A 71,339-nucleotide genomic window follows, 5' to 3' on the forward strand; every position below is an offset into this window, starting at 1 on the left:
TTGACTACCTAGTGTGTGTGCTGGTTAATATTGCCACCTTGCCAGGATTGTTCAATCACAGAAGGAATACGTGTCTCTAGATAAGTATGTGAGGAATTTTCTAGATTAGGTTAACTCAAAATGAAGATAGCACCGGTCCTGGAGAGAGAGAGAGAGAGAGAGAGAGAGAGAGAGAGAGAGAGAGAGAGAGAGAGAGAGAGAGAGAGAGAGAGAGCGCTGTGTACCAGCATTCATCTCTCTGCATTATGACTGCAGATGCAATATAATCAAATAATAAATAAATAAATGGCCATACTTGGTAAGGGTAAAAGAGACAGACACTGCCATGGAGACCATGACCTGCTCTATTACAGGATTCAAAGCACACATTGCAATGTTTGCAGAGGTCTACAGCCTGGGGAGCAGGGCTGGGAGAGGGGCAGAGCAGCCTGGGCACGCTGAGCAGAGACAGGCATAGCTCACTTGGCGAATCTCAGTGTTCAGATTGGCTGGACCTCGACCTGCAGCCACTTCCACTTCAGCTGTGATGTGAAGTGACACCATTCTCTGCCAACGCTGGGAACAGAGAGTTAGAGGCTCCCAGCATGACAGTCCAGTCAAGGGTTAAAGACCTCCAAGATCTTATGTGTCCTAAGCTTGGTCCCCTGTGTGGTCATGTTAAGAAATAAGCCTTTCATTCCAGCATTTGGGGGGCAGAAGAAGGCAGATCTCTGAGTTTGAAGGCAGATCTCTGAGCCTGGTCTACAGAGTGAGTTCCAGGACAGCCAAGGCTACACAGAGAAATCTTGTCTTGGGGGACAGGAGAGGAGCGAAAACAGAGGCAGGGACTAGTGAGAGTCCTTACGTCACTGGAGATGGCTCACTTGGATGGGATTAGAGTATTTCAGTGGACCTGAGTTAGTCTCATGAGAGAGAGTTGTTACAAGAACCCCTCTGTGCTCTGGCTTCTTCTCCCCACCCCACCCCCTTTTGCTTTGGCTCTCCTATACCAGGTCTGACATGGTGCAATGTCATCCGGAATCTCCATCAAAGCAAGTGCTATTCTATCTGGACTCTCTCCCTCCAAAACTGTGACCTTTTCTCTTTATAAATGACCAAGCCTCTGACACTTCGTTATGCTCACAGAAAGCAGACGAATGCAACTACAAAGCATCATGGGATTGCACCGGGAAGAAGCCAAACACCAATGTTCTCTTTGATCCTGGTAGGACAAGAATCACATGTGGGCAGCAAGGTCCCAAGAAGCAACACATTTGTCAATGGGGACAGGACTCAAGAGTTTGGGAACATAGGGTTCTGAGGACTCTGAGATGGTGACACACCACTGCTCCCGGACTCCAGAGTGGCAACATCTACAGTTAGCACCTGGTTCTTACCACTGGTCACTCCAGCTCCCCACTCACCCCAGTCCTCTTCCTTCCTAACAAAGCCTCAATTCTATTCCAGTGGCAACCAGCTCAGCCCCAAGGGATGAATCCAGATTGGCTGAAGCCCCCAGATTGGCAGCTCATTACCCTCACCAGTGAAAGGGTGACTATGGTCATTCTTCTCCATCCCCTACTTTAGCTGTTTGGTGTCAAGGGAACTGCAGATCAGGGCCCCGGGAAACAGAGAACTGCCAGCAGAATCTGGCGCCCAAGTATGGACCATGAACTGCCCAAATCTGCTGTATTCCAGGCTTCCATGTCAGACAACCCATTGTTGCCGGTTAACAATTCTCATGGTTAGGTGACCACATCAGGCATTCCATTACCTGCCATTGAAAGCATATCTACTGCCAGGCATGATGGTGCATGCTCACAATCCCAGCACTGAGGGCGTTGACTCAGGAGGACTACAAACCTGAGGTCAGCCTAGGGTACACAGTGAGTTCAAAGCCAGTCTGAGCTCAGACTGAGACCTTGTCTGACTACTGTTTTTCATTATTATAATCAAATACTAGAGACAGGCTATTTTATAAAGAACAAAGGTTTTGCACAGTTTTGTAGACTGAAAGTGCAAGATCGGGCAACCTCTTTGTTTTTGCCTCTGGTCACAGTTTACTGGCAGATGGTAGGATGCCAGGGAGGGAGAGAGAGGAAGAGAGAGAGGCAGAGGATGAGAGGGGAGTCTGAATCAGCGCAATCAGGAAGCCAGAACAGGATGGCGACCTATAATGCAAAGGTTGGCATGACTAAGATTGACCTAAGGACTTCAATTAGGCCCCAGCACTTCTGAAAAACCCACGCCATCTCCCCACACTGGCATCCTGGCATCGAGGCTCTCAATGCATGAGCCTTGAGGGATACCTCGATCCACATCAGCCAGGAGTGCTCTGGGCATTGGCTTGCTCACTCTCATTACTGTGCTGTCAGATGACTGCATTAGAAAAGGGAGGCTTTAGGGAAGGAGTCTGCAGAAGTCAGATGACAGCTTATAAAGATCAGGGCCAGGTCTCAAACTCCCTTCTTGGGGCAAGCACTGCATGCAGCATCCCTCTGCTTGGTCCCCTGGTAGCATCTAGTCAGCTTCCAGAGCACTCCAGCGCCCTTTTAGGAGCTGGCCTTGCCCGCCATCTTCAAAGTCAGCCTGGAAAGGACCAATTCAACAATTATAAAGTGTCTTTGGAGAGAACACCCCACACAGTTGGCTTCTTCTAAACAAGTTGCTATTATTATGACTCTCAAATGGCAGCATTAAAAAAATGTTTTAAGGCCAGCACAAAAAGCAGAAAGAGAAAGTAAGTGTGCCAGGAAGTAATTGGAAGGAAACTTCTTTGGGGGTGGGGGTTAGGAGCCGGGAAATGTCAAGGAAACAAATCAGAGCTGATTTATACTTCAATTCCAGGCATCTGTATTAACAGAGACCCCCACAGAGCAGCCCCGACAAGCTGGCTACCAGAGAGGCTGAGAAAGTCACACTGGATTCTGCATTTGACAGTAATGCAACCAATCTACATAGGAAAGAGAGAACTTGAGTTTTATCCAACTCTCTGGGCTTTCCTTGTTTTCAAACTGATTGGTCCAGACAATAGAAGGCCAGGAGCCAACAATAAATCCATTCTAAGCTGGAAAGGGCCTCCTCTGAACACAACCAAATATTGCTTTAATCCTTTGCATTAAGTTTCTCACTGCAGTATGAAAGCTATGCATTCTGAATTCTCAGCTTCTGCAACACTGTAGCTGGAGGTGTAATTGCAGAGCAGATGATTAATTGGGCAGTTACTTAAGGCACCTTTCAAAGCAGAATAGGAGATGTTTGGTTTCACATGAATATTTTTAGATCCTACTAAAGATACTGCCTTTAATGGCTCTTGCTTGGAAATCTTGTTTTGATATTCTGAAAGTCACTTCTTTCCCATATGTACTGCAAGAAGGGGTCCTTCGATAATCAGGAGAGAACATGAATATTTCTTCTGTATCTATGTTATCAGGCACATCAGCCAGCCCCCAGAAAAACTGATGTCATGGTTCTGTTCCCAAGGGAACAAGGACAGAGGGTCCCCTATAAACAGTGGCTTTTGTTGACTCTTTTTTTCCCCTGATGTTGAACTTGTGTGTGGTTGGCAAGAACTTCTTTTTTAAAAATTTGGACATGGTTTCTGCCTCGGATCCTCTGCATGCGACTTTATTAAATAAAGAGCAAGCAGTGGGCACTGGTATATGCACAGCTATTTCAGTGGTGACTTTAAAAGGGGCTTCCCAAGGAACAAAGCAAGCTGGGAAACACGCCAAGTGAAGGGATCCTTTTCTAAAGAGATGTTCAGTTTGGTAAGGATTTATCTCCTCTTCCTAAGGGTTAGAGAACTATCTACATACCTCGATCAAGCTGGCTGGGGGCTCCTCATAAAGTGCCTCCCACACATCTCTTGTCTTGATCAGTGTGTGCACTTCTCATCCAGAAACACTGAACAAGCAGCAGGAACCAAATGGCATCCAGGGAGAGTGTGGCCCTGTCACTAGGGATATAGACACCCCCCTCCCAGCAGGCAGGCAAACAACCTTTAGTGTTGGTACTGGGTCATCTCTGACTCAGGAAGGGAGAGGAGCCAGTCTATACTCCCATCCCACAGTCCACACTTCCATCACACAGTCTATACTTCCAGCCCACAGTCTATACTCCCAGCCCACAGTCTACCCATGCAGTTCACAGTCTACACTCCCATCCCACAGTCTACACCCCCAGCCCACAGTCTATACTCCCAGCCCACAGTCTACACTCCCATCCCACAGTCTACACTCCCAGCCTACAGTCTCCACTCTCAGCCCACACTCTACACATGCAGTCCAGTCTACACTCCCAGTCCATAGTCTATACTCCCATCCCACAGTCTACACTCCCATCCCACAGTCTACAACCCCATCCCACAGTCTACACTCCCAGCCCACAGTCTTTACTCCCATTCCACAGTCTACACATGCAGTCCACAGTCTACACTCCCAGCCCACAGTCTACACTCCTCTGATCCCACAATCTACTCTCCAAGCACATAGTGTCTCTGACATGGATGCACAGCCCCAGCACAATGTGATGGAGGGCACAGCAGATTCTCAATGCATAGATACAGTAGGTGTCAGGATCTGATTTTTCTTTTCTCCCTTTGCCTTTAAAGTTGATTAGGAAGACAGCACCGAGTTCAGGCTAGCTAGGCTACGTAACAAGAAAGACTGCCTCAGTGAAGGGGGGAAAAAGGATGATGTCAGGCACGGTGGTGCATGCTTATACTCTCAGCACTCTGGAGTCAGAGGCATGGGGAGTTCTGCAAATTCGAGGCCAGTCTGGGCTACATAGTGAGTCCCAGACAAGTCAGCCAACACTATATAGAGCAAGACTGTATCTCAAAAATAAATAATTATTTCAAGAAAAAGAGAAGGGTGAAAGCAAGCAAGAAAGGGATAAACAGGAGAAGGGGGAAGAAGAAAAAGAATGGAGAGGAAGAAGAGGAAGAGGAAGGAGGAAGATGTGGAAAGAGGAGAGAGGAAGTGAAGGAGGAAGAGGGGGGAAGAACAGGAGGAAGGGGAAGAGACCATTAGACTATAGAAAACCAAGACCTGTGCTAGAGGTCTAGTTCAGTAGCAGGGTGCAAGGCCCCGGGTCTGTCTGTCTGTCTATCTATCTATCTATCTATCTATCTATCTATCTATCTATCTATCTATCTTTCTTTCTATCTATCTTTCTATCTATCTATCTATCTATCTATCTATCTATCTATCTATCTATCTATCTATCAAGGTATTAGCAATCCTGGGGGTTGGGGAGGGATATGGCTGTTTCCTCACAAATCTATCTCTATTAGTAAGCACACAGCCTGTGAGCTCCTCAAACAAAGGTCTTTCAGGGATTTTTGGTTTTCTGGTCATGGCTTGTGGTTTATTCTTCCCAATAGAAGTGACAGTGGGTTGGGGTATTCACAGTTCAGCTGCTGACCTTTAGGGAGCTGACAAAGGATAGTGGGTGGCAATTTATAAAGCCATAAGTTGCTGGCAGGGCTTGGGGCAGAGTTCTCCCTTCTGTGGGCACTTTAGAGAAGGGGGAGGAAATCATTCAGAAAGCAGCGATTTTGCCTAGAACCAAGGAGGAGAGGTAATGTTGGCTTTATCTTAAAGTGACTTAGGAGCTGTGGGAAACAGGAAAGTTAGGTCTAGACTTCCATTCCCTTTGAAATCCCAAATCCACTCCACCTTGGGTACACAGCTCAATATCTGATGTCAGGAGTCTAACCCAAGGACTTGCAAAATCTAATCCAGCCTTCTCCCTGAGCTGTGCCCCTAGCACTGTACAGCTCAGTAAAGTAGCAAAGACCATAGCAGGGCACAGCTTAGGGAACAGGTGGTAGGTAGTACACCTGCCCCCTGCTTCCTCTCCCCCAAGCAAGGTTCATTTTCTACTGTCCTTAGGATCGACTCCCCACCCCCGTTAGATCTGGGGCAACCACCTCCTCCAGGAGGAGGAGAACCGTTCCTATAAGGGAGGCAGAGCCGAGAGAAACTGTAGTGTGCTGGTGTATGCCACAGTTCTACAGGCAAGAGGCTTGCTGCACCGAGGGTAGAGGTTCTGGCCAAAGTATTGTCAGATGGAGTATCAGTAGACAGAAGATCAGAAGTCCAGGCATACAGTGGCCATCTTTTTTTGTTTTTGTTTGCTTTTGTTGTTTGTTTTGATTTCCTGAGACAGGGTCTTCCTCTGGCTGTCCTGGACAGGATGACCTCAAACTCAGAGATCCTCATGCCTCTGCCTCCAAAGTGCTGGGATTAAAGGCGCTCATCAATATGCCCAATGGTTGGTATTTATTTATTTATTTATATTTCGTTCTGTAGCCCAGGCTGGACCTGCATCTCAACTATATATATAGTTTAAGCCAGCCCTCAACTTGTAGAGAGATTCACACAATTCATCCTCCTAAATTCTGGAATTACAGATGCCACCAGGGCAGGCTCAAAACAGGAGTCTTAACCCTCGGAAAACAAACCTAAGACGCTTTGCGGGGTAGTCTGTGGAGATCACCACACAGCCAAACGCGCACAGAGGCAGCCAGCTCAGCTGTGTCCTAGTCTTCGATGCACAGTTTTAGTGGGCCAGCTAAGGAACACAGCACTTCTAGGCCAGAGACGCTCCCAGCCAAACCTTCCTGGGCACAGAGGAAGGGCTGGCCCGAGCCTTGATGTGGTCCGGACTGTTTCAGGCAGACTAGCCGTGGGAACGCAAGAGCCTCATTAGTATCTCCAGCGCTGAGAGCAGGCAGGGCTGTGGGTCTGAGCACACACTTCAGTAGAGACGCCTCACTCAGGACTGTTGTTACCCCAAGGTCTTTCCTTACCCTAGCTCCTTAGTGTTACCTAAACAGCCCTTTAAGTTGTTTTTCCTGCAGAAGCAAGTCCCGGCACAGAAGCTGGACAGCAGGACCCTTCCCCACCAGCGACCCCAGTACAATCCACTAGGTGAGTCCCGCTCCTGAAGGTGATGATCAACGCCGCCCCCGCAGCCCTACACCCCCTTGTGAAGCGGGACATTCCCCGGCCGGCGATCGCGCGCCCTCACCTCCCGTAACAGGCGCTCCAGGTGCGTTTCGGCCCAGGCGGCCAGGGCTCCGGACGGCCCCGCATGCCGCAACAGCTCGCGCTCCTGCTCCAGCGCCGCCACTCGGCCATGCAGGGCGGCCGCCTGGGCTCCCAGCAGGAGACAGGCGGCGGCAGAGCCCACCGACAGCAGCAGGCACAGCGCGCCCAGCGCCCGCACCCCACAGCCCGCGCCGGGGTCCTGCGCGCCTTCTCCGCCCGCCGCGCGCTCGCCGGCGCCCATGGCGACCGGCCCGCTCTGCGTCGGCGCTGCGGCCCGGGGCGGCTCCAGGTCGGCGGCTGCGGGGCTCGGCGTCCGGGTGGCCGCGGATCGCGCACGCCCCCCTAGCCGCCCGCTCAGACTCAGCGGCCACTGCGGGCAGTTCCTTCTATGCAAATAGACCCCGCCAGAAAAGGCGCGGGGACCCACCCAGGGGAGGAGCGGCCGGCCGGGGAGGGCGGGGGGGGGGGGGGGCCCGGCGCTCATCAGCTCCTCGCAGCTCCGAGCCCTCGCCTAGCGGGTCCCAGAGCGCGAGCCTCTGTACCCCGCCGGTGCCACCCGAGGGGCCCTATGCGCCCAGGCTCGGCTCTGCCGCAGGCCGCCCGAGGTTGCGGCACTGTTCGAGCCTTGGGAGTGTTCCCCAAACTTGTAGATTGACCTTTTTGACACTTGCAAAGCAAAACTTGGAACTCTGTGGGAAAGTTAGAGGTTCTTTCTAGACGGTAGCTGAGCGCCGCTTGGTGGCCGAAAGCGACCCCTGCGGGTGTGCGCAGGAAGACTTGGTGACCGAGAATCAAAGAGAAAGAGAAACAAAGGGAAGGAAAGAGGAAAACTAGCGAGAGGAATGAGGAAGGAGAGAGAGAAATAAGGAGAATAAGAGAAAAGGAAGGGGGCAAACTAGGCACCTCTTATAGTCAGTGTTCACCATAGCAACTCAGGCATGGACACTAGACAAAAATGTTCATACTTCTTTCCTGAACCAGAGGGAGCAGTTAGTTCAGGAAGCAGACAAAAAACAAATGGGAAAAGTGTCTAAAACTTGGTATAACTTGAATTCTGCAGGGACAGACTTAGCCCAAACCCAAATCTGGAATGCATCATACTGACTTGTCTTAACCACAGTTACATTAGGACACCAATCGGGCCCAAAGAGAAAGCCATCCACTTACAGGGATGGCCAGAGAGGCTGCACTTGGAATCCAGGTTTTAGCTGCCAGAGCCCCCACAAGGCATATACCTCAAAACTGGTCTCAAGTAACTGTCACATTAACTCCTGGGACACCCTTCGGGAAGAGTCAGTCCTGAGTTTGGAGCCTGGTAAGGGGTACACGTGATGAGTGGGTTTTAGATAATAATTTTCCACCTTCCCTTCCTGACTCTCCTGTGGCTGTCTTCTTAATTTCTGTGGCTGCATTATCCATTCTGTATTCTTGAAGCCTGTTGAGACCCAGCAACACTCCTACTCCCCTAATTCAGAGGGGAAAGCACCCAGCTGGCAAGACCCTCTGAACTAAAACTTCCTGGGGTTGGAGGCTGTGGCCTCAGGTAAAGTGGAGTTTCTGGTAGTAGTTATACAGTCTTGGCCCTGTGTGAAAACTGTGCGTGTGCCCAACAAATATTCTGAAAACCTCTTGTCAAGCAAGCCTGACAGTCTACTGAAGTCTCTGAAAAGACGCCAACACCGTATTACTAGTTAGCACCCATTCTCACTACCCATTACCTACCAGAGTTAGTGTTAATGGGTACTGTTCCATTCTAGAAGCGTGTGTATTGAACAGGGCGATTGCTCCCTGGGTCTTTATTCTTGTCAGATACCTATGTGGATTAGCCTTCCTCCCAGACTGTGAAGAGCAAGCGCCTAATCCTGAAGTCAAGGTTTCTAGAGCCTGTCCCAGACTGCCCAATCTGAGGTGGCCTCGTCCTCAGTCCCCTTCATGATTAATCAGGAGATGGGGACATCTGTCCTAGTTACCTTTTAACTGTATCCTCTTGTTTCAGGCACCGCTGTTATCTTACAGAACACTATCTGGCCTATCTATAGTCGATGTTCAATAAACACTGGGTAAGTGAATTGAGATGAGAAATATGTTTACCATCTGCAGTTCTCAGTTGGAAAGGCAGGAAAGAAAACACTCAGTTACTTGTCAATTGGGGTCCCAGAAGGGAAGGCGGCATCCTCAGAATAGGTGATTGAAGCCAGCTTGATGGTAGACAGACTTCATGGTGGCAAGGAGGGAAACCAGCAGGGGGTAGGGGGTTGGAGGTGGCGAGCACCCTCTGGCTCACAGTAGTAGGAAGCCCTTATCCCTAGCCAAACTAGTGAGAGAAGCCTGCTGGGCAGCCTGTGGAAAGTCAGGTACTATAAGACGTCTGCTCACCGGGAGCTGTGACCTTTGGTTGCTGATCCAGCCTCAGCAAACCATGGCTTGGTGGGGGAAGGGGTTGGAAGAAGAAATTCTCTCTCTTGCTGAAGACCTCCACTGGCTGAACCTACAGGTCAGGAGCTCAGGAATCAAACTGTAGAAGGCAGCCTCACAAAAAGCAGACAGAGGGCAGATATGCACCCCACCTACCATGCATTCAGCTGAGCTACTACTGGTGCCTCCGAGCACCAACCTATCAGATATATATTCTTACCCCTCTATGCACTCCTCAGAGAACCAACAGGCCACCAGGATGACGACTTTGGACTCTCTCAGTGCAGGAAAAGCCAGAGGTCTGTCCCTCACAGCATAACTATTCCAGGTATGAACTGTTTTTTCTATTTACAGGGCCTCGGCCACCTGTACAATGTTCACATAACAGGCAACCCACGGGTATAAAATCCCATACAACACACCCAACCAAGCAATCCACTTATTAGCCAAGGAAGTGAGGTGAGCCCATGATGGTGAACTCACTGGTTAGTACTGTATCCTGTAGTAGTCTGAAGGAGCCAGCCTTGGAATACCAGAGCTGCCTTTGAAGACACTGGGGAAATGGTAACTCAGAAGGGTGCAGTGCCCTCTTTTGGGATATGGTACATGATTAAATCAGGGCATTTCTCTATGATGCCATGTTCCTGAGAAGAACACATGTCAAAAAGCCTAGGAATAGAAGCCAGAATGACCCCACCAATGACCGCTTGCTCTTCTCCCATCTCTGGGTTATGCATGTTCAGAGCAAGGGACCCACTAAGTTTGAGCTCTGTCTTGCTGCCTCCCACTCTGACTTCTATACAGGGGGCTGATGGAGTAACTGGGAGTGCTGTTTCCACACTGGGGAGAAGGGAAATATATGGGTCACCTGGCCATACCCCTTGGCTGCATCGCATAGGGAAAAGAAATGTGCAGTGCGTTCCAGCCACTGACACTCATAGGTAACACAGGTAACTGAAGGGCCCGAATGTGCTCACAATGCTGCTCAAGAATGCAGGGCTCCATGGAATTACTTCCAGCCACCTCTCCCAAAATTTAAATCAAGCTCTAAGGTTTTAAGGAACAGAGCTTCAAGTACATGGTGAGATCGTCACTGAAGTCACCAGGTCTCCTGCCAGCTGGCAGTATAACGGAAACAAGCTACTTACCCTTTAGACCCTTTTGCCTTCAGCTTTTTAAAAAGCAGGGACTAAAGGGGGCCACTTAGCTCTACTCTGTTTAACACTAGTAAAAAGATATGGCAGACGGCAAGGCATGGGGAATCGGGCAATAGAAAGGAAGTTTTCAGGACATGGGAAAAAGACTCAAAGACCGCCCTTGTCCTCTAGTGACTTCCTGGGCCACAGAGAAGACCTCGGCCAGGGCTGGGATATAGGCGGAAGAGCTGAGTGGCTGCAAGTAGTCTGAATGGGCAAGGCGGGTTGGAATCACAGGGGAGAGAGCTGGATATCTAGGCTCCCATGGAGTAGGGGTCAGATTAGGAAGATTGGGGTTCTAAATGCAAACGAGCCCTAAATGCAGAAAACCTTATAGTTCGAAGTCATTGAGCACTCAGATGTTTTTGGATGCAGCAGGGGAAAACGAAGCCTAAACTAAGCACTGACCTAGGTCTTGCTTAAAACCAAAACCTGGAAAGATCAGTTTGATTCAAGTAACCATGTAACAGCGACACATGCAGCTCGCACATGCAGACTAGTAAGGTACAACAGGAAACTCCTTGACCGTACCGCAGAGGAAAAGATGCATAAGAGAATGGGCTTGCAAGCAACTCGAGAACTGGTAGACAAAGATAATAAAGTGAGGACTGTATTCCTTATGCTCAGGCAACTAAAGGTAAGGACCCATGATAGATACTTTTTAAAAAGACCCAAAACAAACTCTAGAAGATGACAATTTGAGATTTTAAAAACAAAACAAACAAATAAAGCAATCACAGCACTGGGCTGGAGGAGATGGCACAGCACTGGGCTGGAAGAGATGGCACAGCAGTTAAGTATACTTAACTGCTCTTTCAGAGGATTCAGGTCTCATTCCCAGAATCCACATGGTGGCTTACAATCATCTGTTAACTCTAGTTCTGGGGGAACTAACACCCTCTTTCTTGCCTCAGTGGGCCCTGTAAGCAAAGTTAAACCTATGCCTTTAATCCCAGCACTTGGGAGGCAGAGGCAGGTGGATCTGAGCTCAAGGGCAGCCTTGTCTACAGAGTAAGCTCCAGACCAGCCAGAGAAACTTTGTCTCGATAAAACAAGCAAGCAAGCAAGCAAACAAATAATAAACTTTTAAAAAGAAAAGAAAAAGAGCACTTGCTGTTATTGCAGAGAACCTGGATTCAATTCCTAGCATCCACATGACTATTTGTAACTCAAGTTCCAAGGGATCTGATGCCCTCTTCTGGACTTCATGGGCACAGAGACACACATGGTACACACTCACAAGCAAAACACTCAAACACATAAACCTAAAAAAATACACTGGATGGGGGGGGGGGGAGTGCTTGTTCTTTGCAAGCATGAGGACCTGAGTTAGAATTCCCATCATCCACATAAAACGCCAGGTATAATATCAGCACCATGTGAGCAGAGACAAGATCAGCCTTGGTCCAGGTTTGGTGAGACTCTGAATCAAGAAAAGAGGACAGAGCACACTAGAGCAGGGAACCCCAAGCCCTCTGTCTCAGGAGCATCTGTGGGCTATGCAATGATTTTGAGGGTTTGCCCGAAGCTTAACTACTGTTCCTGAGAGGAGCTGGCAGGAAAATTTTGAATAAATAATGGCTGATTTTTTTTCCCCTCTAAATTTGCTAAAAACTACAATGGATTCAAAGAACTTCAAAAACTAGGACATAGGAATCATGAAGACAACCACACAAGGCACATCAAAAGTTGCTTGAGATGAGTGGTGAAGAGAAACCAACTTAAAAGTCATTAGAATAAATGAACATATACAAAGAAACAAAATAGGTTTCCTGGCCACAGTACAATAATCCACAGGGCAGAGAACCTTCCATTTCCATCCACCAGAACTCCAGAGCAGCCAGGATGGGGGCTGACAACAATGTTGATGACACATACTGAAGGGACTCTGGCCAGCTTGAGCATGGCACGAATGGCTCTGGCAGGCCTTGCTTGCCCTTCTCTTCTGTCCCCTCTGACTTGCTAAAAACCATTAAATTAAATTCCTAAAGCCAAGTCCTCCTCCTTGGGCTGACTATCAAGATTCAGCTACCAAAGTATTGAAGTCCTGCAATCAAAAGTCCCCTTTGGATAAGTATCATGCATCCTTACAGTGAACCTTTGTAAACTGCCTTTTTCTTATGTGCCACATCTGTCTCCTCTCTGTCCAGAGGTAGTCCTTTGTCCCTGGGGGACAAAGAGCCCTCCTATTTCTCCTTTGTTCCCTCCCTGTTCTCCCTCATCCTCTATTTCCTGTCTTTGTCTCTTATCCCTGCCCTCTGTCCCTCTGGGGAAAATAAACCTTTGTGCTAAGAACTTGGCCTTTCTTAACCCATACCTGTTTATCCCAGGACTCAGGGTGCTGTGGCAGGAAGAACATGAGGTGAAGGCTTCAAGGTCAGCCTGGGTTAATCAAACTATCTTATGAGGGGAAGGGATGTGGAAAACTCTCAGAAACAAAAAAGCTAAAAGAATTCATTGTCATTACAGCCACAGTAAAGAGAAATGTTAATGCAAGGATAACTTGGGGCAGAAATGAAGCCACACTAGAAAAATATGAACTTATGCAAAGGGAACTCTAAGTCTCTGTATGAATGTAAGACTTCTTGCTGGGTTGGTGGTAATGCAGGCCTGTGACACCACACTTGGAAGGTGGGTCAGGAAGGATCAGGAGTTCAAAGCTAAGTATGGTTATACAGCAAGTTCGAGGCCAACCTGGGCTATATGTTATCCTGTCTCCAAAACAAAAACTTAAATCTTACTAAAATCTAGACATTTGCTTTGGCCCCACGCTCAGTGATTAAGGAGAATCACCCTGAGGATGTTGAGGTAGCCTGAACTATAAAGTTAAGACCTCTTCTCAAAACTCTTACAAAAACATGGTTCGATGGCTTAAAAATAGTGACATACAGCAGGACTTTATATGGCTGAGGAGGATGCTCATTCTGAACTGTCATGAATAGTCACTTAGTTACCATAGTTACCAGCAACACATCACCCGGGGTGGGTATCAAAGCAGTCATGAAAACAGCCAAGAATAAGTTAAAAGACATATGATGACTCCTTAGCTAGAAAACAAAACAGGGAGGGCAAAGGCCAGCGAGATGTCAACCTGTCATCCTGGTTGGGTTATATATATATCTATATATATCAATCCCAGTATAAGTTTTGAGATAAGCTTAGACTACGTACCAAAACAACCCTCCCCTTTATTTGGCAAATTTTTAATTATATTTACTTTTGTGGAGGTGTGGGTATATCAAGACATGAATGAAAACTCACCCGTCCAACTTGGCAGCAAATGCTTTTAACCACTGGGCCATCTTGCCAGCCAACAACAATTTGTTTGATAGGATAGTGGTATTATACAAATATATTTAAACTTATTTAAAAAAGAATTATGGATGAAATTACAGGTAGCTAGAGTGTGTATTTAAACAGTAGGCTGATTTAAAAATCTTCCAAGTGTTTTGAAGCTGGGCTATATATATTTAGGGAAACTCATTCTATCCTTGCATTAAAAACATTTTTCTTTAGGTTAAAAAAATCTCTAATATAAACAAGCCTCTCAATAACTTAAGTATATTTCTATCAGAAAACTTTCAGCATCACATTTCTCCTTAAAAAAATGTGTATATTATATATATATAAAATACACATATATGTATATATATATATATATATATATATATATATATACACACACACACACACATATGTATGTATATAGGGAAGGGAATATAGAGAAAATGGAAGAAAAAGAAGGGAGTAGAGAGAGATATATGAAATATTCAAATTAAGTAGTTTTTAAAATTACCTCCATTACAAATGAACCATATTCCCATATTTTCCAATCTAAGCCCTTTTCCTTTTAGTGCTGAAGCTGCAAACATCGTAAAAAGCAGTGAACTTTCCAGAAAATGAGTGCACCAATACCAGAAGAAAGGCACTTAAGGGCAGGCAGCTGAGAGCTCAAAGGGGAGGCAATGCTTACAAAGGATATTTCCTGAATGTCCCTAGAAGTACCACCTGGACTTCTCATCCCTAAAGTGTGAATTAGAACACAAGCTGGACATCTTAAAAGAATGTTCATTTTTACAAGAGAAAATTATTACGTGTATGTGTTGGTATATGCACATTAGTGTGGCTGCCCAATGAGAGGAGAGCATTGGAGGTGTTTGTACGTTGTCCAACACAGTGCCAGGAAGAACACCTGTGGTCCTAAGAACAGAACATGCTCTTAACTGATGAGCCATCTCTCCAGCCCTGAAAGGCACCCATCAACTTTTTAGAAACATGATTTTTCTTTCCTTTTACATCAAGATCAGCCTATGACAAGTTTCTGATGATGCACTCAGAAGCTCTTGCCAAGAGCAGACAGGTTTTGGGAAGCACAGGAACTGGACTGAAGACTGAGGTGGAAAATCAAAAACATAAACATTGTGTGGAAATGTCAGTTTCAGGACTAACCTTAAACAGCGCCTTCAGAAATGTTCTCACACCCCAATTGTCCTGAAGGTGGCTTTTGCTGACATGTGAACTGCATGAGACATCTAGATATTCTTTATGTGGAACTCTTAGGACATGCAGCTATATAGTCTTATATAGTCTTCAGTAAGTTCCTAGCCTTGCTGTACTGGGAAAACTGCCTCTAAGACAGCTGGAGGAAAGCCTGGCTTTACTACTTGTTATGCAGAAGAAAGCTCCACATAATTTGTGGTTTGAAATATAGACAGATACAGCTCAAATCTGTGTGTAATATAAAATTAAGATTTTTGTATGTGGCCTGATTAAACTCTGTCATGGACTAATGGGGTATCTTTTCTTGAGGGCCTATGGATATCACCCAAAAGAACAGAAAACTTAAAATTTAATGAAACTTTACCAAGCTAATATTTTGAGTTTTGGGTTTTAAAATCTGCCCACCCAGAATGCTGCCTGTTCAATAATCAATTAACCCCCCCCCCAAAAAAAACAACAAAAAAAACCAAACCCACCTTTGTCATGAAAAGTTCTACATCTAAGGTGTATAAAGAATACTCAATCACAAAGTGGTCAAGATTTCCTTTTACTTGAGGAAAAAAAAAAAATCACTTCAGAGTCAACCCTCATGTACAAAAGACGAGACCAATCACGTTTATCACTGGACACAAAGGGCATTCTAAAAGCCTTTAAAGCGGCAATTAACATCCAAAGGAAAATTCATTGTAACTCTTATATTGCATTCATTATCAACACCATACTTAACAAGGTAGTTATGCTATTGATACAAAACATACAGTATTTACACTTAACTGTACAAAATAATTTAATGTTTACAAAAATATTAGAATGTTTAGTTGACTGACACAGTCTGGAAGTAACTGCTCCTAGAGAAGTACACAGAAGACCCCTGACTCCCACTCATTTCCTTTTTAATAAGTCAAAGAAAGGGTGCTGCAACGCTTCATCCAAGGTGATCCTTCTCGCTGGGTCATACTCCAACATTCTTCGAACCAGGTCAAACAGCTTCTCGTGCTCTTCGTCGTGACACAGCATAAATTCCTAGGGGTGAGGGGATGGCCTTGTTAAGTGAAGACATGACTGAAGATGTTACTTAATCATTTATCTTTTTTTCTTTACCTTTAACGGCTTGCAGCGTCTCCTAACATATCTCCCAGCTGAACTATGCTCGTCCCAATCTAGCTGGTTATGGTGGAAATACTTGCGCTTCCTACAAGAGAAAAAAAAAGTTGAAATTAATAAAAATAACTAAAGTTCTACATCATTACCTTGTCCCCAAGCCCTGGTGGGGACAAGACAGAAACAAATCTTTCACAAAATGCAGACATTTAGTATGAAATTTAAAAAATATCAGCAGCAATATACATGATACTTTACATAGTATCTTCTTTTTTTCATCTACTCTGGTGAACTTTAGTTATCTCAACTATGTTATTCGCAAATAAGAAATGCTCACTTTAAAAGGGATGACTCCTGGTTGTGAATTCTATCTCACCAAATCTGGAATGGGGAAGGAATCTTTAACAGCTTCCCAGATGAGCTAGGAAACACTACAGTACCCCGTTCAAGGGCACAGAGCTGGCTTACAACAACAGGAAATTTAAACAAGACTGACAGACTCCAGTAAGAATGGGCTCTCATATGTATTGGTTTTTACTAACTTAGAGAAACATTTGCATAAAAGTTAACCTGAGTATTAAAATAAAGCCCCCCTCTCCACAAGAGCACAAATTAAAATACTGAATTATTTTCTGAAAATGACATTTAATAGCTACAAGTTATCACTTGTACAGAATTTCTTTTTTCTTCAAACTCTGTAGTCCTTAGAATAAGCATTATGCTATTATAGTCTAAGCAAAGGCCCTGCATGCATCTGAGGCCCACCTTGTCTTCTGGATCATATGTGCTGGGATGGGTCCTAAGATCCGCTCCATCATTGCCAGATGCTCTTTACTATCGTGAGTCTAAAAAACATTCAGGAAAAAGGAATTTAGCATTCTTTACCTTCCTTACATGCACATAAAAAAAAAGAAAATATGGGCTGATATAAAAAGACTAGACTAAGGATAGAGATGGCTCAATGGGTAAAAGGCCTTGCTGCCAAGATCAGCAATCTAATCTGGGACTCCCATGGTGAAAGAACCAATTTCTACAAGTTGTCTTCCACATGTGTGCACCCACCCCCAATAAATAAACATCATTAATAACAACAAAAAGACCAGACTAGCCAGCTACACAATTTACATAATAAATTCCTCAAAGATGAACGACATTGAAAGAGCTGTTTTGTCTGGTGCAAACACTATACAGTCTAAGATAAACTGGGGAGGTCTATATGGTAATCAACATGAGAAGTATCTAACATAAAATAAAACAATTTCTATTTCATGAGCTATTTATTTAACTAGATCACTTACTACATTAATCCCAGGTAATACAGCCAGCCCCACAGTTCCCACCTCAGCTCTGAGCTTTGTTAGAAGTGTGACCATAAGGAGATTAAGACACATAGCTTACAAGTAAGTAAAGCTGACAGCACACCCAAGTCAAGGACTTACTCTTTTTTTTTTCTTTTTAAATTTGTTTCTCCTTTTAGGTCTATTTATTTATTATATATAAGTACACTGTAGCTCTCTTCAGGCACACAAGAAGAGGGCATCAGATCTCATTACAGATGGCTGTGAGCCACCATGTGGTTGATGGGATTTGAACTTTGGGGTTGGGGTTGATTTTTGGAAGAGCAGTCAGTACTCTTAACTGCTGAGCCATATCTCCAGCCCCGACCTTACTCTTAAAACTAGTGCAGCACAGAGCTGGGGCAGGCTAAGCTGGAAAAGCAGCGGCTGTACACACAGGTGAGAAGGTGGCTCTAGAGTAAAGCTGGCCAACTTTTCTCTGAAGGAAGGGCCAGGCCAAAAACCTTTTAGCGTGAACTGCTGGCAAAAGACCCTTTCTCTTTAACAGTCAACAGGGAGTCCATCCACAAGAGCACACCTTTTGCCAATCTCTGTTCTAGAGAGCAGAGTCTGCTTTGTGAGAGACTCCCCTTGTAGTCAAGACCAGCCTTAATTTCACTATATAGTTGAGGCTCACAATCTCGATCTACCTGTTTCAGCCTCCTGAGTGATAGAATTATCAGCATGTGTCACCATGCCTAGCCTGTCCTACATTTTTATGCTTTATTAGTATATGTTTTTAGAAACAAGGTTAACATAGCCAGAGCTATGTAACTAGCCATACTAAACAATATAAATTAAGTTTAATTAAAAAACAAAAACAAAAACAAACTAGGACACATAATATGAACTCTACATGAGTTCTACGTTAAAAGATATCATACACATTTGAAACAAGTTACAACCTCACTAGTAGTAGAAATTCAATCAACTGTGGTTTTAGAAGTATATTTATGTATTAATTTCAATGATTATTCTATGGCAAATATTCAATATGGATGCTAACTACAGCATGTTTAACATAAAATTCATTAAAGACCATCAAATAAAATGTATTAGATGCATACCTGAAAGACTGTGAACCCAAGGTAGTACTCAATAAGAATGCAGCCTATGCTCCAAACATCACAAGGCTGAGACCAACCTAGAGCTGTTCAAAACAAACACAGGCATGTTACAGCCAACAGCTTTAAACTGCTGACCCTTCCCTACATGCAGGTACTCTTCATAGTGTATCTCAGAGACCACATCAGCAACCTCAGGATTTTACAACTTTAGTGCGCGTAGCTCAGGCTGGTCTAGAAAATGGCATTTCTTCAGTCTTTTAAGTGGCAGATTTATAGGCTGGTGCTGGCCCTGATTTAGTCACTTTTGTTCATTCTACAATGCTCATCATTGGAAAACTTATATAGCAAATACATTTCCATCTGTAGCAGTGGAGCTTGGGCTTAGATAAAAGTTTTCTTCTTCAATCACTACACCTCAATATACTTTTCCTCAGGAGGTCAACTGCAGCCCTTCACCCCATTCATTCCTCAGCAAACTACCTCTTTCTTTTCTTTCCTTTTCTTCCTTCCTTCCTTCCTTTTCTTCCTTCCTTTCCTTCCTTCCCTTTCTTTCTTTTCTTCCTTCCTTCCCTTTCTTTCCTCTTTTCTTTCTTTCTTTCTTCCTCTCTCTCTTTCTTGTATGTGTGTGTGTGTATGTATGTATGTATGTATGTATGTATGTATGTGAGTACTCAGTACACTGTCACTATCTTCAGACACACTAGAAGAGGGTGTTGGATCCCATTACAGATGGTTGTGAGCCGTCATGTGGTTGCTGGGAACTGAACTCAGGACCTCTGGAAGAGCAGTCAGTGAGTGCTCTTAACCGCTGAGCCATCTCTCCAGAGTGAACTACTACTGATACTCTGGAACCTCATCTCACTTTTCTCACCCTTTCCCACCATTACCTGATGTCTAAAGCAACTGTGGCATTCAACTTCATCAACTACATCTTCCTTTCTAATCTGCCTTCATCCTAGGGAACTTCACCCACACAAATAGTATTCTATTCCCCCAGTCTCCAGATTCCTTTTCCAGTGACTCCAACTTCAATCAATAATAGCACCCGATCTGTCTTGTTTCCAAGCCACCAATCCTACCAGTGACTTCTAAGTTTTGAGGTATAACACATGTTCCCTGAGTTCAAAAATTCTACCTTTCACTTCCAGCCTTCTCCCACCATGGCTAACACAGAGACTCTCTTGCTTAAAAGTTCCTTTCTTCCTGCTCCGTGTCTATTTCATGTCTAGGTTAGCCAACCAAGCCCTTGGCCATGTGTACCAGAGCCTTACCTTGGCAGTGGAGCGAAAACAGATGGCAACATAACCTCCCCATCATGAGACTGTGATACTCTCACCGAGCACACCCACCATGTTATAATCAGCTAAGAATCACATATCACCAGCACTCAGAATATCTTTCACAAACATGGTCATACAGGAGAAACACGCAAAACTCTTCTCTGTATCCTCCTAACATCATTTTAGTTAACCATGACCTTCAACAATTAAAAGGATAAGAAGTCTGCTGACTACTAACCCAAAATCACCTCTGGAGCCCTGTAGTGCCTTGTGGACACCAAAGTACTATGATGTTCGTCGTCGTATGTTGCACTTCCAAAATCAACAACTTTGATATCTGTGTTTTTCAATGTGCGCTCATCTCGTTTCTAGAGACACAATTGAATAAAGATGAAACTCAATAAAGACATAAAACATTCAATAGCACTACTCAAAAGGCTTGCAAATGAACCCTCCCTTCTCCACCCTCCTTCCCCCCAACTGGGATACACATATCCTATTCATATTCCATTTGTGGATGAACATCAGAATATACACAAGCTCAGAAGCAAAATTCCTCATTCAAGGATCCCCAAGCTAAATTAATTTTATTTTATTTTATTTTATTTTATTTTTTTTGGTTTTCGAGACAGGGTTTCTCTGTGTAGCCCTGGCTGTCCTGGAACTCACTTTGTAGACCAGGCTGGCCTCGAACTCAGAAATCCGCCTGCCTCTGCCTCCCGAGTGCTGGGATTAAAGGCGTGCGCCACCACGCCCGGCAAGCTAAATTAATTTTAAAGACAAAATTAAAACAAGTCTTTAACTTACCATTTTAGAATTGTATTTGACGACATAGTCAGACTTCACAAATAAAATATTTTCAGGTTTTAGGTCCGTGTGTGTTAATTTATTATGATGTAAAACTACAATGGAAACAGAAAACCATCATTAGTCCCACTTATTAATTGGTGCCAGGCGAGTGAAAAGGGATGAGAAGTGGAAATGACGGTTAAAGGGATGTCAGCTTTACCTGTAACCTGCAAGTGGTCATGTGCTGAAAATAAAGACAATAAAATAGGGACAATAAAATATACTGTGTGTTCATGAATACTTACAATTTATAGATTGGCAGATCTGATAAGCCATTTGCCTGATGTGATCAATTTGAAATGGCAGAAAACTATTTTCTTTAATAAAATCATAGGTACTAAGTCCCAGCAGCTCAAACACAATACAAACATGACCATGATGATCAAACCATTCTAGCATCTGGACGCATCGGCTAAAAGAGATGAAAATAATAATTGAGTGCACAGAAGTGAGCAGCTCACAGTTGACAGCTTGTGGTTCAATGTGTACTTACAAGACACTGTTGGGGTCAGTGCTGTTCAAGTGCTCCAATACTTGGATTTCAGAACGAGCTGCCTCCCGGTAACGGCCTACATTTTTTACAATTTTCACTGCTACATGTAAGCCATCCCTTGAAAACAAAAGATGATGATGATGCTAGAAATACAAGTGGTGGATGAAACTGCATACCCCATGAAAAGCATTCTTTTTTGGTTTTGAGACAAGATTTCACTATATGTGGCTCAGGCTCTGCTTAAACTCATTATGTAGCCCAGACTGACACTGAAGTTGTGAAAGTCCTACCTCAGCCTCCTAAAATACAATACAATAGTAATCAAGTTTCCCAGATAATTGCTCTAAGTCTTTCAGAGCCCATAATATTAGGTTCCAGATCATCTTTCCAAAACAAAGCAACCATCCATGAAATATTTAGAAATTTTAACATTTGTTTCTAAAAATTTATCTAGATTTTATACAAAACATTTAAAAGTGGAACACATACACTTGAGTTTGAATGCGTGCATGCTAAGAATCAAGAGTATGCTGCTGTTCAAAGCATTTGTTCATATACTAGGTTGGACCTACTCTGTGCTACAGACAAGGACAGGAGCTAGGACTAAACAATTGAACTTACTCCTCTATGCCTCAGTTCAATGACAAAGACAGATGAGGACATTAAGACAGTCTCACAAAAGAGATGAAGCTCCAAATATTCACTCAATAAAGTAGCAATTTACATAACAATACAGAATGGGTCCTGAAAGATTGGTGTGAGCCTGTCAAGCTGTGAAAGGAATCAAACAGCTGGGTAAAGACACCACCTACAAGTTATGAAGCTCTCCCAATTGTTTGTTTACAAGCTCGCTTTATCCAAGTATGGAGAAATAGCTACATCGAGGACAGCAGGGTTTGGGTTGGGACATTTCCAAGGATACTCCTAAAAAGTATAAACTCAGTATTTTGAGAAAAATCATGGAAAATGGTATAAAAGTAAATTTAGGGCTAAAATGTTTTTGTGGCTAAGGATTGAAACAGCACCTTGCACATGCTAGGCAGGTGGTGTAGCACTAAGCTCAACAATAAAACATTTCCAAATATGGGGGTAAAACCATATTTCCAAGTGTGAATTCAAACATTTTGTGGATAACAGATCAAGGAGCTATGATATTAAAAATCACCAAATACATTTAAAGACAAACTTTATGTCCAAAACTACTGATATACAGTAAGCTAACAAATGATATCCTTTCCAACTATTTCTGATGAAAACAACTAGATGTCATTTCAGAAATGTGTAGTTTCAATTCAGTTTTTAAGTTCACTTACAAAAAGTGTAAAACCACAGAGCAGAGGTTCTGATGAGACATGGTGCAATGAGGTAGGTTGTATTACCAGAGAATACAGACTTTATTCTGTAGGTCTTATAGAATCTGTAGTTCAGGAAAGGCACTAGCATGTAAATTTAGATGTATTTTATTGATGCTGCAATCCAAAAGCAGCTGAATGCTACAGAACCTGCTTGAGCATTACTTTAATTACAAAATAACCTCTACCTGAGAGAAACTGCCACCATTTACAACAAAATTAATACTCATAGCACATACATTAAATTGAGTTTCAGAAATTCTGTTGAATACGTCTCAAGAAAACTTGTAGCAAGCACTTAAAATACATTGTAAAATAGAGCAGAATGTTCAAAACAGAAAAAGCAAACTTACATGCCGTGATCAATGCACTCTACAACTTTGCCAAAGGCTCCTTCACCTAAAGTGTCCACGATTTCATCTAAAGTAAGGGAGAGAAAGAGAGGTCTAAGTACCTAAGCACACTTACCCAGTTGTTCAAACAATGAATGCTTAAGTGTGGCATATTTCCAAATGATCTTTAGCAAAGCATAACTAAGGTTTCATCGCTCAAGTTATTGTATTTCAGCTGCTACAAAGCAATTAGATAGAGCTATCTGTCTTGCTCTAATCTCAAACTCCACTGATTATTTTGGAATTTTAAGAATAGAAATATTTAAATTCTACAGAAAAGAAGAAATACAAAAGAACAAACAAACCCACAAAAAACAAAACAAAAAAGCAATGAGAGTCTTTAGCCCCCCGCTGACAAACTATTCTTTAAAAGATTATTCTGTCTGCAAAGTTTAAAAAGTGTTGAAAAATATTCTATACATCTTGCTCTTAGAACGTCTCCACTTTGACAGATCAGGTGACCCTCCTCATCATCCTCTATACTCCTGGATCTTTTCCTTCGGTGGCTCTTCTGGAACGGCAAGTGGGCAGCACCAAGATCGTCCAGCCAATCAATATATCAGAGTGAATTCAGGGCAGAATACGCAATTCATTCAGCGGGGAGATATTCAGGCATTCAGATAAGCACCAGGCCACGAACAGTTGGCAGGAGCAATTTCAAATTCAGTCCCCAGAAATTCACAGGGCACAGTTTATGTTACAGAAGAAAAACATGGCAAGGAACAGATTTTCAGATAAGATACTTAAAGTGGCAATAGAAAAAAACAACACAATTGTCTCTTTAAAATACTGATTTAATTGAAGTCTGAAGTTTAAAGAATGCATTGTCATGATTTACTAATTTCTGCTATAACCATATGCTGTGAGTTGAGTTGTCTAGTTAGTCAGGGAAATGTCAAGATTAGTTGAAATTGTTCTCTTTTAGCAACATTTAAAAGTGGCATCATCATAGTAAGAAGGGGAAGTACAGACTAATTTCAGTCGTCCATCTAGTAACTGCTAGTTCTATAGAAAAAAAACTTGGGGGAGGGACATGGTAACTCAAAATTTACAAATAAAAGATGTCTAGCTTTCTCAGTACATTTTCCCCTCAGCACCCAGGTTCACAACTTCAGGAAATTAACGCAGACAATGATGTGCTGTCCGAGGAGCTAGACCACACAGGAGTCAGCAATGGCTCAACACCCCAGCAAGGCGACTTGCCTGAGTTATTTCCGACTACCAGTAAGGCAGTTTCTTGCAAAATAAAAAAATCTTTACATTCAAAGAAGAAAAAAAATGGGTGCCTCATTTTTAATATACTATACAACCACAAAATAAGATGTTCTTATTATTAAAACCAACGAACTCATGCATGATCTGTTTTGCAGAATGAGTGTGTGGGCAAAATGAAGACTAACTAACACACAGGTGGTCAATTATGAGAATGTATACACTTCCTTTAAGGACTCCAGTAACATGAATTACAGCATATCCAAATTGCATTAAGAAACTTAGAAACTTATCACTCTTTCAGAGCTTTACAATCAATCCATTCCAAATAAAAACAAGCCACTCATACCGAATGCGACTGATGACTTGCACAGGGTCTATTACGCTTTCTCTTAGGGCTGCTTCTCCTGCTTCTGACTGAGGATTTACTGCAATGGATCCGGTAAGTGCTTTCAACGTCTCTATGGTAATGTCTTGGAACATATCCTTCGCAGTAGTCATTTCTGTATTCATCAATGTATCTCCGGTCCCGATAATCTCTCTCATTCAAGCATCTTGCTTCTAAATAGTGACTGCGAACACATTAAAGGATTTCAAATTATTCTCTTCATTCTGGAATAATGTGGTTCAAACAAAACTTTCAAGAATTCTTGGTTTAAACAGCTATCTCAATAAAAGGAAAAATTCAAATCAATGAGATGAAATTTATATGTATCTAGGAAAGCTTAAGAAATAATTTTTAACCAAATAGGTCCATATTAAATTGCTATAGCCAGGCATGCCTTTAATCCCAGCACTTGGAAGGTAAGGGCAGTAGGATCAAGAATTCAAGGCCATCCTGAAGTACACTACAAGTTTGGAGCCAGCCTGGGTCACATGAAACCATCTCAAAACAAAAAAACAAAAAACAAAACACCCACACATTAGAAAATTGCTGTCAACCATTTCATACCAAGGAACAAAGCTTCAATTACAATATGCTTATGATTGAATGTTCCTTTACCATCTAAAAAGTCAAGACCAAACTTGCAAACCTATTCTGAAATGCACTGATGGATCATACAACACAGGCGTCTGAAACTGGCTTCCTTTTCCTCTCTCAGAGCCACACATTTAGAGAAGGGAAAAGAAGATTCCTTTCCTTAAATTAAGAGCATTGTAAATATCCCTGACCACGACTTCCTGCAGAACGTGTATCACAGATATGAGAAGCTTTAAATGTCCTTCAGCCCTTCCATTTACTAAAACTCAATTAAGATCCCTAAATGACACAGCATTGTTGCAGAGCTTATTAGTGGCAGAAACTAAGATATTTTCAAACTGCTACTACTGCCCTATGTCACCTATTCTATCTCCTCTTTTCTATGTCTAAGCTTTTTGTTATTCTTGTTTAAGAAACAGAGACCAGAACTTCTGAGGCTTGCCTAGTGTGCCAAACACATGGGAACAGACCTTCCACACAAGAAAGGGTCCAGGACTGTGGGCATCCCTCCCATTCTACCTGCCTAATTTCCTGTGACTCTTGCTTAAAAAACATCCAAGAAACAGCAAACAGCATTTTCTAGTGCCCCAGTACATCTACAGACTCCTTTGAGAACCTGATGGAAGTTGTAGAGCCCTTTTCCCCCGAGAAACATACAAATGCATAAACAAAACTTGGCAAGAACTTCATGACGGTCATGGACCTCAGGAAGTCAATGGATCCCAGGTGAGTGTCCTGATCTGATGGAAAGAAAAGGACGGATTCATTCGGCCCAGTTTCCCATCCCCCCTCTACCTGGGATGAGTGTCCTCTTCAACAGAGTGCGAAGCTTCAAGAGGGATGCACATGGAGCACTGGGGGAGAGAGGGGACACCTGCCCAGTCAGACAAATCATCTAAATAATCCTGACAAGCAATGGAGTGACAGATGTTGCTGCAGCTGCCCCCGCCAACCCCTTTACACTCCCCAGAATATGCTGTCATTTTCTTTCCCAGGTTCTCGTTTAAGCAGAAATAGAAACATCCCTAGGACTACAACCCAACAAGACTGGCATCTATTTTAGGCTGGGCCTTCTTATTGCCTAGCATCATTCTCAAGTTCTCCTTAACTTCTGGAGAAACAGTGAGGCTATTAGGATTAAACTCTAGGCCTGAGACAGTTGGTCTGAAGCAGAGATCTAGATGAAAAACAAGAAGCTAGTCATAATTCTACAGGCATCCTATTTAATTTTATAAGGTATCCCACACCCACCAAATCCAAAGTCTATCATAAAAAAAACTAGACTAATAATAATCTTTAACTGGAATACAACATGAAACTGGCCCTGCTGACAATCCAAAACAATCTACCAAAAAAAAAAAAAAAAAAAAAGGTGGGGTGGTGATACTATTGTGAGCAAAGCTAGTATGAGAAGGACCTTTCCAATTATCCAATTATGACAACCAAAGACTAAAGTTTAGAGATTAAAGACTACAGAACTATACAAGCTGTGGACATGGTAGACAGAATAAACAGATCTGACTTTTTAAAAATATCCACTAAATGCCCAGCAACTGTTAAGTGAATTGGCTTTTTTTATTTCCGTCCTGTGGAAGACAAAATAAAATCATGTAAGACAAAGTCTCTGACAACAAAGAAACAATTTAAGATTTCACACACACACACAAGAAAAGAAAAAAAAGAAAATCAAAATAGACAAATGCGAAAAATGTTGAAAAGGTGCAAATGAACTCGGGGAAGGCAAAAAATTCAATTTGCTTAAGATTATTAAGGAAGAGGTCACGACAAAGATGGAAGCAGATAAGCATCTTAAAGGAAAGCCAGGATTTGGACAAAGTGGAAAGCAGAAGAAATTCCAGAGCAGCATAGTGCCATGTTACACTTATACAGACAGCACCGCCAGCCAGAGGCTTCAAATGCATGTATCTACTCTGCAGACAGCAAGTAGATGATTGCATCAAGAACCTATTGTCACCCAGGAGTAGATGTCACTAGAAGCCCTGTGCAACTACACTAAAGGTGTTTTTAAAGGATGGACTATTTGCACTAATACTGAATATAGAGTTTACAAATGAAGACCCAGGTCATACTGAGTTCTAAATCTAACTCTGCATACCTCCTAGGTGGTTTCTAATCATATAAAGTTTACCAAAGGTTTAAAACTTGGTACTGTGTTACAGGGAGATATTTAAGGATTTGGCATATATATATGGCATTTATATATATATAAAATTTACATCTACATTGGTCTTCCTGGTATTTGAGGCAGAATAGATTAAACCTGCTGAAAGGGAGACCAAATCAAAGGCTACTGCCAAAAGACAAATCAGGAGAAAATGTTTTATAATACATATGACAAAGGGTTACAATAATACATAATAAAAACATCTTATAAATCAGAAAGAAATATACTTTAGTAGAAAACAACTGACATAAAAATTCTTCAGAAAATCTTAACAAATTCACTATAAATTTAGAAATTCAGGTTAAGAAAACCATTTAAAACAGACAAAACTAGAGACAGCACCAAGGAGCATGTTATAAGCTTTCTAGAACAAGAAATGAGAATATGCAGCAAGAACCTTGTAAAACTTCATACCCTTTAACTTGAAAATGCCTCTTCTTAGAATCTACTCTCAGGAAATAGCCACAGGCAAAGATTTGTACACAAAGACCCCTTAGGAACAGACAGAAATAATCCAGTCAAGCCGCGCAACACTTTCCACACTGCTGCTGCCTCAACTGCCAAGCCATTTATTAAAATATTCATAAAACTTTTGGCTTTCTAAAAGATATTTACAATTAACAAATAGTCTGGATTATGATGAATAATAATCACCAAATTTGTTTGATGTCAATGTCAAAGACGGTAGTCCTGGCTTAGTGATTAATTGGACTGACTGGTTTTTATAATTATTATGAATACAAAATCACTCAAGTCAACTTTTTCACATATATAATATATACTCTAGCACTATGTATAATTAGTTGTAAGAAGGTAAGCCCTAAAGAGTATCCTATACTCATTAATAATGGGGTACAATTTGTACAGTGTTCATTAATAAGGTCTGGTTACTGAATCTTGCCATAACCTTATCCAGCACCCCTTACATAACTGTTTGATAAAACATGATTAGTTTACAAGAACTACAAACAAGCTCTTTGGCAGACAACTCTGTTTAGCATGGAGAAGGAAAAAAAATTACATACTGTTTTTTAAAGTAACCCCAGCTGGCTAATTTAGAAAGCAATCTGGTAAACAGCCCCAATGGAACATCTGTACAAACAAGGAGAAAACATAGAACCAACAAAACAAATGAGAAAGGGAAATTAATGGAAGGCAGAGTGAAAGAAACTACTCACCTAGCCTTTCTTTATATTTAGAACTTTAAGATTCTTTCAATTCTATATAAACATATTACCTCCAAATTTTATATCATAATTATAATAAGACATACTATCACAAATTTTTACTGAGGCTCTATCCTAAATTACCAGAGAATGCCTGTAGAAACAATTCTCAAAATATAAAGCGCGTTTCTAAAACTCTCAGACATATTGGTGTTCTATTAATATAATCTGTAGATGTAACATGAATGGCTAATCCTCAAAGCACTTTAATGGTCTCAGATAGCATTTCAGGTAGCTTTTCTCATCTGGATCAACCACTTTCTATGACATCTCAATTGGGAAACACTTCTTGCACACCCAAATATATATGCCATCTTCCTATGGACAGCTAAAACTACTCATTGAGTATCATTATTATTCAACTTTGTATATGTTCTTGAATATAATCTTTTGACTTCCTTCCCCCTTTTTGATGGAAGGGTTTCTAAGGATTTTGGGACCTCACATATATTGGGTAACAAGTGTTCTAGCACTGAGCTACATCCTCAGAGCCCTTAGTTTTAGTCACTTGCTGAGCTACTGTCTCCTATCAATCCCAGACAGACTTAGAACAAACTATTAAATTCATAGCTTTAGTCTAGGCAGTATAGGAACTAGCCTATGATATTCTCTTAACTTTTGTATTTTTTGCAGGAGTAAATATGTCTGAATTCCAAATCTGATAAAAGCTATATAAGCAAATGACAACTTGCTGAAACTTAAAATGCAAGTCATTTACCAATCCGAGTCTTTAAACTGATGATGTGGTTTACAGTGCCTGTTCTCCTGAGTGCTGCTGTGAGACCTTCTCTTGCGTTTGTGACTTCCACTGTAGCTTTCATGGCCCCAGCTTTCTCTGCTATCCCAATCAGGACAGTGAGTTCGTTTGGAATGCCGCATCTGTTAATGAGAAGAGGGGGGAGTGAGGGTGAGTGGGAAGCTAAAGATGGTCATATAACTATGTATTACCATTGCTTAAATAGGAATACCTCACACACAGGGTCACGTAGGCTCTTAGCATTTCCCAAAGCTTAGAACACAATACCACTCCTATGTGAGGTGATGCTGAATGGAACTGACCCTAGTACTAAATGACTGACAGCATGGAGACTTTGATATGTTTTCTTTCACTACATAGTACAAGGACAAATTCTCAACTTAGTGCTTGCCTTCAGAAACACTCATTTTTTGTTTTTTGAGACAAGGATTTTCAGTTAGACCTGACTGTCTTGGAACCAACTCTGTAAACAAGGCTGGCCTCAAACTCAGAAACCTGCCTGCCTCTACCACCCAAGTGCTGGTATTAATGGCATTTGTCAATGTACCCGGCTATTCTTTACATTTTTCTAAAGGGTCAATTAAAATTGCTCAAGGGCTGGACAGATTACTCAGTAATGTGCTTGCTATGCAAGCAATGAGGACCTGAGTTCAGATCACTCACACCCACATAAAAAGGCAGGCATCATAGCACAGACCTCTAACTCCAGACCTGGGGCTAGGGCGGGGCATATGGATCCCTAAAACTCACTGGCCAGCCCAGTCTAGCTTAATTGGCAAGCTCCAGGTTCAATGAAAGTCCTTGCCTGAAAAATGTGGAGACCCATGGAGATATCCCATTTTGACCTCTGGCATGCACATGGGACAGAATGTATATATACACTCCTAACACAAAATATTTTTTGTTTCCTTCTATTTATGCTGATTTTTAAAATTAGGTCACTTATAATGTTAGTAATTCTACCAACTGAGCTACATTCTTGGTCTCTCAATTTGGTTAAAAATCAAGACTGAAATGAATGCACACAGATTTTTTTTTTTTTCCTTTGAGACAGGAAGTTTCTTGGTATAGGTCTGGCACTAGCTCTGTAAACTAGGTTGGCCTCAAACTCAAAGATTCACCTTCCTCTGCTTCTAGAGTGATGGAAATCAAAGGTGTGCACCACCATCTCCTGGCCAGATCTGAATATAAGAATAACACCTACAACTATAGTTAGCGATAGTCTATCCCAACAGTATCATAAACATCCTTCAGCCTGGCAAAGTTTAATACAAATAATCATAAGTGAGAGAAGCAAACAAGTAACTGATTTAAAGGTAAAGAGCCTTTCATTAATGAGATCCCCCCCCCCCCAAACTCTGTAGAGTTCCTTTCTCTAAATGCCAGAATTAGTCCGATCCTTAAACTGAGACATGGCCAGTGACATCAGATAATGGTAACAATTCCCAGACTTCCACAGACAAAGTTTGGAGCTGTGATGAAAGGATGGACCATCTAGAGACTGCCATATCCAGGGATCCATCCCATAATCAGCTTCCAAACGCTGACACCATTGCATATACTAGCAAGATTTTGCTGATAGGACCCAGATATAGCTGTCTCTTGTGAGACTATGCCGGGGCCTAGCAAACACAAAAGTGGATGCTCACAGTCAGCTATTGGATGGATCACAGGGCTCCCAATGGAGAAGCTAGAGAAAGTACCCAAGGAGTTAAAGGGATATGCAACCCTATAGGGGGAACAACATGATGAACTAACCAGTACCCCGGAGCTCTTGTCTCTAGCTGCATATGTATCGAAAGATGGCCTAGTCGGCCATCACTGGAAAGAGGCCCATTGAACTTGCAAACTTTATATGCCCCAGTACAGGGGAACGCCAGGGCCAAAAGAATGGGAATGGGTGGGTAGGGAAGGAGGGGGAGTATGGGGGACTTTTGGGATAGCATTGGAAATGTAATTGAGGAAAATACGTAATAAAAAATATTAAAAATTAAAAAAAAAAAACAATTCCCAGACTTCATCTCCAACCTCCTGTGGATCTCTCCCAGGCTCAGTATCTAACATTTATCCTTTTACAGGTCTGTGACTGTTGCACGCCAGTGTTAATTCTCTCCTTTCATCATGTGGGTCTCAGAGATCAAAGGTGTGCAGCATTACCCATTTAACCACTTTGTTCCCCTAAGTCAATTTTTTAAAAAGATTAAATTTATTTTTAATGGGAATGGGGTAGGGTGGGGCAGGGTGGGGATGATCTACACGAGTGCAGTTGCCCCTGGATACCACAAGAGGGCATAGGATGCCCTAAAGCCTTAAGGTCCTTTACAAGAGCAGTGTCTCCAGTTCCATAGCTAAATCTTTAATTTTGAACTCTGCTAAGCAGAGTTTAATGGTTTGGGAGGGAAAAAAGAAAAAAGAACCTGAATAAGGCCCAAATGGAACAAAACCAATTTAGTTGACCACCTTCAGCTTGCCTAAATGGCTGAAAAATAAGCCAACAAATCTATTAAACCCCAGGCTTGCAAAGAAAGCAGTTTCAGTTCTCTTCCAAAGTGTTCCTCAGAAAGGGTGTGCATCACAACATCAGGGTGTGATACTATTATTATTTCCTGATTACTGAGGACGTAATGAGGGGAGAGGAGGTTTCTAATTGCTAGGCGAGACTCTACCACCAACCTATATACCCCCTGTTCAAATATTCAGTAAGCCATATTCGTTCTTCTAATTCTGTGCCTGCCAGGCATCTTCCTGATAATGTGGCTTCTCTTGCTCAGTCAAAAATGAGAAAGCATGGATTAAACCCCCCCCCACACACACACACACAAATCCTAAATTCTAGATAGGTACCTTGGTAAAAAAAAAAAAAAGTTAGTAAGCCAAGCATTCCTTTTGATATAGTCATTTTAATATGGCAAAGTAAAACAGACAACACTGCAAACTTGCTTGAGACAAAAGCCCAAACTCAAGCTTTCTTTAGAGAAACACTCATCTTCCTATTTCCACTGGAGTTCTGCTGACACATTCTTCTATTATCAAAACTGTATTTAAGGTTTTAGTTTGATTAAGGCTTTTTTTTTTTCTCTTTGGTGGGGGTGGGGGGAGGGAATTGAATTCTGAATCCCAAGCCACGGGGCTACAGGCTAAGCACTCTCAAAACACAGCAGCCCAGTGTACAGCTTCCAATGACTCATCATTGTGACTGGCCATTAGGGTTTCACAAGTCTTGGGTGCTTGCTTCAAGTTATCCCCTCCCCCTCCACTTCACACTGCTACAGCCAGTTCACCTCTGACAGGTCAAATCTCAACTTCTCAAGTGACTAATATGCAAACCCACCTATTAGTGGGTCCTAGTCCCAATAGGCCCCGACGAACATTCCCCATCCCTCCTCTGATCTCTGGCGGAGTTCGGAAATACTTTGTTTTTAGGCAGGTGTGGGGACACATGCCACCCTAGAGGCAGAGGCAGGTGGGAGTTCTGAGAGACTTCAAGGACAGCCTGGTCTGCACAGTGAGACCTTGTTTCAAACAACCAACAAAGAAATATTTACTTAGGAGGCAAAGTAAAAGATTTCTGAGCTCATGAGATTAAAGTTCCTTCATGAGAACACAGGAATGAAAAGCTACCTCAAAATATTACACTATCTCTAATACTTAAAATCATGCTACAATCCTCTGTATCCTTTCAATAAAAGATACAATGGAACCTATATGTATACGCTCATACTAGAAATAGTATTCTCCACCACGTTTTAAAAGTTTCGGTCTCCCATTTATGTGGGGGAACAAGAGGCCCTCGGGTGCGTGTTCAAAGTTAGGCCAAATATCTGCAGCTTTAACATTAGACCAGGTGACAATCGGTTCACTGGTTTAAAGGGTTGGCTACTTGAGCAACAGAGCTGTCACAATGTAAATGCGATGTTCGCTCTCTAATCCCATCACTCAACTCTCTAATCCCATCACTCAGGAGGCAGAGGCAGGAGAATCTCCGGAGTTCGAGTCCAGCCTGGCCTACATAATTCCTGGGCAATCGGAGCGACCCAGGTCTAGGGGGGCGGGGGGGCGTTTGGGGTGGGGTGACCGCCTGACATGAAGGACGAACCTTCCTTCCCAAGTGTGATCCTCGAAGCTGGAAGTGAACTCCAGCCGCCTGGCTCGCCGCAGCGCCTGCCCTACCTCCCCCGGGCAGCTGGCCAGGGCCCTTAGAGCTGAACAATTAGGGCGAATAGCGGACTTTGGAAAAGGCTCCGGTTATGCAAACGGCCGAGGCCGCCGACAGGGATGAGTAGGGGGTCGGGGTGACTTTGACTCCGGACGGCACTAGCACCGGGGATGCGTCCCGCCAAGGGTCTCCCCGCTGGTTCCTGCGACGGACGGCCGAGGCCTTGACAAGAGGTGAGCGAGGCCCAAGCTGCCGGGCCGCACCGTCGGGCGAACCCGGGGCCTGCGGGCCTTGACTCGAGCGGCGAAACCGCGGCAGCTCGGGTGTTGTCGCCGCCGGCCGAGGGGCACCCCGCCAGCCCCGCGGACGCATCCTCCGGGTGCTGACGCCCAAAGCCCACTCTCTCCTCAGACACCTAGCTCCGCGAGACACTGCCCACCTCACCTCCGCAAAAGCAAGCGGCCTTTTGGCCGAGAAATGTCGCCAAACCGCCGTCGTTCCTCTCCAGCCGCTGCGACAGACACCAACAAGATGGCGTCCGCGCCGTCACCCTACAACCTCCTCAGGTGGCTCCAGCGCCACCTACGCCGAGCCAGCGCGCATGCGTCACGGAGCCTCGTGCCCGCCCACAGATCGTGCGAGGGGGCGAGAGGTCTGTGACGTCAGGGACGGCGGGGCTTGATCAGCCACACTGCGGCTGCGCAGCGCTGGAAGCGCGGGTAGGACGAGGTTCTGTCCGCTTGTCAGGCTGAGGTTCTTTCTGTTCTTAGGTGAACCTGGAAGACCGCCTTAAGTCTGCGGCGCGCGTCGGGCTCTCGAAGAAGAGTTTTGCTGGGCGTGGCCACGCTGGGTAGGGCCAACCTCTGACCTTTTCCCATCAGCTTAAAGTGGGAAGCTCATCGCACTCCACCTGCCAGTCGCCCCTCAACCTCAGCTCCAGGTAGAGCCACCAGAGCGCAGAGTCCCCGAATGCTCCCAGCTAGGGCAGCTCAGTGACCAGGATATGGCTGTCACCTGGCGCTTCCGCTCTAAACTGGATTTGGAGAAGTTTACCTGAATATGCCTCTAAAAACAAGCGTAGCAGGTGCTTACCCTTCTCTTTCTCTTTGCCTTCCTCTCTCTCTTCCTCCTCGCCTTCTCAGCCAGCAAATCGAAAGGAATGGGAAGGTTTGTCCTAAGACTTCTGACAGTATTCTTCCGGCTACAGCCATGGCAGCCTCATGATTTTCTATTACAGTTACTCAACAAACGGGCATTTGTGGTCAGAAGACTTTTTGGTTTTTTTTCGAGACAGAGTTTCTCTGTGTAGCCCTGGCTGTCCTGGAACTCATTCAGTAGACCAGGCTGTCCTTGAACTCAGAAACCCACCTGCCTCTTGCCTCCCAAGTGCTGGGATTAAAGGAGTGCGCTACCACTGTCTGGCGACATAACAAATTCTTAATTTCAGAGAACTGGGCTTTTGTGGTGCAGACCTGTAATCCCAGCACTTAGGATTTAGAAACAGGAGGATCAGGAATTCTAGGTCATCCTGGGCCATATAGCAAGTTCAAGGCCAATCTGAGCTACATGAGATCTAAACTCAAAAAACAAAACTGCTGAGAATCCAACACCATAATTACTGTCTAACCCAGGAGGGTTGAACAACTTCTGGTCGTCCTATCTCTTATCTCCTTCCTCCAAGAGCTTGGAGCATAAATATGAGCTGTCATAACCAGATTAATGAAATACTCTATGCCGATCACTTTATAGACAGTCTTAGTAATCTAGACAACTCTAAGAGGTGATTCTTAGCTCCTTGCTTTAATGACAAATTCAACTCCTGAAAATACCATTCAAACCTTGCTAGCTTACGGTTTCATTGTCATACTTACTGCCTCCATTCATGCAACAAAGTAAACAACAACTTACATTTTTCTTAGTCAGTTAGAGAAAAGTGTTCGGAGTCCATCTTTTGGCAAGACCAAAAGGGTCTGTCTTGAAAAGGCTCTTTTCAAGGTGATTTGTCTCTGAAGCTCCCATTATGAAACAATGAATCCCTTCACATTTAGCAAAGTTGATTAAAGGCCACACCATGAATGAGTCACAATGGATCTCTCAGGCATCCCATACTGCCCAAGATGGACAATATCCCAGTTTCCCCCAGGGTTCCTAACACTTCTGAGGAGAAAGTCAAACAGCACAGGAGTAACAAAGATTCAGTCAAACAATGTTGAAAGTATCCCAATTCCCAGTGCACTCTGCAGGGCATATGGAGTGGGTAGGAAGCAACTGAATTCATACTATTCAGGGAATACAGGAAGTGCCCTGCACTGCTCCTTTAATTACTTATAAGGGTCTCTCTTCTCTCCTTCCCCACTACTCTTTCTTCTTTTTTCCCCTCTCCTTTTTGATCGTCTTTGTATACACAGGGACAATCTGGAACTTATTATTTAGTCTAAGCTTGCCTGGAACTTGTAGAAATCCCCCTGTTACAGCTTCCGAATTGCTGGCATCACTGGTGTGAGCTATTAGGTCTGACCCATCAATGAACGGGTCTCAGATCCAGGGTCAGATCACAGATGCATGTACCCTCTGGAAATACTAGCCACAGGCACTTGGTCAGCCTTCAGGATTCGTCAGGATATTGGTTCTGGAAACTGCAAGAGAGAAACCATTTACCAAAACTTTGACTAGGTCATGCCCAAAAGTTTATAGAGAAGGTTGAATTCCTTCTAATAGTGGATCCTTAGATAACCCCCCACCCCCACCCATTAGAATGGAACTGCCATCACACATTACTAGTCACTATGTTTCTACATTAATTTAACTAAAATCTAAATTTAAAAATGTAATTGAATCTATCTAGAGACTGTGGAGTGGATGGTCAGTGAATCCATGCTATGGCACACATTTGGAGGTCAGAGAAAGACATACTGAAGTCAGTTCTCTCCATCTCCAATGTGGGTCCTGAGGATCAAACTAAGATTGATAGTGTTGGTAGAAAAGGTCCTTACTCACTGAGCCATCTTCTGGGTCCCTCAATAAAAGGTCCCTTGAATAAAATTGGTGGCACCGACTAAGTTTCACTAAATAAATAAATCCCAGACACCAAGATCAGTAGCATAGAGCTGTGACGCCAGCATGTTGAGAGGTGGAAGGCAGAGGATCATGAGAAGGTCATTCTAAGCTACACAGTAAGTTCTAAGGCAGCCAGGACTACAAGTGACCCCATCTCACAAAACAACACATTGGCTTCCCAATTCTACTTACTGCATTTTCTCAGTATTTAAAATGTATTGTCTTTCTCTCCGTTGGTAAAATGCTTGCCTAGCATGCATGACCCCTCGGGTGTTGTTTTAAAAAAAAAAATCTAGCCCTTTAACTCACCAAATGAAGACTCAGGAGCCAGATGCCCTTGTGAAAGCCTGCTAGCTCAGAGAGGCAGAGAATCCATTCATTTGGCCTTCCTATTCCACCGATGTCCCAGAAGGAAAAAAACTGCCAATGTCTCAGGAGAAGGCCCTTTCTCCTTCTCTACACCATGCCAAATGCCCTTCAACTCAAAGACCCTCCTTTCTGTTTACTTCTGTTCACTCCATTCAGCTGATTACTTGCTCTGCCTCTTGACCCATGGTTGACTTTATTTAGCTCTTGGATTAATGGTGTGTGCTAGGGCTGAGCCACACCCCAACTACTTGTTTATTGTAAATAGAATGCTCTAGGATCAAAGGCTGAGTCACACCACCATTAGAAACAGTTCACAATCTTAGGGTTCATAACATGATAAAATGCAGCAGTATGGACCATGATATTGGTACTGAACAAATAAGAAATGGGGAGACAAGGAGAGTCTGCAGAGTGGGAAAATCCTTCCAGCCTTGCATAGAAGGAACCAGTAGAAGGCTCTATCACTTTCTAGGAGCCAGCATACCCCTTGACAGAGAGGATTTGAAAGGTGAGTATAGGAGAGAAAAAACAGGGAGTCCACCATCTTTCCATCTGTACTAAAGATCCTGGGCAGTGCCTCTGCATAAGAGCAAGACAAAGGTTTACTCCTTAGTCTTTTTCATTGGCTTCAAGAAGTCTAGTTCAGATCCTACAGGCTTAACAGCAGGTGGAAACAACTTCTTTAGCTCTTCCTCAGGCCCACCTGATAGAGCCTCTGGGTAACAGCTCTGGACTTCCTGGGCCTCTCCCTACCTGGGAGATCTACTTCCTGTTTAACTACATCCCACTCTGCATGAAGGCCCTAATTTCTCAGCCACCCCATGACTAATGGAAAGACCTGGGAAGAACAGAGGAATGAATTGAGAGCATTTTTACATCACACACATCTGAGCACTCCTCATGGACCCTTCCTGCACCTGACCAGCCAGACCTGGCCTTACTCACCTTGGAAGGATTACTAAGCCTCTCTAGGAAGCCCTGGGATTCTGACTAGCCAGAGAGTATGTGTCTCTGAAGGAAGAAGAGCAGAGAAAAGAAAAGACAGGATTTTGTGGTTGTCTAAGAGAACGGTCCTGAAGTGGGGATGACATCCAGCCTCCCTCCCTCTGAGTCTTTCACAGCCTCTGAACCTATAGATGTGAGACTAGACAGAGATCCCAGACTACCGAGTACAGTTCTGACATCACCACAGCTGTTTAGATCTCAATCTCCAACTTAACCTGCTGTTGTTTAATAAAATAAATAAACAAATAAAGCATTAAAACTATTAAAACTGTTTTCACTCAGTAGGACATGAATTAGGGAACTAACTCTTGACTTCATCTGTAAAACAAGAACTACTTCAATTCTGATCTACAGATGCTTCCTATTCAGATTGACTAAAGATCTCAGTTGTTCAGCTTAAACCAAGGAATAGCTCAGATCAGTGTTCCCTGTGCTGATGATTAAAAAGATGCCAAATGACGATGTAGCTCAACTGGTAGAGGGATTGCCAACATAGCTGAGAACCTGGGTCATGAAAGAAAGAAGGGAAAAAGGGTGGGCAGGGACTGCTGGACAAAGTAATAATTTTTTAAATTAAAAATAGATTCTCTTATACAATAAATCCTGAACATGGTTTACTCCCTCCCTCCACTCTACTCAGTTCCCTCCCACTCCCACAGACTCTCCCCTCAATAGAGTCTCCTTGGTTCTTTAGAAAAGGACAGACTTCAATGAGCCTTGTTACTAACCATGTAAACCAGGCAGACAAACAAAACTAAAGACAAGGTTGGACAAGGCAACCCAAGAGGAGGAAAGGAGTCCCAAGAGCAGGCAAATGAGTAAAAGACACATCAGCTCCCAGAGTTAGGAGTAATGCAAAAACATCAAGCTAAGAGCCACAAATATATACAGAGGACCTGATGCAGAACCATGTAGGCTCACACTTTCTGCTTTAGAAACATGGGCTCATATGTGCTCTGCTTAGTTGGTTCAGTGGTCCTGTTCTCAAAGTGAAAAGACAGGGTAGTTTAAAGGAACATAAAAAGACACAAAGAAGAAAAAGATGGATAAATAGCTGGGCCAGGAGATTCATTTTGAAACTTTAGGACTCAGGGACCTCACCAGTACGACTTGTTCACAGTTGGACTACAACGCAGGCCACACAATTGCTTAGTATCATAAAGTAAGAGCGTGGGTCTCCAAAGGAATGCAAAGAACAGAGAAGAGAAGAAAAGATGCCTCTATCCTTTGAGGAGTTAACACTCGGTCTTCCTAATTGACTTTCTCCTGTCTCAGGGCTTAAAATCCATATTAAAGTTGCTTAGAGAGTGCCAACCTTGCTGCTCCATATGACCAGTGGCTTTTTTCCTCCGCAGGATCACATATGAGTGCGTGACTCCTGGCTGTAACCCCAGCAACTGGGAGATCAAAACAGGAAGGGCAGAAGTTGGTGGTCATCTCTGTCTACAGAGTGGGTTACAGGATAGCCTGGGTTATGTAAGATATTTCCCAACAAACTCAAACCAAGAAAACCTAACAAGGAACAGAATGAGGGATTGTTTTTTTCTACCCTTGAAAATTAAAGACATGGACCTCTGTTCAGCTCATGCTGTCCCTCAGTTTCCTTTGTGTTAAAGTGAACACAGTGACAAGACATTCCCATCATACCTGCTAGGAGGAGCAACTGAGTGCTTTTGAAGAGCAGGGAAGGGTTCAGGATACAGGCATTCAGGCCGTCAATAGAACTGAGATGAAATGAAAGACAGCAGGGCTCAGTGCCAGGCCCAGAGTTAGCAGATCCAGGGTGGCCTCTCTCACAGGAGGACCCACTGCTCCACCACACCTGCCTTCCCCACAGGCTGTACTTTCCTGGGATTCCCAGACTCCACGTTTTGATCTTTATGCTTCTTAGTGAAGATGTTGCCAGACACCACTTCCGCAATTATTATGGCTTAGCTACAATCTTAGAGATGATTCTTAGTTACAAAATAATGGACTAAAGACATTTTGTATGTTTCAGGTTTTCAAAGTTTAGATGAAACTAAAATACTTAGCAAATGTGTCAAATTATCAAATTGACCAGGTTGATGGCAAATACTTTTAAGCCCAGAACTTGGGACAAGAAACCAGAGGCCTGTAGATTAGTATGATGTCCTGGACACCTTGGTCTAAATAGTGAGTTTCAGGACAGCCAGGGCAATGTAACGAGACCCTAACACAAAAAGAAATTTTAATTACTTGACCTTGTTTTCATTAATGCATTTTATATTTTCAACTGATACTGGGCCTTGCTATGTACCTAAGAGTTCCAGAAATATGGGTCAGCCTCCTGAGATGTGATTAATGGGTCCTAGTTAACCTTTGCTGATCTACCCTACACATCCAGGTAGGCTGGGTCTGATTCAGTCACATCCTAGAGCTTTATAAACAACTGGGTCTGCACCTGGCTGTCAGACTTGAGGAAGTCCAGGGAAGTGAACACCGCTCTACCTCCACACTCCAGACCCTGTGTCACTCACCAGAGCACAGCGAGCCCCAGTTCTAAGACTCTGTGGAACACACTGAAGGCTGTGGGAAGAACGTGCAGGTTAATTGGAAAGAGAGATTCAATGCTTGTGCTTTCTGGGGGATTGCTGGGAAATTTGTCTTTCAATTCATCTCAGAAACTTTATAGTTCAAAGTGTATGTCTGGCATGACATCACTTGATGCTCATAGTAAGCCTCATGGAAAGTGTTGGGACTGTGTTCATTGTCCACCTTGGCAAAACATGGTTAACTACCTTGAACATGAATGAGCACATGTCCCCAATTTGAAAAGGTACTGAAGTTGCCCCTCTCCTTGTTTTTGGCCTCTATGGTTTTCCCTTTGTTAAGGCAGCATCTCAAAGATCCAAGGCTAGCCCACATCCCACTCTATAGCCAAAATGACCCTGAACATCTTATCCTGCCTCCATCTCTTGGGAAAGAGCTGGCATAGCCACGTGCCAAGCGCCCTTGTTATGCTTTTTCTGTTTATTTGTCATATGGTTCATCTGATAAGTAGCAAAGCTGGACTTTCTAGGGGATGCTAGTATGGATTCCTAGCACTAGGAAAACAAAGTAATTGAGAAGAGAGTGAAATGGAGGCAGTGGCTGAGGTCTTCTCAAAGGAGAGGGGCTTTGGTCTTTAACTTGCAATCCGACAGGGTGCAACTCCAATATCCAAAGATGTTTCCCCTGGTTACACTTCACCACCAAGGTTTCCCCTTAGGTGAGACTGAACCGGCATCTGTAGGTGAGGAAGGAAGAGTCTGTTGTCTTTGCAATGCTGCAAGAGGCTGTTCCCAGAATCTGTTCACAGCCGAGAGTCAGATTCTTGTTGAATGAAAACGGTTTTAATATTTTCATTATTCATTCTGAACAGACAGAAGCAAACCAAGGTGAAAGCTTGAGAAACACTGAAGGATCCAATGTGGGATGGAGTGGGAAGCGGGCAGGACAAAGGCCCTCAGGTATTCAGAGGCAACTCTGAGAAAAACAAAATCTTCTATCATATTTGTTTTTTCTGAGACATACAGGCTTATAAGAGACCCCAGATGTAAACAGCTGTATGGATAGACTTGAACTCAGTTGTCTCAGGTTTCTGTACTTTTTACAACAAACCCAAAGTCTCCGTAGCTGTGAGCACTCCCCTGGAGGGAGGAGGCTTGAGTCTAGGCAGGGATAATGTCCCCAAGTAGCACTTGTCCTGTGACAACCCCTTTTACTCTGTAATATATTTTCTACAACTAAAGATGCCAAAGCTTACTTGCAAGTAAGGGTCCTGCATGCTATTAAGAGCAAAGTAGATGATAATTCTACTCTTGCTAGCACGTGATTAATCCCCTGGTTACCAAATGAGGCCACTTTCAATTTGTCAGAGTGCGGGACAGGTCCCTACAAAAAGTTCAGATGTGCATGTACAAGGCGTCAAAGGCACTCAGCACAGCCCTCCATCCTTTGCAGGTTCTACCGGAAGCTCATGGACTGACTCTGAGATCAGGGTCTTCCTGCTGGAGTGGGAAGTAGTTGAACAGGAAATGGGCCACCCAGGCAGGAAGATCCACAAGAAGACCAGGGCTCTTTGCAGGCGCCTTTACCAGCAGGGCCTGAAGAAGAGCTGGGAAAGCTGTTTCGACCTACTGCTGAGCCTGCGAGATCTGCACAGGACTCTCTGCAATGAAAGACCAGGGATTGAACCCTTGTTTTCTCCTTATGCCGAGGCCCTGTACAGGATCCTGGGCTCCAGTCCCCAGGGAAGCCATGTTCCAGGTTAGTCTATTTTGTATTCATTGCCCTTTCCAATGCTATAGAGAGCAGTATCAGCTGACCTCTCCTTCATGAGGTGGAGCAGAGCACACAGTGTGGGAATCCCCATTCCCACAGGCCTACATTGCACATAGCAAAAGTAAATGTCTGTCCTCTATGTTTGTCTGCATTCTTCTGTCACCCCAAGGGGATGGGAACTGGGCATGTTTAGGGTGAAGCCTGACACACAGAACAGACCATCACTTAGCATGATTCAGGGAGAGTAAGGTCGCCCTGCTTATGAAGATTATCTTTCTTCTTCCTCTCAGGTCCTCTTGATGATGGGGCTGGTAACCCTCCACTTCCCGTGTACCCTCAAACTCCCAGGAACCAGCCTTGGGATTATGGTGTTGCTGTTCCTTCTGCACAGCTTCAAGGGAACGCACTACCAATGATGTCACAGGAGGATTCCCTGTTTCCAAGAGGGGAGCACTGGAACCCCAACCATTCAATGTCAGCTCCAAACTTACTTCCTGACTTTGCCCCAGGAGACCCTAGCTTCCAGCAACCATGGCCCACCGCGGAATAACACCCCGATACTCAGTGAAGACAGGTGGCCTTTCTTTGTTTATTTTCTGTAAAACCTGGGACTGTGAAACCTTGTGGGTGTGGGCATCTTTCTCTACCCCATAAGGGAAAAAAATGTGGAGTTAAATAAAGGTCCTTATAGTGACTCTCTCCTGCCTCATTTTTGTGACTTCAGTGGGGTTCATAAGGAAAGAGGGGCAATAGAATGATATTGGTAGATGTTCCACTGGTCCCCTGGACTTGCCCTTTTCTGTCTGTCTTTATCTTGGCAAGTTCAGACATGAATGTTAAACTAGGCAAGTCCTCTGTCATAACTGAATACCCCTACAAATGGGAGCAGAAGTGTACAACAAAGGCATGTTCCTAAAGAAGTCCCCTATCCCTAAATCTCCATTGGTAGAATAACTGGGCACAGATGCTTGGAGACCTCAGGCTTACAAAGCTCTATAGGATCTTGACAGAATATTGTAGTCAGCTCCCACATCTTTTGTTTGTTTGTTTGTTTGTTTTGTTTTGTTTTTCGAGACAGGGTTTCTCTGTGTAGCTCTGGCTGTCATGGAACTAACTCTGTAGACCAGGCTGGCCTCGAACTCAGAAATCCGCCTGCCTCTGCCTCCCGAGTACTGGGATTAAAGGCGTGTGCCACCATGCCCGGCCTAGCTCCCACATCTTACTTGTGGCCCTGATAGATCAGTCTTGGGGTGTGGTATTCAATAAACCATCCCTATTGAGACTGGTCTGAGTGGTTTGCACAGTGATTCCCAGACCCCAACATTGTAAAGGGCAAGGAAGCTACTTTTGCAGTTGTAAAGTTGACTGCAGAATCACAGTTAAGAAAGAGGACCATATAAAGCTTCTGTGGCAACCCCTACACACCACCACAAAGAAAGTAACAGCCTAGAAAGGAAGCCATCAAAGGATAAGGATGCTGAAATGCAGGTCTCCATACTTGATGGCTTCTGATGGGGGTGTGGGTAGGACTCGGTTTTTCTTAAGGTACTGGCCACTGAGAGGTTGACTATGCTCCTGTTGGGGTTCATGAGTTGCCCCATAAGCCATACGAACACCGATCTCAGTCAGACAGGGATGGCTTATTGAATGCACACCCTAAAACTGATTGATCAGGGTCATAGCTCAGAATTCTGGGGCTGAGGCTATGGCCATAAACATTTCTGACTTATCAAGGAAAAAAAAACACATAAAAACTACAGTGAGATCATTCGCAGGTGCAGGAAGGGTTACCTGGTGGTAGACTCTGACTCAAGCTATTTTATACATAACAGCTCATACTGACCTTTAATTTGATGGGTTCTATAGAAAGCTTTGTGGAATTTCTTAAGATTAACAAATGTCATAATATACAGAACATAACGGTACGTGATCAGCATGACCTTACTCTGGGTCAAGTTATTTTTCAGTGTCAGGCATCTTACAGCAACAATATGAAATAGCTGGCAGGCATGGAACAAAATGGGTGAGCTATACTAGCAGGGCAGACCTCAACACTCCAGTGACTATATGAAGTTCACAAACTGGGCTTGTTTTGTTTTGTGGTCTTATTTGATTTTTTTTGTGATGAGAAGTCACAAGGGTGATTGGGGTCAGACCCTGGAGAACTGGGAAATGAGTATGATCTGGGTTCATGTTGTGAAATTCCCAAATAATATTTAAAAATACTATGAGGAAAAAACAAAACAAAACAGATCTGAGAAGAAATGGAAGACAGCAGGGTTCAGTGGCCAAACTCAGAGTTGGAAGATTCAGTATAGCTTCCATCACAGGAGGACCCACTGCTCCACCACTGTCGCCTTATCCACAGTCCATGCTTTCTGGCTATCCCATGATCTCCCCCAACCCCATGCCACCCCTGCCACCATGGCTTCCTGTTGTTCATAGTGCTTCTGTGTTTGTAGTGCCTCTTGGTGAAGATGTCGCCACAAACCAGTTCCCCAACTAGTATGTGCTAGCTACAGTCTTAGAACTGATTCTTAGTTACAGAATAACAGACTAGAAAACAGTCTGTATGTCTCAAGTTTTCTATCAAGGTGTAGCTTGAGTAAGGATATTCAGCAAGTATGTTCATTTATTACTTTGGCCAGCCATGGTCACCCATATCTTTAATCTCAGGACTCAGAATTGAGAGCCAGCGTCCAGAGACAGCACAGTTGCACATACTGAGTTCCAGGATCACCAGGGCTATATGGAGACCCTGCCTCAAAAAATTAAATTTGAAGTAGTTAATGTAATCAATTTTACCACCCCAGGTGATATATTCAATTGAGACTGTGTTTTGTGATGTAGCCTAAACAATCCAGAAATCTGGACCTCCCTCATGCCTCAGCCTCCTGAGATGGAATTAAAGGGTCCCTGGTTAACCTTTGCTGATGCACCCTACACATCCAGGTAGGCTGGATTTGACTCCATCACAACCCAGAGCTTTATAAACAACTGGATCTGCACCTGGCTGTCAGACTTGCAGACATCCAGGGTAGTGGGCACAGATCTTCCTCCACACTCCAGACTCTCTTTCATCTACCAGCACACAGTGAACCCCAGTTCCAAGACTCTGTGGCGCACATACAACTCGGGAGGGAACATGTAGAAGATTTGGAGGGTGTGTGCGGGTACCCACTCGTGTTTTGTAGAGGAAACCTGGAGTATTAAGTTTTCAATTCTGCTCAAAATTTTATAGCTAAATGTGTCTCTGGCATGCCCTCTCCATATGAATAGGAATTCATTTGGCACTCAGAGAAAGCCTCACGGAAGGCTGAACCTGCCTCCACCTCTAAGGAAAGAGCTGGCATTGCAGTGACACGCCAAGCACGCGCCTCTTCTTTTTCTTTGTTACTTGTACATAGACTTTGTCTGATACCTAAATATACTTGACACAAAGCTGAGATTTATGAGGAGGTATTGATATGTGTTTATAGCACTAGGATAATAGAAAAAAATTGGGAAGAAAGAGAAATGGAGGGAGTGGCTGAGGTCTCTCAACAGAGAGGGGGTTGGGGCCTTCTCAAAGGAGAGGGGCTTAAGTTATCTTGCCTTTCACTCCAACAGGGGACTCCTCCAATATTCACAGATGTTTCCCCTGGTTATACTTCACCACCAAGGTTTCTCCTTAGGTGAGACTGAACCGGCATCTGTAGGTGAGGAAGGAAGAGTCTGTTGTCTTTGCAATGCTGCAAGAGGCTGTTCCCGGAATCTGCTTACAGCTGAGGCAGAGATTCTCGTTGCACGATAATGGTTTTAATATATTCTTTATTCATTTCTGACCAGAGAGAAGCAACTAAGGTGAAAGCTTGAGAAAACCAAGAATCCAATGTGGATGGAGTGGGAAGAGGGCGGAACAAAGGCCCTCAGGTATTCAGAGGCAACTCTGAGTTTAAAAACCAAGTCTTCTATGCTCAATTTGCAAATCATTGTACAAACTATGGAGAATGAAAAGATACATAAGAAAGAAAGAAAAAAAAAAGTCTTCTATAGTATTTGTTTCTTCTGAGACATATAGGCTTATAAGAGACCTCAGATGTGGACAGCTGTGTCAAGAATAGATTTGTACTCTGTTTTCCCAGGTTTCTGTCCTTTCAAGAGACCCTGAATCTTGGAGACTATTACTGCCTCCCTGGGAGGGAGGAGCCTTGAATCTAGGTAGGGGCAATGTCCCTAGGTAGCACGAGTCCTGTGACAGCCCTCTCTATTCTGTAATATATTTTCTACAACTGAAGACTCCTACACTTAACTTGTAAGTGAGTGTGCTCCACGCTGTTAAGAGCAGGACAGACAGTAATCCTGAGTTTGCAAGCAACTGCTCCTAATTAATCCCTTGGTAACTGAACAGGGGCCACTTCTGCCTTGTCAGTGTGCAGAAAGCCTCCCTAAGATGAGTTCAGATGTACATATGCACAGTGTCAAAGGCACTCATCACAGCCCTTCGTCCCTTGCAGGTCATTCCCGTAGCTCATGGACCGACTCTGAGATCAGGATCTTCCTGCAGGAGTGGGAAGTAGTTGAACAGGAAGTGGGCCACACAGGCAAGAAGACGCAGAAGAAGACCAAGTTTCTTTGTCAGCGCCTCTATCATCGGGGCCTGAAGAAGAGCTGGAAAAGCTGTTTCCACCTACTATGGAACCTGCAGGATCTGCACAGGACTCTCTGTAATGAGAGACCAGGGATTGAACCCTTGTTTTCTCCTTATGCAGAGGCCCTGTACAAGATCCTGGGCTCCAGCCCCCAGGGAAGCCATGTCCCAGGTTAGTCTATTCTGTGTTCCGTTTTCAGGTTCTCTAGAGAGCAGCATCAGCTGACCTGTCCTTCATGAGCACAGAGCAGAACACACAGTGTGGGAATCCCCATTCCCACGGGCCTCCATTGCACACAGCAAAATAAATGTGTGTCCTCTCTGATTGTCTGTGTTCCTCTGTCACCCCAAGCGAATGGAATTTGGACATGCTCAGGGTAGACCATGCCACACAGGACAGGCCATTGCTAGACTTGATTCAGAGAAAGTGAGGGTGACATTCTCATGAACTCTGTTTCTTCTCCCTCTCAGGTCCTTTCTGTAACAGGGCTGGTGACTTAAGTCACAGGGCTTAGGCTGGAGCTCAGAGACTTCTTGAATGGACCCCCTTAGGGCTAAACTCAACCAAACCAACCATCCAAACCTCTAAGATGTATAGCAGAGGCAATTCTTTTTAAAGAAGCTTTGCTGAATAGAAAAACCAGCTCTTCAAGAAAAACAGCCCCACAAGCACTTCCCAAAGTCAGTAATTTCCCAGCCAGCAGAGCCTAACAAGGGAGGTCTGAACTGAGGGGACTTGTGCTGGCCCGACTGGAGCTGAAGGGCCCTTTGCTGGCCTGAAGAGCTAACACCTAGGTCTAAGAACAACTTCCTAAAATGGAGGAAGGGTCTGGATCTGGTGAAGCAGCTTCCATTTCAGATGGAAGGCAGAAATATCTCTTGTATGTGAGCTGAAAGACAGAGGTATGACCAAGGACAGGATAGCATCTAAGCAGACATAGACTGAGAGCAATTCAAAAGCAACAGAACTTCCAATCAGGTAGAAAATGTTTTAAAAGCCGGGCGTGGTGGCGCACGCCTTTAATCCCAGCACTCGGGAGGCAGAGGCAGGCGGATTTCTGAGTTCGAGGCCACCCTGGTCTACAAAGTGAGTGCCAGGACAGCCAGGGTTACACAGAAAAACCCTGTCTCGAAAAAAAACCAAAAAAAAACAAAAACAGAAAATGTTTTAAAATCAGCTGGGCTGTGGTGGCCCTTGCCTTTAATCCCAGAACTTGGGAGGCAGGGCAGAGGCAGGCGGATTTCTGAGTTTGAGGCCAGCCTGGTCTACAAAGTGAGTTCCAGGACAGGCAGGGCTATACAGAGAAACCCTGTCTCAAAACAAACAAACAAACAAACAAACAAACAAACAAAATCCAAACAAACAAACAAAAAATAAAAACAACAAAAAGGAAAATGCTTTAAAATCATGTTTTAATGTTAAAAAAGGAAGAAGAATGTATATGAAAATTCATAGATAGATATAAATTGATAAATTTAAAGAAAAAAGGCATATGAAGATAAAAGACAAAGTAACATAGGACCTCTGGACTTTATCTAATGCCTTTTGAAATGGTTCAAAGATAGGAACAAAAGAAAAAGAGACAAGCCAGGATAAATGAACACATTACCAAGTATGGTTATTTCATATACCTTATATTGGTAATCATAATGGCTTTTTATACCTTCTCAAAAAGAGAGCTTTTAAAAAATTGTAAATTTTATAATTAAAAATGAGGAAGAAAAATAAAGTTACAAAAAATGGAGACAGGCCTTAGGAAAAAAATTAGAACAAGAGAAAGGGAAATATAAAAAATGAAAACAGGCATTAGAAGAAAGTTAAAAAAAACATTATAATTAAAAATAAGGAAAATATTAAGATAATAGAAATACAAGAAGAGAAATAGGAGAAATGGAGATAGTCTTAGAAGAGAAATTAAAAAACATTATAAACAAAGCTGAGAAAGATACTAAGATGCAGACAAGAGGAATAAAGTCAGAGCCCAACACACAACCACATAATGAAAATCAGAAAAGTCAACCAACAGTTGTTAGAAAATAAACCTTAGCTTATCTGGTTAGTATACAACAACTAGCAGAAGACAATAAAAATCAACAAGGATATAAATAATATGGTGGCGACCTGTAGACATTACTGGATTTCAGAAAATATAAAGTGTAGCAAAATACAGAATGCATTTACTATAAGTATCACAGATATTAATTTCCTAGGCAAGTCAAAACAAAATAATCTCCCAACACTAGACAGGTATGACAAGAACGATATTAGACCCTGGACCCCAGTTACAATGGTGTTGATGGTGGAGAGAAGAGGCTGGGGAGACAGATCAGAGAAATAGAGTCAGAGGAAATTTCTCAAGATCAGCTACCAGGCAAAGATCCATACGCTGAGGTACAGATGCAAGTTGTATGTGATGGAGCAACCGTCTCATTGTGTCCTAGGATGGATTTAAATGCTTGAGACGAGGTTACCCAGGTTACTCTAGGCCCTAAAGAAGCAGTCTCTAACTTTTTTTTTTTTACAGAGATTGACTTCAGCTACACAGAAATATATCAGATTCACTAGCTAGGAAAGTATTAGCGGAATCTTTAGCTTTTGAAAATGCTAATGCTGGATGCAGAAATGTGATCAGGGCCTCAAAAGCAAAGTCGGCACCAGTAGATGAATGGGTCAGAAAAGTAGTTGATGTTGAACCTCATTCATACGATATGATTTTAAGAGGAAAAACAATTTCTATAGACTGTGAGACTATCCAAACTCTCAGTTGTCTTAACTGTGGTGAACAAGGTTGAAGTGGAAACGTTTGGTTTCTTTGGAAGTTAATCGTGTCAAATGATGTTTTGCTGAAGTAGACACAGGTGAAAGGATATTTTGCTAAAGCAGACATGTGAAAGGGCACATGATGAAGGAATATAAATCTGACCCCACAGCCAGTGGGAGCTCACGCAATGGCTTGCTTTACTCCAGCTCGCTATTCTTCACTAACAACATGAATGGATTGATCCACCTTACCTTGCATAGCTGAGCTCTGCTTGAGATGACACCATAGAAAGAAATGCACCAAAAACCTGCTGCTGGTGTTCTGGTGGCTTCTTGATGCTTCTTTGGACTGATTGGCAGAGTGTGATGGTTTGTATACGCACGGTTTAGGGAGTGGCACCATTAGAAGGTGTGGCCCTGTTGTAGAAGGTGTGTCACTGTGGGTGTGGGCTCTAAAACCTTCATCCTAGCTGCCTGGAAGCCAATATTCCACTAGCACCCTTCAGATGAAGACGTAGAACTCTCAGATCGTCCTGCACCATGCCTGCCTGGATGCTGCCAGGTTCCCTCTTTGATGATAATGGAATGAACCTCTGAACCTGTAAACCAGCTCCAATTAGATGTTGTCCTTATTAGAGTTGCCTTGGTCAGGCCTATCACAGCAATATCCCAGTCCCTAGTACCAACTTGTGTCTTAGTTACAGTTTTACTGCTGTGAACAGACACTATGACCAAGAGGATTGGTAAGGTTTTCATTCCAGTTAGAAAGCAGGGCTCCTTCTGTCAGAGAGGTTTAGCTACCCTCTACAGGCTTAGGGGATGGGTTTTCCACGGTCCCTATGACCGGCCTCCCAGTTGACACACCAGTTTAGGACTTCGACCCTTGGGTGACTTCTCTCTCTTCAAAGCGGTTTTTGTGACCCCTCCTCTCGGACTTCTGAAGTCATAGAAAAAAGTTTTAGGCTTAAGTAGATCACTTTTTTCTGTGAGTCCGGGACTCACTAGCCTCAGTTGTCTGTGCGACAACCCGGTACATCTAGACTGACTGCTTACTTATATTAGTTATTGAATTATTTTCTTGGGATGCTGGTACAAATTGTTCAACATAACATATCCCCACCACCCAATGGGCGCCTCGTTGTGTTCAACCGTGCCTCTAGGTTCTGCTCTGGGATGTCTCCTGGAAAATCTCAAATCTCTAAAGCAAACACCTGACTTGAGGACATCAAAATTTGTACACTTCTGCAATAAGGTCTGGATTCAGTACACATTAGACAATGGCTCCAAATGGCCACTTAATGGCACATTAGATTGAACCATTTTAAGGGAACTTCACTCAGACGGCCAGCAGTTCGGTAAATGGAAAGTGGTCCCTTATGCCCACGCTTTTACCTATCTTTGTTCCAAACCCTCTCTCTGCTCTTCTTGTTACCCAACTCAATTTCTTCTAGCTAGGAAACCTCTACCAGATGACACTAAAATCCACGATCCAGCTAACGAACCACCTTCTTTCCGCCGCAGACTCGGCTCAACAACCTCTTCTAAAACCCCAGCCCCCTCTTCTCACCAGACTTCCCCAGAGCCTCCTTGCTCAACCTCTCCAGACTCCTCCCCTCCTCCTGTGCCAGCTGAAGGCAGCTCCAAACGTCCTGCACTGGCACCTACTTTCAGCTCTCCCACCACTTGTTCTAAGTCTACAGCTAAACACCCTCTAAGTTCTCCCCGCAGCCAACCTAACCCAGCATCTAAAAGGTCCTTCCTTTAAGAGAAGTTGCTGGGGTAGATGGTCCCTTTCTCACTAAGTGCATTTTCTCAAATAGAAAGCAGACTGGGATCATATAGCTCTAACTCCTCTGCGTTTATTAAAGGATCTCAGTAGATTACTCAGTCTTATAGTTTGACTTTCCATGATGTACATATGATTCTCAGTAATAATTTACTCCCAGACAAAAGCAGGCGCGTTTGGGAACAGGATGAGAATCTTAAAGCCCACAGTGACACACCTACTCCAACAGGGTTACACCCTTCTAATAGTGCCACTCTCTGGGCCGAGCATATACAAAGCATCACACCACTCAAAATCATATAATTCCAAATATTGGAAAGATTTAATGACAGTGACATTGGAAGTTGGCTCTCATTATACACGTGTGTATCTTATGAGGAGGCTTCAGCTATGAAGCAACATAGAACAAGAGGTATTAATATTGTCAATGAACAGTTGCTAGGTGAAGGTAAATATGCTGGGTACGGATGCAAATTCTGTTTGATGATACCACCTTAGAGCAATGTTGTACAGTATATGTAAATGCTTGGGACAAAGTTGAACAACAAAGAAGACAATCTGAACCATTTACCAAGATAATCCAGGGCTCAAACGAACCTTTTACCGATTTTTTTTTACGAAGTTTACCTTCAGTTGTAAATAGAGCAACATCATACCCAGATGCAAAAGAAGTATTGCATGAGTTGCTATCTTTTGAAATGCTAATGCCAAATACAAAAAGGCTGCTAGGCTTTTGGCTATTTAAAGCTGGATAAAGGCAAGATCCACACCTATACTATGAATGGATTAAAACTACTGTAAAAACTGGATCTAATGCCTACAATTCATTGTGACTGGACAGGCAATTTCTAAAAGTATAAGAGCTCAGAATGTCCGATGCTTTGGCTGTGGAAGACCCGGGTCATTTCTAAAGGACTGTAGACAAACGGTTTCTAAAATAATATTTTGTCTTGATGATAATCCAGGGAGAAAACTTCCTGGGATATGTGAAAGATATGGAAAGAACGGATAAATGGCTTATGAATATAGATCATTGAGATATACCAGTCAATTCCCTACAACTGAAAAACGGCCTAGGGGGCTTTGCTTGTCCTCCCCCTCAAAAAACCCTCAAAATACCATGAGACATTTACTCTTTGTCAGCCAAGGAGAGACTGTTTTACAGAGCAAGTGCAAAAATTAATGCCTGATAAGACAGACAGTGCTGCTCTAAGCTTAACTACTCTGACAGATAAAACAAGAGATCTTAAGGATACCAGGAAACAAATATTTTGACAAACTGCTATAAATGATCAGAGACCAAAGGTGAAACTATAATTAGATGGAATTGAGATTGAAGACCTAGTGGACTTCAGGGCAGATATACCAATAATTTTACAAGATTCTTGGCATTAACCTGGCCACTTCAAAAACTCCTAGGAATTGAAACATTGTCTCAGGTAAAATAAAGTTTAAATGGATTAAATGCATACTACCAGAAGGTCAGATAGGAAGATTAAGGCTATTTGTGGCAGATATAGCCATGGGTTTATGGGAATTTATGGAATTATTGCAACAGTGGGAAACACAGATTAGCATCCATTCAACTTTAAGTACAAGCTGTAAAACAGGAAAAATTCCTGATAAAGGTATTGAGAAATGTTACACACACACACACACACACACACACACACACACACACACACACACATATAAAATTACAGACTGTCCAGGCAGGCAGTTCATAGGCAAGACACAGCAGAAGTTGGCTGTCCAAATTTATAAGGAGAGCCACTGCTGATAGAATACTAATTGCCCTACCATTAAAATGGCTAATTAATAAGCCTGTTTGGGTAGAGATTCAATGTTCCTTAAATAAGGAAAGTCTACAGGCCCTAGAACAGCTGGTCCACAAGCAGTCTGAGGTTCAACATACAGGAGAGTACACCAGCCCTTGGAATTCTCCTAATTTATCATTAAAAAGAAATCTGGAAAATGGAGTTGCAAAATGATCTAAAAGCCATTAATAAGGTAGCACAGGCTGTGGGTTCCTTACAACCTGGACTCTCTTCAACTCTTTTGTCACTGAAGACATAGCCTATTACAATGACTTGTTTAAAAGATTGCTTTTTATCAGCACCCATGGAAGAACAAGATAGAGAAAAGTTTGCTTTCACTGTGCCCACATTTAACCACAGCAGCCCATTAAAAGGTATCAGTGGAAGGTTTTACCACAAGAAATTTAAACAGCCCCACCTTGTGTCAATATTTTGTACAACAGCCATTAGAAATAATTTGTAAACAGTTCTCTCAATCAATAATTTGTCATTATATGGATGATAACTTGTTGCTTGATTACGATACAGATACTTTAGAAAATAAATTTGTTTAAAGAAAAATAATTTTGCCATGTTGGGGAATACAAACTGCTCCTGAAAAAAAATAGGGGGAGATTCTATCAATTCTCTAGGATATAAAATAGGTCTATAGAAAATTCAGCCACTGAAAGTACAAATCAGAAGAGATCAGTTACAAACTCCTAATGATTTTCAAAAATTTCTGGGAGATATTATCTGGCTTCATCCTATAATTGGATTAACTACTCAAGAATTAAGTTATTTATTTCAAACCTTACAAGGTGATTCAGACTTAAGTAGTCCAACAAAACTTATCAGCTGAAGCTGAGAGAGAATTGGTTCTTGTAGAAAGAGATTACAGGATGCACATGTGGATTGCTTGCATTTCAAGCTTGATTGCATTTTAGTTATTTTACCTTCTACTCATTCTTCCACAGGAATTCTTGTACAGAGAGGAAACAGCATCTTGGAATGGATAATTTTTAGCACATAAACAGAGTAAAACATTAAAAACCTGTATAGGAAAAAGTTCTGATTTGATTGTGAATGCAAGAATAAGACTCTTGTCAATTAACAGAAACATACCCAGTAGACAGTATAGTAGTTTATACTAATGCTGAAAATTACCTCGTTGTGGGTAATCAATGAAGACTGGCAAAGAGCTTGCAAATTTTTGGGAGAAATTAACAACAAATACTCAAAAAAGCAAATGACTCTAGTTTATAAAAAGAACTAATTGGATTTTCCTCTTATAGTGTGATGGCTATTCCCAATTGTCAGCTTTATTTTATCTGGAATGAACTACAACCAGAAATGGAGGGCACACCTATGCACCTATGATCCAAAGAATCAATGAAACAAAGAATTGGTTCTTTGAGAAAGTCAACAAGATAAACAAACCCTTATCCACTCTAACTAAAAAGGAGAGAGAGAGAGAGAGAGAGAGAGAGAGAGAGAGAGAGAGAGAGAGAGAGAGAGAGAGAGAGAGAGAGAGACTTTCTAAATTAACAAAATAAAAATTGAAAAGAGGGATATAACAAAAGATATCCAGGAAATCCAAAGAATCATTAGGTCATACTTTAAAAATCTGTATTCCACAAAATTGGAAAATCTAAATGAAATGGAAAATTTTCTTGATAGATTCCACTTACCAAAGTTAAATCAAGATCAGATAAACGAGTCAAATAGATCTATAACCCCTAAGAAAGTAAAAGCAGTCATTAAAATTCTAGCCAAAAAAAGACCCAGGGCAAGATGGTTTTAGCACAGAATTCACTAGACTTTCAAAGAAGAACTAATACTAATACTCCTTAAATTATTTCACAAAATAGAAACAGAAGAAACACTGCCAATTTTTTTATGAGGCCATAGTCACCCTGATAACCAAACCACACAAAGACTCAAAAAAGGAAGAGAATTTCAGACCATTTTCCCTCATGAACACTGATGAAAAAATACTCAGTAAAATATTCACAAACAATTCAAGAATGCATTAAAAATATAATTCACCATGATCACCATTCTAGAGGTGTAGGTGGCTCAACATACGAAAATCTGTCAATGTAACTCACCATATAAAAAACTAAGACAGAAAAACCTCATGACCATCTCATTAGATGCTGAAAAAGCCTATGACTCAATCCAATACCCTTTTATGAAAAAGGTCTTAGAGACATCAGGGATACAAGAGACCTAGACATAATAAAGACAATATACAGAAAGCCAATAGCTTGCTATTTGAGAGAAACTCAAAGCAATTCCACTAAAAGCAAGAACAAGCAAAGGCTGTCCACTCTCTCTCCATATCTATTCAATATAGCACTTAAAGTTCTAGCTAGAGCAATAAGACAACTAAAGGATATCAAGGGGAAGAAGTCAAAGTATCGTTATTTGAAGATGATATGACAGTATACATAAGTAACCCCAAAAATTCTACCCAAAATTCCTATAGCTGATAAACTCCTTCAATGAAGTGGCTGGATACAAAATTGACTGAAGAAACAAAACAAAACAAAACAAAAAAAACAATAGCCCTCCTATATACAAACAATAAACAGGCTAAAGAAGAAATTACAGAAACAACACCTTTCACAACAGCTACAAATACTATGAAATATCTTGGTGAAACGCTAACCAAGCAAGTGAAGACCTGTATGACAAGAATTTTGAGTCTTTAAAGAAGGAAACTGAAGAACCACCAGAAGATGGACGATCTCTCATGTTCATTGATTAGTAGGATTAACCACAGTAAAACGGGCCATTGTTTCAAAAGCAATCTACAGATTCAATGTAAGTCCCATCAAAATTCCAAAACACTTTTTTATAAACTGAAAGAAAAATACTTCATATGGAAAAACAAACAAACAAACAAAAACCTAGGATAGCTAAGAATCCTGAACAATAAAAGAACTTCCAGTGGTATGACCATCCCTGATTTCAAGATACTACAGAACAACAGTAATAAAAACCACATGGTATTGGCATAAAGAAAGACAGGTTGATCAATGAAATCTAATGAGAGACCAAGAAGTAAATTGACAAAGCTATGGTCATTTGACTTTTGACAAAGACAAAATTATATAATAGACAGAAGAAAACATCTTCAACAAATGGTGCTGGTCTTACTGGGTATCTGAATGCCCTGTACAAAACTAAAGTCCAAATAGATCAAAGACCTCAACAAAAAACCAGATACACTAAACCTGATAGAAGAGAAAGTCAGAAATAGCTATGGACTCATTGCACAAGTGACAACTTCCTGAACAGCAATCACAAGGGCACTAAGACTGACAATTAAAAACTGAGAGTTCATGAAACTGAAAACTTCTGTTTTTCAAAGGCAAAGGACACTGTCAAAAGGATAAAATATGGCCTACAGATTGGGAAAAGATCCTCACCAACCTCACATCTGACAGAGGACTAATATCCAAAATATATAAAGAACTCAAGAAACTAGATATCAGCAAGACAAATAATACAATTAAAAAACGGGTTACAGATCTAAACAGATTCCTCTCAGTAGAGGAATCTCAAATGGCTGAAAAGCACTTAAAGAAATTCTCAACATCTTTAACCATCAGGGAAATGTGATTAAAAATGACTCTGAGATTCCATCTTATACCCCTCAGAACAGCTAAGATTAAAAGTGTTAAGTGACTGCTCATGCTGGCAAGGACGTGGGGCAAGGCAAACACTCATTCATTGCTGGTGGGAGTTCAAACTTGTACAGCCACATTAGAAAGCAATGTGATTTTTTTTTTATTCAGAAAATTGGACATCAATCTACCTCAAGACCCAGCTATATTATCTGGTATATATCCAAAGAACTTTCAACCACATCACAAAAACACTTGCTCAATTAAATTTATAGTAGCTTTATTTGTAATAGTCAGACACTAGAAACAACATAGATGTCCCTCAACCAAAGAATGGATAAAGAAAATGTATGTTTACACAATGGAGTAAACATACATTTATTCAACTGTTAAAAAACAACAACATCGCCAGTGCCTGGCAAAAACAGAAGTAGATGCTCACAGTCATCTATAGGATGGAACACAGGACCCACAATATAGGAGCTAGAGAAAGTACCTAAGAGCTGAAGGGGTCTGCAACCCTATAGGTGGAACAATATGAACTAACCAGTACCCCCCGGAGCTCGTGTCTCTAACTGCATATGTAGCAGAAGATGGCCTAGTCGGCCATCATTGGAAAGAGAGGCCCCTTGGTCTAGCAAGCTTTACATGCCCCAGTACAGGGGAACGCCAGGGCCAAGAAGTGGGAGTGGGTGGGTAGGGGAGCAGGGCGGGGGAAGGGTATAGGGGACTTTTGGGATAGCATTTGAAGTGTAAATGAAGAAAATATCTAATAAAAAATGTGGGGAAAAGTAGTTCTTAAAAAAAAAACCCAACAACAACATTATGAAATGTGCACACAAATGGACAGAAGTAGGAAAGATCATCCCGAGTAAGATAGCCCAGACCCAGAAAGACAAATGTGGTATAAACTCACTTCTAAGTAGATATAAGCGATAAAGTAAAAGATAAGCATGCTACAATCCACGAACCCAAAGAAGCTAAGGAACAAGGAGGGCTCAAGGCCGGGGGCCGGGGGGCGGGCGGGGGATGCACGAATCTCACTGAGAAGGGTTAGATGGAGGGAGGGAACTGGATGGGTGGTGGGGATGGGGTTTGGACAGGAGGGATCAGGTGGGGGAAGGTTGGAGGGAGAGAGTACTGGGAGAGACAACTAGAATCAGGGAACATCTCTAGGATGGGCTAGCAACCTAAGGCAATGAAACTCCCAGGAATCTATGAGGGTGACCCTAGCTAAGACTCTTAGCAATGGAGGATATGAAGCCTGAACCAGCCATCTCCTGTAACCACACAAGACTTCCAGCAGAGGGAGTGGGACACCAATCCAGCTACAAAAGCTTACAAGATATGCTGGGGTAAAAGTGGTGCAGAAATTGTGGGGAGATCCATGTCATGAGAGGTAGCCTACCCTCCATGTCATGAGAGGTAGCCTACCCCTGATCCATGGATCCAGCTTGAGATCCATGTCATGAGAGGTAGCCTACCCCTGACACTGCCTGCAGGGCCAAGGATCCAGAGCCTGGACAGGAGAACCAAACATGCCTGGCACAAAAAAAAGTCAACAGAATGATTCTTAATATTATTCTGCTATACTCATTGACTAGTGCCTAGCCCAACTGTCATCAGAGAGCAACTGATAGAAACAGACACAGAGAGTCACAGCTGAACATCAGGCAGAGCTTGGGGAACCCTTTGGAAGCAGGGGATGAAGGACTGCAGGAGCCAGAGGGGTCATGAATACTACAAGAAAATCCATAGAATCAACTAACCTGGGCTCATAGGGACTCAGAGACTGAACTGCCAACCAGGAAGCCTACGTGACCTAGGCCCTCTGTGTATTTGCTATAGTTTTATAGCTTGGTTGTCACGTGGAACTCCTAACATCAGGAACAGGAGCTATTTCTAATTCTGTGCCTGCCTTGAGACCCTTTTCCTCCTATGGCTTCCCTCTTCTAGCCTTAATGAGGTCCCTAGTCTTAATGCAACTTGATATCCATGGGAAGCCGCTCCCATTTCTGAACAGGAACAGAGGAGGAGTGGATGGGGGAAGGGGAATGGAGGAGACTGGGCATAGAGGTTTGAAGCGAAACTTCTATCAGGAAGCATAATTTAATTATTTTCTAAAAATGAGAGAACACATTTTACAGCATTGATTAACTCTATGGCTGAGGCATCTAAAATAACCATAGAAGAATGGCTGCCCACATGTCCTATTATGGAGGGAAATTCAATACTGGTAGGATTGGGAACTATGAGGTCTAATGAGATTAAACAAAGTGCTACAAAATTACAATGTATAGGTCCAGAAGGCCTAATGTCAACCTTAGGTTTCTCATGTTCTGATTAATCTTTGGGGAATAGACATTCTACAACAAACTAATGCAGAGATCTATATTCGTACCTATAATGGTAACCATTCTTCACAAGGGAAGTGACAAGTACAAAGTATGGGATATTAAAAAAGAAAGAAATTGGAAAAGACTCATTAGGGATTATTGACCCAATATTGCCACAAGGACAAAATCATCAACATGGATTGGGTTATTCAGAGGCCACTGAAAAATACCACATATAAAAACTGCATGGAAATTCAGGAGCTGCTGGACATCCCAATAGCCCCCTTTAAAAGAAAGGGTTACGGACTCTTCAGCAGTCAGTCTAAGAATAGCTGGAAAATGGGCATATAGAACCTTCTTTTCCTCTTCTGGGTAAATGGAGATTGTTGATTGATTTGGGAAATATTAATGCCACCATGTGGTCCATGGGGACTTTACAGCCTGGTTCACTTACACCCACAGCTATTCTTAAAGATTGGCCTTTAATAGTTTTGAATTTAACAGACTGCTTTCATACTATACATATTCACCCCGATGATGAGGGGCCCCAGCATTTTCTATTTCCTTTCTCAATCCTAAAGTACCTCAGCTCTGATATGAAAGAACTGAATCATCTCAAGGCAGGTCAACTCCCCTACTCTGTGTTAATGCCATGTAGGGAAGGTTTTAGAGCCTGTGAGCCAGGCCTTGCCTCAGCCTTATGTTATTTATTTTATGGCTGTTATCCTGTTAGCCACCTTCAAAAGAGGAAGAGCTACAGTCCATACATGACAGGACTCACTCCAGATAGGCTATGTAAAAATGAGCTTATTACAGCCCATGAAAATGCACAAAGATCAGACTCTGAATTATCTGGGGCAATGAGTAACTACAACAACTGTAAAAGCACAATGAGATGTCCATTACACAAGGCAAGTTAAAAACACTTGACACTTTCAGACATTATTAGGCAGTATTAATTGGCTACATCCTACCTTAGGAATGCCTAAGGTACACCTTAGGAATACCTAATGTGTTGGACAGTCTTTACATATTATCTTATTAGGCAAGAAAAGAACTATGGGCATTTCAATCCAGACTAAAAGAGGCACTTGTGTATCCAGTGGACACTTCCTTTAAACTTCCCAATTCCCCCCTCTAAACTGGCTTCTACAGCTATTTTGGCACAAAAGGATAAACCTTTGGAATGGATTTATTTAGACCATAAGGGCCATAAAACATTAGTTGCTTACTTTACTCTCGCTCAATTAGTAAATAAGGGAGGGGGGACCCAATGTCAACAATTACATTACCATTAGCCAGCCATCACTTTTAAGAGCATCACCAAACTCAATGTATCTTTACATCTCATTTGTAGACTTTTGTAGAATAAGAAATTATATTTCAGTGGGTAAGTTATGGAATTTTTCTCATATGAACTCAATTTATGATTAAGAAATTGTCCAACATAATCCCATTCCAAAGGCATTTATGTAATGTATTGATGGCTCATCTAATGGTGTGGGATGGATTCCAGGCCTGGATATTAGCTAATCTTTTAATACTTCATTTTTTAGCCAAACAGGTATATATGGCTATTTTGACTCCTATATTACAGTTAATTAGAAAACCCTTAAGTATTATTTCAGATTCTGCTTATGTGGTAGGATTATTTCCAGCCATAAAAAGTGCTTTAATTTGCCTTCATATCCTGAGATGTTCCCTTTACCACAGGAACTAGGATGATGGGTTAAGACATGCAAACATCTCTTGCTCATCACTTATATCCGGTGGACACTCTAACCTCCCTGGCTTCCTGATTTCATTGCAGAAGAAAATAAGGAAGCTGATGTAGGTGCACTCCCCTCTCTGGGATGAAACGGTCTAGGCCAGCAGATCATAAGACGGAGGGAACAAGAAGCCATGGAAGGGTGAGTGAACCAACAGGTGGAGAGCTAAGGCAATGAGTGCCATGTTAAAACAAACAAACAAACAAACAAACAAACAAACAAACAAACACCCCAGAGGATCAGTGGGGGCCTTGAACCCTCAAAGTACTAGTAACTAGCAACTAGTAACATAACTAGTAACTTCCTGCAAGAAGCCCAAAGCACCCTGATCTCAACAAATACTGCCACTAGCTGTGAACCACATGGCGAAGTCTGCGACAATACTGAGCACAATCTCAAGCCACCGCTGTTTTTGTTTCTTCATTATCTTACAGATACGTCCGATGTAAGACTAGATCCTCAATTATTTTTTTCATTGCTGTAGATGAACCAAAGTCTGTGTACTTGCTAAGCGACTGCTTGGCTGCTCAGGTCCATCTGTAGCTCCAGGCATTCTGCTTGCATGGTGGAGACTTTGAGACTGTGAAACATTGGACAAGGATTCTGTAACAAGGGGGTTAGAGAATGAAGAAGGCATGAGCAGGTGTCTATGGAGGCACAGGTTCCTCTTGTGGGAGAGGAGACTCCATACCGGGAGTCAGGCGGAGATAGAGAGGAGAGGGTAAGCCGCAGAGGACCAGGGAATGAACCTCAAGTAACAATCCACTGCCGCTCTTTCCTTATGGACCCCACTGAAGCAACAAGGATGAGGCACGGGGGAGTTCTTCATGGACCTTCAATTGTTTCCACATTTTCTTCTCTTATGAGGTAGAGGAAGATGCCTATGTCCACAATACTGCATGATCCTGAGGTTTACAGGGAATACATAGGGAATCTCCACTCCTCTTCATTGGGGATCTTGGTGTAAATCACAGGTTGACCATGGCTGCTGGAGGTTGGGGTTTCCTGGGACAAAGCCAGGAAGTAGGTGTGGAACTGACAATGGATAGCTGGGATTCCAGGGCTCCCACGTGGGAAATGGGGAATCCTCCTGCGACATCACTGGCGGCGGATTCCCTTGAAGCTGCTCAGAAGGAACAGTGATGCCATAATCCGAAGGCTTGTAACTGGGAGGCTGAGGGTACACGGGGGTCATGGGGTCACCAGCCCCATCATAGAGAGAACCTGAGAGGGAGAAGAAACAGAGTTCATGAGAATGTCACCCTCACTTTCTCTGAATCAAGTCTAGCAATGGCCTGTCCTGTGTGGCATGGTCTACCCTGAGCATGTCCAAATTCCATTCGCTTGGGGTGACAGAGGAACACAGACAATCAGAGAGGACACACATTTATTTTGCTGTGTGCAATGGAGGCCCGTGGGAATGGGGATTCCCACACTGTGTGTTCTGCTCTGTGCTCATGAAGGACAGGTCAGCTGATGCTGCTCTCTAGAGAACCTGAAAACGGAACACAGAATAGACTAACCTGGGACATGACTTCCCTGGGGGCTGGAGCCCAGGATCTTGTACAGGGCCTCTGCATAAGGAGAAAACAAGGGTTCAATCCCTGGTCTCTCATTACAGAGAGTCCTGTGCAGATCCTGCAGGTTCCACAGTAGGTGGAAACAGCTTTTCCAGCTCTTCTTCAGGCCCCGATGATAGAGGCGCTGACAAAGAAACTTGGTCTTCTTCTGCGTCTTCTTGCCTGTGTGGCCCACTTCCTGTTCAACTACTTCCCACTCCTGCAGGAAGATCCTGATCTCAGAGTCGGTCCATGAGCTACGGGAATGACCTGCAAGGGACGAAGGGCTGTGATGAGTGCCTTTGACACTGTGCATATGTACATCTGAACTCATCTTAGGGAGGCTTTCTGCACACTGACAAGGCATAAGTGGCCCCTGTTCAGTTACCAAGGGATTAATTAGGAGCAGTTGCTTGCAAACTCAGGATTACTGTCTGTCCTGCTCTTAACAGCGTGGAGCACACTCACTTACAAGTTAAGTGTAGGTATATTCGGTTGTAGAAAATATATTACAGAATAGAGAGGGCTGTCACAGGACTCGTGCTACCTAGGACATTGCCCCCAGCTAGACTCATGGCTCCTCCCTCCCAGGGAGGCAATAATGGTCTCCAAGATTCAGGGTCTCTTGAAAGGACAGAAACCTGGGACCACTGAGTCCAAGTGTACTACTGGCACAGCTGTCCACATCTGGAGTCTTGTATAAGTCTGTACATCTCAGGAAAGACAACTGTGATAGAAGATGTTGTTTTTCTCAGAGTTGCCTCTGAATACCTGAGGGCTTTTGTTCTGCCTCCTCCTCACTCCTTCCCACATTCAATTCTTCAATGCTTCCCAAACTTTGACCTTGGTTTGCTTCTTTCTGTTCAGAAATGAAAAAAGAAAATATTAAAACCATTTTCATGCAATGAGAATCTCTCTGTCTCTTAGCTGTGAGCAGATTCTGGAACCAGCCTCTCCAGCCTTAGGAAAGCAGCAGACTCCTCCTTCCTCACCTACAGATGCTGGCTCAGTCTCACCTAAGGGAAAACCATGGTGGTGAAGTGTAACCAGGGGGAACCTCCATGGATACTGGAGGAGCTCCCAAAGCCCCTCTCCTTTAAAGACTTGGGCCACTCCCTCCATTTCCCTTTCTCCTCAAACTCCTTTTTATTATCCTCGTGCTAGAAATCCGTATCACCATCCTCACAGACTTCAGCTTTGGTTCAAACATATTAAAGATATCAGATGAAGTATATGAACAAGTAATTCCAAGTCAAGAAAAATGTAATAAGGGTGCATGGCATGCTTCTCTAATCCCATCTCTTTTCTAAGAGGTGGAGGTGGTTCAGAAGTTCAGGGTCATTTTGGCTGTACAGCGGGGTGTGGCCTAGCCTTGGATCACCAAGATGCTGCCTTAAACAAAGGAAAAACCAGAAAGGCCAAGTACAAGGAGAGGAACAACATCTGTATGTCTGCAAATTGCAAACATGGCTTCAAATTCAAGGTAGTTTACCATGTTTTGTCAAGTTGTCTTCGCTGTGAACACAGTCCACAATGCCTTCCCCGAGGCTTGCTTTGAGTACCAAATGATTTCATATTTATATGGAGAGGAGATGCATGCCAAAGGCATGCATTTAGCTATATTTTAGGAGAGCAATTGAAGGCAAATATTCCAGTTATCTTCCACAAGACACAAAAATGGATCCACCCCCACCCCACAGCCTTCCAAATCACCTGCATTTTCCTCCCAGAGCTTGGGTGTGCTCCACAGAGTCTTGGAACTGGGGTTCGCTGTGTCCTGGTGAGTGAAAGAGAGTCTGGAGTGTGGAGGTAGAGCTGTGTTCACTTCCCTGGACTTCTGCAAGTCTGACAGCCAGGTGGAGATCCAGTTGTTTATAAAGCTCTGGGATGTGATTGAGTCAGCCCCAGCCTACCTGGATGTGTAGGGTGGACCAGCAAAGGTTAACCAGGAGCCTTTAATCCCATCTCAGGAGGCTGAGCTAGGAGGATGGCTCTGATTTTAGAGAATCTTAGGCTACATAACAAGTTCTAGGCTCAAATTCAAACATCAAACTATGTACAAACAAGCTCAATTACTTAGTATTAGTCACTTTTCTGTAGAGCAATAGAAATTGTACAATAAATTTCTCCATATATATATATGTATAGATAATGTATTTATGTATACTTAAGTATAAATATATTTTTAAAAGGAATGTATTAGAATGACTTACAGGCTGTGGTCCTGATCTGGCTGTGACAGCAAGGTCCCAAACTCCAGGTGTGTCTTAGTTGACTTCTCCTCTTGTCCCAGGAAACACTAGATTTCTGAAGCAGCAGGCTCTATTGCAGATGAAGGAATGGACTTGCTAGCCAAGCAACGATTTGTAGCCAAGGAGCAAATGCTCCCTTCTTCCATGTCCTGATACAGGATTCTAGCAGAAGGCGTGGCTCAGATTAAAGGTGTGTTCCCTCCATGCCTACAGCTCCAGATGAAAAATCTGGGTCTTCCAGTCTCGGGTGGGTCTACTGATTTAAAATTAGGGAAAAAAATCATGTAAGTTGTGCCCTCATTTTTGATGTTAGTTAATAGAAAATGTAGTGAAGTTGACAATCAAAAATAGTTATCTATAGTTTAAATTTATTTTCTGAGACAGGGTCTCTTCCCATAGTCATGACCATCCCTGAACTCACCACGTAGAGTCCCTGTACCTTTCTGTCTGCCTCTGCTTTGCCTAATCTAGTGCTGCAATTAAAGGCATGAGCCACTGTGCCCAGGTAATTTAATATTTGACATGTTTACTAAATATGTTCACATGACCTAAAGTCATAAACATGAAACATATAGATGTTTTAACCCTTTATTTTGTAAATAAAAACATCTCTAAAATTGTAGCTAATCTATAGTAATTGAGGAAGGAGGCTTTGGCAATATCATCACCAAAAGGCACAAAGAGAAAAAGAAAGCAGTGGAGGAGATCAGGGAATAGCAGGAAGCCAAGGTGGGGGGAAAAGGCAGGAGTGGCAGAGCAGTGGGGACTGCTATCATGAAGGTCACCCTGGATTTGCCCACTCTGGGCCTGGCCACCTAGGCTGGCCATCTTTCATTTCATCTCAGTACTGTTGCCAGCTTGAATGACTGTTTCCCCGGAACCCTTCCCTGCTCTACAGAAACACTCAGCTGCTTCTTCTAGCAGGTGTGGTGGAAGGTGTTGCTACCAGATTCACATGAATTCAAAGGAAAGTGGGGTCCAGCATGGATGACTACTCTGAACAGGGAACCACTTCCTTCAGTCCAAGGGTAGGGAAACCCTCATTCCTCTTGTTCTTGGGTTTTCTTGGCTTGAGTTTGTTGAGAAAGACTCTTGTGAATCCCAGGCTATCTATCCTGCAACCTATTTTCCAGCCAAGAATGACCAACAGTTTTGTCCCTCCCCACTTCATCTACTCGTCGCTGTGATTACATCCAGCAGTCCTTCTTTTCCTCTTCCTCCTCCTCTTCTTCTATTTATATGAGTACACTGTAGCTGCCTTCAGACACACCAGAAGAGGGCATCAGATCTCATTACAGATGGTTGTGAGCCACCATGTGGTTTCTGGGAATTGAACTCAGGACCTCTGGAAGAGCAGTCAGTGCTCTTAACCACTGAGCCATCTCTCCAGCCCCTGCCTCCTCCTCCTTCTTTTTCTTCTTCCACTATTATTATTATTATTGTTAATTTATTATTTGGGACATGGTTACAAGTATCCTAGGCTCACCCGCAGCAACTTCCTTAGTAGCATAAACTGACCTTGAACTCCTCCCTGCCTCCGTCTTCTGAACCTGAGGCTTTAGGCTGACACAAGGCCCATCTACCCCCTCTTGTTTCATTCTTTTGTCTCCTTTTAAGTACTCCTTTTTCCTTTGTACTTTTCTTCTTTAATTTCTTCTTTCTTTATTGACACAAGCTCTCCGCCATGTGGGCAATCACTCATTGGACATCTAACTTTTCAATCAAGGGGTACCGAGAACATAGATCTGGCATATCCTGTGTGTAACCTTCTCAACTGAGGCACCCACCCAGCCAGAACACTGTTGTAAGATACAGAATAAGTGTCTGTAGATCAGAAATCAGGAATTCCTTCTTTTCCTATTGATGCAACATGTTGATTCCTTTAACCTATTCACAGGTAAGGGACTAAGGTAAGGTCCTAACACATGAAAACAGTTGTAAGGATTTGTTTGTTCATTTATGTGCTTCAGTTGACAGCAGTAGGTTAAGTTGGAAACTGAGAAATACCTAAAAACTGAAGGAAGGACAGAGAACCCAAGATCAGGGAAGATCACTGGTGCCAGGACTCAGAGTCATATCTAACCTAGAAAACTCCTCTATCCTATTTCTCATTCACAAGTCTGAGGGGCTGATATTGGGTCCCAGATGTAGACAGCTGTGCTGATGACATACCTGAACCCAGTGGTCTAGGATGTCCACCCAGTGTTACCTCTACAGGCCCAGAGGCTCGGAAAGGCTCAGTGTAAAGGGAATCTGAGCCCCATATCAGGTCTGGCTTCCTGGGTAGCTAGTGTCACAGGCAACCTTCACCTTTTCTAGAATCTGGGGCTTCCTAGCAATGTCTAATTCTCTCATGAAGACTGTATAAAGCTATGTGTGATGTGTCCTGCACTCAGAGGTCAGATGAGGGTGTGGGATCTTCTGTTACCAGAGTTACAGAGGGTTGTGAGCCATCATACATGTACTGGAAATCTAACCAAGGTCCTCTGGAAGAATAACAAGTCCTCCTAGCACTTGGTCTTTCCTGCTTTTCATGGGGATTCATTTTGAAAAGACTCTCAGTGTGTAGCTTGAGTTGGTCTTGCTATGCAGACCAGGCAGGACTTGAACACACAGACCTACCTTTCTCTGTCTTTGTTGTACTGGGATTAAAGGTGTATACCACCACAGCTCACCAGGAAGCTGTCCTTCACAAAACCAAATCAAATGTGAGCATAGCAATCTTTATTCCTTTCAATAGTTCCTGTGTTCAGCCCTACCACTGAAAAACCTGGAAGATGGTTTTTACATCAAGAAAAAGTTTAGGATAAATATTAACATTAAGAAATTCTCACTGTTCAATGAAACGCACCGCACATTTCTGAGAAGACTACCTTTTTGTTTCTACGAATTTTTAAATGTTTCACATTATTATAATTTTATATACAATTATAGTAGTTAACACAGAGTTATCCAGGATATCCTTCTGTGTCAGTATTAACATCAATGTCACAATCGTGTTTCTTTAGAAGGAATGAAAAAGTTCATGGAGCGCAGAGCTGCAATCCCAGCACTTTGGAGCAGGAAGATCCTGATTCATATCCAAGCTTGTTTCCCCGTGAAGAGCACAGAGAAAGGGGCGAGAGATTATCATACAGAAAGTCTATTCTGCTTTCAACTCTATTTTACCCATTGACATAGATAAAAGTATCCCAGAGTACCCACGATGTTTATTTTATCATGCATTTCTAGGTATTAATACATTTTATGCTTTCACTTCATTGATTGTGTTTCCACTGTCAAGTTCCTACAGCGAGGAGCGTGCTTGACAACTCAAAGACACATACGGAACCAGGAGCATCTGGTTTACCCATCACATATAATATTAAAACCTGCTTGAGCCACATTTTGTTAATTCCCCAGCCTTTTAAACCCTGATAATAGGGCTTGGTATTTAATTCTGCTCCAAGCCTTCAGGTTTCCTTTAGAGTGCACTGCTGAGCTGAGCAAACCTGATGATGTATTTAGGTGGAAAGTCAGTGAGCAGTAACCTGGGGACCCCTGGAGCCTCTATTGAGGATGCAGTACCACTGAAGCGAACATGTAAATGACTAAAACTAAAAGGACAACATCCCAGTCTTTCTCTCACTCCCCTTTCCCAATGAACAGGACCGTAACACACCAAAGAATGACAACAGTTAGCCAGGACAGTCTGCATGTACAGACTGTCCAATGCCTTAAGATTTGGTCACATGCAATTTACAAGGATTTCTTCTAAGCGATTAGTCAAGATCCACAAAATGGATGATGTTGTTTGAGGCTCCACTTAGGTGTCTGTAAAGTGTTCAGTGGATTTCTCTGTGGGAGCAAACCACATAGCCTCCCACAGCAGTTTCTCCACAGTGTAGACCTGGGGAAGGAGGCTGGAGCAGCTTCTGGAGAAGTGTCTGGGCATCCAGGCATTTCTTATCAAAGGCCATTTACTCCTCCATGAGATGGGCAAGTTCTCAGGACCTCTCACGTTGCGGTGCCTGCATCATGCAAACCATTTGAAGCTTGGCACCAGCAAGAGAGGCTATGAGAGGCTGTAGGTGAAAGTGCATCCCAGTTGCAGCAAGGGACCCCAGCAGTTTTGGAGATGCCGGTAAACCATGGCATGACCACAAAGAACAGCAGCTGCAATGGAGTGAGGCAAGCAAGCGTCTAGAAGAGAATCTGTTTGTCCTACGAAGGGCACAGCTGGAGAAGTGACCTAAGGCCTACAATTACAGAAGCTCCCCCAGGCACTGAAGCTCAGGCCCCACAGAAGCTCCATAGTATGAACTGTTTTACAAACTACAAATGCATTGACTATGGTCCGAGCTGTCAGAAGATGGGATTTTTGTGAGCCTGTGTATAAGACTTGAACAATTTGTGTAAAGTAAGGAGGAGGAGAATGCTTGGTTGTTCTGAGCATCTCTGGATAAACTGCCAAAGGAAAGGAATGAGTTCTGTGATAAAATTCACCAACTTGCAGAATCTCAGTATAGAGTAAAGAACCACAATTAATTCTGTGATAAAACTGAATGGCTGGAGATGCGTGGAAATAGTTGAAAGGTTTCTAACTGTTCCCTGGAAGAGAATCTTTTCTCTAGCAGCCACAGAGCCTGAGTTATGGAAAAAAATCAAGCCAGCGCCCTCATTATAAGGTTGGCTGAGTTACAGTGAAAATTCATGTGTCAACCTGGGAGGGTGCCAGTGGTTAACATGTGAGCTAAAGAATGGGCTCCTGTGCCTTGGGATGTGGATGTGTGGGAGAACCCTACTGAAGCTGAGAACACTGAAGCATCAGCATAAGATGTACTGTACCCATGCAACCTTAAATCTTGCTATCTTAGATGGGGTTTCTTTTTTTTTTTTTTTTTTTTTTTGGTTTTTCGAGACAGGGTTTCTCTGTGTAGCCCAGCTGTCCTGGAACTCACTCTGTAGACCAGGCTGGCCTCGAACTCAGAAATCCGCCTGCCTCTGCCTCCCAAGTGCTGGGATTAAAGGCGTGCGCCACCACGCCCAGCTTAGATGGGGTTTCTATTGCTGACCCAAAGCACCACGAAAAATAGCAAGTTGGTGAGGAAAGGGCTTATTGGGCTACAATTTTATATTGTACTACCTCTTCTCTTCTCTTCTCTTCTCTTCTCTTCTCTTCTCTTCTCTTCTCTTCTCTTCTCTTCTCTTCTCTTCTCTTCTCTTCTCTTCTCTTCTCTCCTCTCCTCTCCTCTCCTCTCCTCTCCTCTCCTCTCCTCTCCTCTCCTCTCCTCTCCTCTCCTCTCCTCTCCTCTCCTCTCCTCTCCTCTCCTCTCCTCTTCCTCCTTCCTTCCTTCCTTCCTTCCTTCCTTCCTTCCTTCCTTCCTTCCTTCCTTCCTTTTAGCAGAGGGATGAGGGAAAGAACCAGGGAGGTGAAGGGCAGGGTTTCCAGAGTAGTGGAGCCAAAAGTGGAGAGATTGGGCAGGACTTACTAAAGTCCCAGAGGGTTGTGCACCACCATGCATGTACATGATCTGGGGGTATCTTGCCCAGGTCCTCTGGAAGAACAGCAAGTCCTCTTAACTGTTGGCTCATTCCTAAAGCTCACGGGATTTTGTTTTAGATACAGAGTCCCACTGTGCGTGGGGCCCTATTTTATCAGGAACTTGCTGTGTGTGTCAAGATAAACTCTAATTCACAGAGACCTGCCTGCCTCTGCCTCCCAGGGACTGAGATGAAAGGTTGCAAAACCACACCGGGCCAGGTTTATATTTACATTTATTTGCCAAGCTTTATGGAGTGAACTGTGGAGCACAGCTCACACTTATTCTGCAGCGCTCCAACCTCCCTGCTTCCCGCACGTTTGACTGCGGACCGCTAGGACGGAGTTGTGCATCCCTCTGCTCGCGGTTCCCACACGTTTGACTGCGGACCGCTAGGACGGAGTTGTGCATCCCTCTGCTCGCGGTTCCCACACGTTTGACTGCGGACCGCTAGGACGGAGCTGTGCATCCCTCTGCTTGTGCTTTTATGCTTCACCCGGACAGCGGCAGACAGTGCTTTGCACGGGAGAGGCACCTTGCCTTCTGGAGTTTCTACAACAACTGCCCCAGCAGAAGGGCCTTGTTGCTTTTCTACACCTCCTCCACCTCTGCCCATCACCTCCAGCTTCTCTCCTTATCATCTCTTTCTCTTCATTCTCTATCGTCGTCTTCCCACCCATTCTGCTGTGTCCAACCTATTCTCTTTCAAATTCCTCCCTAAATCTAAGGGCAATGCCCAGACGTAGGCCCCGTTATCTACAAGCTCCTGGCTGGGTCCTCAACCACACTGCTCCACTTCCTGGTACCTGCAGCCCTGCCTCCTGCCGCTGGAAGCTAACCTCTGTCCCACTGACCAGGACTTCCTATTCCCCTTTGCCGAGTAGTTGGGCACAGTCCATTTCACCAGTTATTACAAATTAAATACAGTTTTACAGAATGACATTTAAGAATAAATTCAGAGTTAAAAAAATTCCCATCTTCATTTTTCCATCAAATGTTTACATACATGAAGGAGTTACTCATATATGATGAAACCAGTAA

At 43.2% G+C, this 71,339-nt stretch overlaps 4 protein-coding genes across 15 annotated transcripts in view; 1 reads left to right on the forward strand and 3 right to left on the reverse strand.

The window, feature by feature from the left end:
- The window catches only part of Col23a1 (collagen type XXIII alpha 1 chain), a 286,567-nt gene extending 279,115 nt beyond the window's left edge, over positions 1–7,452 (reverse strand). The window contains exon 1 of the mRNA XM_021177066.3: positions 7,018–7,452. Within this exon, the coding sequence (XP_021032725.1) occupies positions 7,018–7,278 (261 nt within the window). The 5' untranslated portion in view covers positions 7,279–7,452. The remainder of the gene's footprint in view (positions 1–7,017) is intronic.
- An 8,224-nt stretch (positions 7,453–15,676) lies between these two features.
- Positions 15,677–35,493, reverse strand: Clk4 (CDC like kinase 4). 10 transcript variants are annotated; one of them, XM_021175989.3, is made up of 15 exons: positions 33,982–34,132; positions 29,343–29,503; positions 28,424–28,490; positions 27,813–27,890; positions 24,581–24,803; positions 23,440–23,530; positions 22,981–23,047; positions 21,276–21,392; positions 21,028–21,194; positions 20,741–20,835; positions 20,172–20,301; positions 18,654–18,736; positions 17,015–17,094; positions 16,250–16,340; positions 15,677–16,171 (listed from the first exon to the last, which is right to left on the reverse strand). In XM_021175989.3, exons 2-15 carry the CDS (start codon positions 29,443–29,445, stop codon positions 16,031–16,033), a joined length of 1,533 nt encoding a protein of 510 aa, XP_021031648.1. In that variant the 5' UTR covers positions 29,446–29,503; positions 33,982–34,132; the 3' UTR covers positions 15,677–16,030. The 10 variants fall into 10 exon arrangements, with proteins under 10 accessions (XP_021031648.1, XP_085686169.1, XP_021031650.1 ...); XM_085830043.1 differs by lacking the exon at positions 33,982–34,132 and adding an exon at positions 26,009–26,067 and having other exon boundaries at positions 29,343–29,458; XM_021175991.2 differs by lacking the exon at positions 27,813–27,890.
- Positions 34,215–42,949, forward strand: LOC110304597 (uncharacterized protein MSANTD5-like). Of its 3 annotated transcripts, none has more exons than XM_021175998.3 (3): positions 34,215–34,621; positions 41,932–42,237; positions 42,543–42,949. In XM_021175998.3, exons 1-3 carry the CDS (start codon positions 34,597–34,599, stop codon positions 42,800–42,802), a joined length of 591 nt encoding a protein of 196 aa, XP_021031657.1. In that variant the 5' UTR covers positions 34,215–34,596; the 3' UTR covers positions 42,803–42,949. The 3 variants fall into 3 exon arrangements, with proteins under 3 accessions (XP_021031657.1, XP_021031658.1, XP_021031660.1); XM_021175999.3 differs by having other exon boundaries at positions 34,215–34,477; XM_021176001.3 differs by having other exon boundaries at positions 34,215–34,387.
- Positions 42,950–61,911: 18,962 nt separating this feature from the next.
- Positions 61,912–70,914, reverse strand: LOC110304480 (uncharacterized protein MSANTD5). The gene is made up of 4 exons (XM_085829328.1): positions 70,675–70,914; positions 63,296–63,383; positions 62,489–62,794; positions 61,912–62,189 (listed from the first exon to the last, which is right to left on the reverse strand). Exons 1-4 carry the CDS (start codon positions 70,912–70,914, stop codon positions 61,912–61,914), a joined length of 912 nt encoding a protein of 303 aa, XP_085685454.1.
- Between the last annotated feature and the right edge of the window lie 425 nt (positions 70,915–71,339).

Source organism: Mus caroli, unplaced genomic scaffold (genome assembly GCF_978045245.1).
Source record: "Mus caroli unplaced genomic scaffold, Mus_caroli_1 scaffold_13, whole genome shotgun sequence".
Lineage (NCBI taxonomy): Eukaryota > Metazoa > Chordata > Mammalia > Rodentia > Muridae > Mus > Mus caroli.

Coding starts and splice junctions, on each gene's coding strand:
- Clk4 (XM_021175989.3), bottom strand. CDS start 29,445: ATGAAAGCTACAGTGGAAGTCACAAACGCAAGAGAAGGTCTCACAGCA. Junction 20,836..21,027: donor GATCTGCCAATCTATAAATT/GTAAGTATTCAT, acceptor TTTCCATTGTAG/TTTTACATCATAATAAATTA. Junction 16,172..16,249: donor GACGCTGCAAGCCGTTAAAG/GTAAAGAAAAAA, acceptor CCTCACCCCTAG/GAATTTATGCTGTGTCACGA.
- LOC110304597 (XM_021175998.3), top strand. CDS start 34,597: ATGCCTCTAAAAACAAGCGTAGCAG. Junction 34,622..41,931: donor TCTAAAAACAAGCGTAGCAG/GTGCTTACCCTT, acceptor CATCCTTTGCAG/GTTCTACCGGAAGCTCATGG. Junction 42,238..42,542: donor CCAGGGAAGCCATGTTCCAG/GTTAGTCTATTT, acceptor TCTTCCTCTCAG/GTCCTCTTGATGATGGGGCT.
- LOC110304480 (XM_085829328.1), bottom strand. CDS start 70,914: ATGGGCAGAGGTGGAGGAGGTGTAGAAAAGCAACAAGGCCCTTCTGCT. Junction 62,795..63,295: donor GGCAGAACAAAAGCCCTCAG/GTATTCAGAGGC, acceptor CGTCCCTTGCAG/GTCATTCCCGTAGCTCATGG. Junction 62,190..62,488: donor CCAGGGAAGTCATGTCCCAG/GTTAGTCTATTC, acceptor TCTCCCTCTCAG/GTTCTCTCTATGATGGGGCT.